Source organism: Elgaria multicarinata, chromosome 10 (assembly GCF_023053635.1).
Source record: "Elgaria multicarinata webbii isolate HBS135686 ecotype San Diego chromosome 10, rElgMul1.1.pri, whole genome shotgun sequence".
Taxonomy (NCBI): Eukaryota; Metazoa; Chordata; class Lepidosauria; order Squamata; family Anguidae; genus Elgaria; species Elgaria multicarinata.
In genome coordinates this window covers 68,437,673-68,509,761 of record NC_086180.1, presented here as the reverse complement: position 1 = coordinate 68,509,761, position 72,089 = coordinate 68,437,673, and the positions used below count along the sequence as shown (strand labels likewise).

The 72,089-nt window shown below is 42.2% G+C and overlaps 2 protein-coding genes across 2 annotated transcripts in view; one reads left to right on the top strand and one right to left on the bottom strand.

Annotated features, from left to right (window-relative positions):
* Positions 1-24,812: 24,812 nt before the first annotated feature.
* Positions 24,813-46,383, top strand: NEIL3 (nei like DNA glycosylase 3). Its single transcript, XM_063135326.1, has 10 exons — positions 24,813-24,879; positions 27,351-27,469; positions 28,273-28,407; positions 29,825-30,038; positions 32,041-32,115; positions 33,004-33,170; positions 33,955-34,124; positions 38,598-38,976; positions 43,748-43,922; positions 46,017-46,383. The coding sequence occupies exons 2-10, from the start codon at positions 27,351-27,353 to the stop codon at positions 46,197-46,199; spliced, it is 1,617 nt and encodes a 538-aa protein (XP_062991396.1). The 5' UTR covers positions 24,813-24,879; the 3' UTR covers positions 46,200-46,383.
* Positions 46,384-67,842: 21,459 nt separating this feature from the next.
* Positions 67,843-72,089, bottom strand: part of AGA (aspartylglucosaminidase) — a 15,381-nt gene continuing 11,134 nt past the window's right edge. The window contains exons 7-9 of the mRNA XM_063135115.1: positions 69,155-69,262; positions 68,642-68,775; positions 67,843-68,005 (exon numbers count right to left, since the gene is read on the bottom strand). Coding sequence (XP_062991185.1) covers positions 67,905-68,005; positions 68,642-68,775; positions 69,155-69,262 — 343 coding nt within the window. The 3' untranslated portion in view covers positions 67,843-67,904. The remainder of the gene's footprint in view (positions 68,006-68,641; positions 68,776-69,154; positions 69,263-72,089) is intronic.

Below are 72,089 nucleotides of genomic sequence, written 5' to 3'. Positions count from 1 at the left end.
AGAATGCATTTTGCAACATGTCACTTTGGGTGCCCTTGCTTTGAAATGAGTACACAGGGATACAACTGGGATTATAGTTTCTGATATTAAAATGAATAGATACCTCTGCATACCAGCCTTCTATCAGGTCTGTTAGTATAGGGCAGGCTATGCATTCAAAGATAATTATCTTTTTATTCAAGATGTTGAAGTATGGGTAAGGTTTATTATATATCTTAGCTCCTATCTACCCTGGGATGGTATGCTCCTTTGAGTTGGAGATGGATTCAGGCATTTCACATACATATCTCCTCAGGAGTAAGTCCCATTGAGTTTAAAAGGGCTTACTCCCCGGTAACTCAGACTGCAGCCTAAAGCTGGTGCTTGTTGACTAAAGACACATATCTACTTTCCACGCAATGAAAGCAATGCTCTCAAAGTTAAAGAAGGGCGATTGCTTTTATTATATCCATGCCAAGGCATCAAAATTAGTAGTGGGAGTCCTGAGAGAAAGAAGAGGAAGAACTTCTTTTGCAACAAGAATTCAAGCTGAATTATGATACTTGTCAATGTTACTGGCACTATGGCTCTCTGGATAACGTGCAGTGCATTGATGACAAGTTCAAGATTTGATAGTGCATACATACTTCTTCCCTGTAGCGGCTTCATGACAGGTCTTATGTGGTTTTCTCTACATAGCACTGATTAAAACCGTGCTTGCCAAAAGCAACTGCAAAAGCATTTGTAGCATGTTAAAACCCAGCCATCCACTCATGAACCTGGCTCATGTTTCCAGCATCAAAGCTATAGTCCTGGTAAGGAGCCTACAGATTTTTCTAGAAGGAGAAACTGTGTGCAACAGGAAAAGGTGTGCTGCCAGTGCCTGGAACTTGCCAAGACTTACAGCCAGCCTTCTCCAACCTCCAATGTTTTGGACTTCAACTCCCAACAGCCTCAGCCAGCATGGCCAATGGTCAAGAATGCTGGGAGCTGTGGTCTAAAATATCTGGAGGGCACCAGCTGGGGATGGCTGTTCAACCATGTTAAAGAGGACCCAGCCTTCTTTGCAGGCTGGTTTGTGTTGATTGGGGGGGGGGGGGAATGCAGGTTGTGGCCTATTCTGGAAGTATGTGCAGAAGAGCCTACCTCAAGTGTGTGTGTGTGTGTGTGTGTGTGTGTGTGTGTGTGTGTGTGTGTGTGTGTGTATGGATGCACACTGTTGGTAGTAGGGCTTCCAGAAGATGCACTACCACCTCTGGATAGCACACTTCCAGTGCTAATGCCATATTCAATTGCATCTGGTCGGGTTTCTTAGAGCCCTTGTAATCCTGTTTTCTCTCAGTCTAATTTCTGCAAATCTTATAACTTCCCTTCCTCACCTCCTCCCTCCTTATCTGATTCTTCCCTCCACTGTGTTTCTTGCTTCCTCTACCTTTGCTGGGTTTGTGTCATGCGAAGCGAGTGGGCTATCTAAGGCCACAGCTAGACCTATGGTTTATCCTGGGATCATCCAGGGTTTGCCCCTGCCTGAGCACAGGATCCCCTGTATGTCACCTAGGTGAAAAGTTTGACCCCTGGATGATCCAGAGATAAACCTTAGGTCTAGCTATGGCCTAAGTGAGGAAGGGCATTGTTGTAGGTTGCTTTGCTTAATCATTCTAATGTTAACAGAAATGTTTCGATAAACTTTCAAATCAGAAAAAGAAAGATTTGGGGTGATTTCCAACAAGTCATTACTGCTAACTGAAATGGTTCTGCAGTGTCATAAATTATATCAGGTGCAAGGCCAACAAGTGTTTGCTTGCATGAGGGGTTTCAAACCTGTTATGCCAGCAAATCCTGTTAGCGTAATGCTAGAGATAGTTTACACTAGTGCAACGTCATTTAAGTTAGTGGTAGTGTTTCTTGATACTTCCCTGTATTTTTATTTCTTTATAAAACTTTTAGACCACTTAATCCATCAAAATCCCTAAGTGGTACAGATTAAAATACATTATAGAAACAAGATTAAAATAACTAAAAATATTAAGAACATTTTGAAAAAATGACATCATGCTAACAATAAAATGGGGTAGTTACAGAGTCTGTCACATGTCAGAGAATGCCCAAGTAATAGATATGTTTTCAAGAGGCATTTAAATCTTGCCACCATTTCTGCCTCTCAAATCACATGTTCCAAAGAGTGGGTGCCACCACTGAGAGGGCCCACTTATGTAGGCAGTAGATAGTAGGCAACCAATAGAGTTCTTTTAGCACAAGTATAATATGTGTATATCTAGATGCGCCATGGAGAATCCTAGCTCCTGCATTCTGCTTTAACTGCAGCTTCCGAATTAGGCCCAAGGGCAGCCCCATGTAGAGCTCATTACAGTAGTCCAATTGTGCATGGGTATTAGAATACCTTATACATTGATATGTAATATATAAATGCTGCTTAAGAGACCAGTCCATCATTATTATACAAACAGGTAGATACTGTTTTGGGATACTGAGAATCAAAGTGAAGCAATGTAAAATGTGTACTTCCATACACATAGGAAAGAAAACACAGTTAGAGTGAGAAAACTTGCCATCTTATTGATGACACCCAGGAGAGATTCTTCAACAGATGTTTCCCTGAGCAAATATATACTTTGTCTAGTCTGATTGCACTGATCTTGAGAATTCCGGATTTGATCTGACACTTAATTCTTCAGCAGTCTCATTAAACATACACACACACAACTCTTAAAATACATGTGCTCGGAATTTTTCCCCTTACAAACAGTTGAGGTATGCCCATAGTCCCTTATGATGGAGCTTTATCACAGTAGCCTTGTGTTCACAAAACTGAACTATAATTAAAGAGGATGCCAGCAACTCTGCAACTGCTTGATAGATACAAGCCACATTTTTCTGTCACTATGAAAGCCACTTTTGCTGAAGTGGCTGAGGACCACCATAAATCATTCCTCATGCTCTCACTTGCTATGCTTCATGATAAATGTCTTTCACACTTAATGCCTGAAAGGAGGTTTGATAGCCATTCATTACTGCTTTAATACTTAAAAATGAGATATTCTTGCCAGACGGATGTGTCTGCATCGAGATTAACAGTACTGATGGACATTTTCAAGAATAAAAAATCCTGAAAATTTGTAACATTCTTTCTATCGGGGGACGGACGGACATAAGAAGGGCCATGCTGGATCAGACCAAGGGCCCATCTAATCCAGCACTCTGTTCACACAGTTTTCAACCAGCAGTTGACCAGGAACCCACAAGCAGGACACAGGTGCAACTGCATCCTCCCACCCATGTTCCCCAGCAACTGGTGTATATAGGCTTACTGCCTCTAATATTACAGATACCAAGGCATATATGCCATTTTTTACACACTGATAATTTCTGTATCGAAAGCATTTCTTATACATAGGCCAGTTCAGTCATAATAAACTTGAGCCTTTGCTAGACGAGGGTTTAGCCCGGGCTGAAACCCGGGCTCACCCCTGTGCATGCAGATGATGCGCAGGAGATCCCAGGGTCAGGCCGGGCTAAACCCTCCCTTGACCTGGGATAACCGGATCCACTTTTGGCCCGTTTTTTCCGCAGCCCTGGGCTGAGCCCGGGGCTGCGGAAAGTCTATCAGGTTCTGCAGCTTTTCCCAGCTATGTGGCTTACTCGCGAGTAGCCGGGAGAAGCTGCGCACTGGGCACAGCGCTCCTATGAAGCGCTGTTCCCATCGGGCCAGGGGCGAGGGAATCGGGGGGGAGAGATGGGGGCCGGGGGGAGCGGATGGGCGAGCAAGTGGGCAAGTGGGGGGGTGAGCAGACAGGCGAGCAAGCGGGGGAGTGGGGGGGCATCAGACATTGGGGAGGAAATCGGGGGCAGGGGGAAGCGGGGAACCCTTTATTTTTTTTAAAAAAAAGCCTTACCTTCTCATTCGTGAGCTCCTGCACACATGGCCCTTTAATTTTTTTAAAAAATGGCCGATGCGACAGGGCTTTCCCTTACCCCGTCACGTGTTATGCCTAGCTGATGGCCCATGCTAGCTGCAGCGCGGCCTGGCCCCTACTCCCCACCGGATTTCCTGGTAGGTCTAGCATGGCCCTTGGTCCAACAAACAAGTCTTGTAACCCTGTGTATCATAGTCTCAACTCTCACATGCCTTAACTCAATACTTCCGGGTGTGTTAAACCACAGTTATCTGTGATGCTCAAGTTGGAAAACTACCCTTCAAGCAATACCAGCAAAACAAGATATGAAACCATAGTTTGATCAAGAGAACACTTAACCAAAGTGACTCAGTTTGGATGGTATGGGATACTGTTGTTTAACAAATCAGGAAGTATGAAATTAAGAAACAAAAAAGAAGAGAGGAAGCTTGTGGGTACATGGCTCATTCCTGGCTTGTTGGACCAGGATTGCTACATCTGAACTGGACCATACAGTCAATCATGTTTGAAGTTTGCAAAGCAATGTCACATATGAACTTTTCACACATTGATTGGGTTTGGATGATTACAGGGGTAAAAGAAGCCATCATGGCTTCTCCCCAACACCTGTGCATATTACTGCAATTTGCATAATTACCCATGATGCAGTGCAGGTTCCTGTGTCATCTAAACCCAGTGCAATACACACCAGGAATGGCTTCTTACCCATGATACAAACCATGTCTTATAGTAGGGGTTGTAGCAATGGCAAAAAGCAACCCCCACTCTGTGCTGCACAGGGTTTTACAATATGGCAACCCCTGCTACATCAGGGGTAATTATGCAAATCGTGGTTGCACATACAGGATGCATGAGGCAGGGAGAGAACCTATGATGGTTTCTTTTATTCCCTTGATTGTCTGAAGGTTCACGTATGAAAGGTTCATATGTGACATTGGTTTTCCTACTTCAGACATGATTGACTGAATGGCCCAGTTCAGATGTTGCAATCCTGATCCAACAAGCCAGGAATGAGCCATGTACCCACAAGCTTCTCCACTTCCTTCTTGTTTTTTAACTTCTTAATTTTTATGGATATTCCACCTTGCTGAGAGAAGAGTATAAAAAACTAGGAAAACACATTTTTAATGTCTTCGAAGTGATTTTACAGCTATTACAGATTCAGTGTATGATTCTGGGAAAGTGATAGCAAGCCAGTGACAGGTGTGGGCAGCTTATTCAGTATGGCAGCATTTTCTCTTTGCCATTGTATACTGAAATTTCATTTATAACTATGAGAGCTAGACAGCTTGGTATTTTAGAAGACTATAAACTTGGGGTTCTCAGGTTTCTAATACGAATTCATGCATAAGAATAGAACAACCCTTACGCCTGGAACGCTCTTCCAGAACATTTGCGAACTACAAGTTCAATCGCAGCTTTTAAAGCTCAGCTAAAAACTTTTCTTTTTTCTAAAGCTTTTAAAACTTGATTTTGATCTGACTTTTATACTGTTAGTTTTACTCTACCCTGTGCCTGTTTGGTGCATTCTCTTCCCCTTCTTATTGTTTTATTATGATTTTATTAGAATGTAAGCCTATGTGGCAGGGTTTTGCTATTTTATTGTTTTACTCTGTACAGCACCATGTACATTGATGGTGCTATATAAATAATAATAATAACAACAACAACAACAACAACAACAGAGGTTTTGTAGATGCATGCAGGTCAGGAACTAGTAGCTAAATATTTATTGATTGATTGGTTTGATTTTTACCCTGCCTTTTTTCCACACACACACAGACACTGAAGGCATCTAGGGTATTATAAATTCTGAAACTGCAGACAATTTTTCAATAAAGAAAATGTATTCGTTTTAATTTATAAACAGTTCCTTTTCCTTTTCCCTAAAGATTTATACATACTTTTGATGGAGTTCTTCTCTGTTGGAATTCTTACAGTAGATACATATATTAAAGTTAATTTCAATATTAAAAATGATCTTTAAATCCCCTGAAAATATTTTCAAAAATGTTTCATAAAAAATACGGTATTCCTATTACAAGCACATTTCAGGCAATATTCAGTATGTGTCCGGCTATTTTAGATATGGCATCTTGGTTTTTATGTCTCACGGGGAGAGCAACCCTATAGTCCTGGGAGAACATCCCAGGATGCAGCCCACCCTTTGAACAGTAGATAGTGCTCAACCTCAGAAAGGGGACTTCGGAATCCAAACTCTCCCCCTGCTCCCTTTCAGCTGCCATGGCAAATGCTTTCCAATGTCGCAAAAGTATCCTTGGAGGACCTCGGAGAGCTCTGTAATGGGGCATTCTGTTGGGCAGAGAGGGGAGAGGAGAGGCCAGATTACAAATCTTATGGCCTTTACCGCCCCAGGGCTGTCCCTGCCAGGGCTCCTCCTTTAGACAGGCTCAGAGCGCCATCATGCTGGGGGTTAACACGCTTCCTACCTCACTTCTCCACCCGTGTTTTCCTTCCTCAAGATACTTCCTCTTTCAAAAGAGAGTACGAGGTACACAGTGGGAGAGAGCAGCAATTGCCTCTCCTGACATGAACCTACCTGTACACTGCGCTCAAATCTAAGGTCCTCCTCTGAGTTCCTACCCTGAGGGAAGCTCGGAGGATGGCAACAAGGCAGAGGGCCTTTTCAGTGGTGCCCCCCCCCCCAATTATGGAATGATCTCCCTGACAAGGCTTGCCTGGCGCCAACATTGTTATCTTTTCAGTGCCAGGTCAAGACAGACTTTTCTCTTCTCCCAGGCATTTAAGAGCATATGCTGAGTTTTTAACTGACCCGAGAATAGTTGTTTTAAATGGATATTGTTTTTTTTATACTTTTGGTCGTTTTAAATTTTGTATATCTGTTTTTAATGTTGTTTTTAACTTTTGTAAACCACCCAGAGAGCTTCGGCTATGGGGCAGTATATAAATGTAATAAATAAATAAATAAATTCTGATTTTAAAAAACATCGGACTTAATGGGGTGTTGGTTTTTTGTCGCGCAAGGAAGGCCAGAAGGGGTGGAAGGTGCATGGGAGGCAGCCAACATCATGTGAGGGACCTGAGAAAACTCTGTCAGTGCCCAGAAACAAGCGTGCAATAAAACGCTCGTCGGATGGAGCTTTCAGAGGCCATTCTAGAAGAAAACAGGGAGCACAGGGAAGGGGTGGGTGGGTTTAAATTGGCTCCGTCGCTTCTCTCACCCTGCTGGGCACTGGATTCATGAACACCTCCAAATTTGGAGACTTCTGTATAGGATTGCTCCCTTAATGACGTTAAACCCCATTATTTGGATGAGAAGTCAGGAGACTGGATTATTAAGCAACTGGTAGGCAGAAATATTGGGTGTTCCTGTGGGAAATCATGACAATTAGTTTGATTTTAGGCAATTAACTACCAACATTCATAAAGGATTTGAGAACTAGAAACTTGGAGTTTTGAATCATCTTTCCTATACTTGATGGCATTTACAATGCCCTGTCTAGAGACGTCATTGACTGTATTTGTAGCACATTGTGTGAAAGGAGAACTAGAGAATATTCCAATCTTAAAGATGGCCTAGAAATAACTTTGGATAAATTGAAAGATGATGGATAGATAGATGAAAGATAGATCTTTTACACTATACACTGAAGTATATTGATAATGATGTTTCCATCCTGTGTTTGTGTATATAGATGTGATGGAATATTATACTGCCGGCCAGCACCAAAAAACTCTTTTCCCAAAGGCCTACAACATACACATTTATAACGATTACTTTGCCTCCACTCTTCCTATAAATCACTAGATGCCACCTTGTCTTAACACGCCTTACCTGCACAAATTGCTGGCATCATTAACTCACTTTATATTATGCCATTCCTCTTGCTGCCCAGCCTGTCACCTCTCTGCTTTTTTTCACGGCCTCCCCCCTTCTTGACAGATGCACTTGCTACGAAACCTCTATTACATTTCCACCTCTCCCCGGCTTTCCAGAGCTCATTCACAGCCTGTGCTATAATGAGAACATCCTCTCGAGAGCGCTGCTGCATCATCTCAAAACAAACGCCACAGTAGGCTTCCAAACCTCAGTATAAGAGAACTGTAATATTGCTCACTCCACATACACACTTGAACATTAACTCACTCTGGAGAATGTGGATTTTGTACTTTTATTCGCAGAGACCATTTGTTACTCTGAGCAAAATATAGACACTGCACATTAAAACTGCAATATACCAGATCTCTGCGTCTAGGTGATGAATTTTTTTCCCCCTGCCGAGATTTTTTCTTCTTTTTGTATTAAACCTCTCACATTATCAGTCAGTGTGTACACGAGAGTCTCATCTTCCATATATTCATGAGCAGGAAGCAGTCAGGAAGCTTTGTGTCCTATCTTAAAGACTGCATGAGTCTGAATTTCAGAGCTGCCAAATATGTACTTCTCCAGTTGAGACAAATGAGAACGGTGAGACTGGGGGAGGAAAAAAATCCCCACATACTTCAGGGGGCAGGCTGGATTCCTTTCTGATGCAAGACTCCCAACACTGTTTACGCTTAATGTGCAAAAACATGTTTTTAAAGCATGATTTTTCGACATGATATATAATTAAGGCTGCAATGCTATGCACACATGCACACTTGCCTGGCACTAAGTCCCATGCATAAAAGTTAAGATATTTTGACTTATTTCTGAATAAACACAAAAATGATAGGACTTCAGGGACAAAAACGGGCAGGGGGTTGCTGATATTGTTTGATGTTTTCTCTGCTAAAGGATTTGAAAGGCACAAAACAATTCCATCCCAAAAAAGAATGGGATTGAATCGAAAGAAAGCCAACCCAAATGTTGCATGGTATGATTGTTCCAGTCGTGTATGTGAGTGTGTGTGTGTGTGTGCGCATGCGTGCACCATGGAATCTCATGGAAGCTCATGCACTCTGGTCTTCTCATTTGCCCGTGCACACATGGAAGATTCCTGTCCATAATATTTCCTCCTTACACATCAACCGAAGGAGCAGTTCCGAGCATGTATGGATCCATTCTCTCCTCTGGAGTAAATGGAAAAACCTAAACAGTGCAGAGCTCCATGTGTGTACAGAAGACAAAGTGCATCTGAAATGCTGGATCAGGGTGCAAACATTTTTCCTTGTTGGTAAACATTTATTATTTTTAAATGAAATGACACTGGCAATATTTAAGCATGTTTAATGATAAAACTATCACACATACAAAAACCCCTGAGATCATAAATTTGCTAGTTCTCTATTTTATGTTCATGTTTATAATCTGTTGGGGAATTTTACCTTGCTATTACTTCTCTGAAGCATATGCCAATTTAATGAATGTGCTGCCTAATCCCTCTTCTAGATCATTAATGAAGATGTTAAATAAGACCATCACTAACACTGCTCCCTGTGGAACGTCACTAGACATCTTTTTGCAGCTCAATTTATCACCGCTCTTTGCTTGAAAATTACTTGGAAGGTACAGTTGATACACAACAAGCCAACCCACCTGCTTAACTGTATTAACTACAGGGAGCATATTACACCGATTATTTAAAAACTTCACGGACTTCTTATTTGTCTCTGGCTACAATTCAGTATACAGAGATTGTTGACATTGAACGATAGATCTCCTCAAGGTTTTACATCCTATTCACTTAAAAGGCTACACTCAGCTTTTTGGGCAGAATGCCAGGTATATGAAGCAATCTGTTGAGTGGACACCTAAGAAAAAAAAAAGACCTGAGCTATGTAATCCCAGAACACAAAATCTAAGTGTCTTCCCCAAAAGGTTCCCCCTTTTAATGATATTTTATTGTAATATTTTCAAAGAAAAAGTGTAACAAAGGAAAACAAAATATAAATATAAATTCATAGACCAGAAAGCATAGTTTCAATGGGAGTTACTCCCACCTAAGTGAGTATAAGATTACAACCTTAAGGATGTTCGCAGAAGAAAGGCCTTCAGAACAATGTAGAATAGGGCACAAAGGCCTGCTGGGAAGAAGATGGAATGGGAAACTCTCCTTCCATGAACTTCCTTAATTTAACTTATCTTAGGGTCCGAGCCATGGAAAATAAGAGTATTATCACATGGAGAAATCACATTTCTTTACTGTCACTTCTCTACACTTCCTCATTCTTTCCAGAGGGGAAAGAGGAAGTAAACAAAGACCACATGGCCCATTCAGGGACTGTTTTTATTGTGCCGCTTTTCCTGCACACAGGAGGAGATAGCGGCACATTCTGTGTAAAAACAAAAAGGTCAGGTTAAAAGGGGTCTATTTTGTACGAAAAAACGAGCGGGAGGAGCAGGAGGTGTGCGGGAGGTGGACAACGTTATCTAAAGGACACACACACATCCATAAGTGGGCAGTAGCGCACATGCGATAAAACACTCATCTGATGAACCTCTCAGTCCTGTAAAACAAACAAACAAAAATCTGTTTTGGGAAACCCTACTGAAGAATTATTTTTGATATAAGAAATAAACACAACCTATTAATAAATTAGTCTAGTTATGTTTGTCCATCTGTTTAGTTTTAGCTTGATACAGCTAAACTACAATTTCCCTTAAAAAAAAAATGAAGCAAGGCATTCTCCATTAATTCTGTGAATCTGAGACAATTGTTCTTTTATGTCAGTCAATAACAGACATTCAATTTGAATTACACCTTCAAATAAGCTTCCAGCAGACTGACTAGGATGCATAAATAATAAGTAATTCTTGGATGGATACATCTATCCAAGGATGGTCTTAGTAAATGGAACGTGATGGAGAACCATAAATTCTAGGGCTTCCTGAAAACCTGTTCCTTGTTACTGTTAAAATAAGAGTTGATATGTCTGCCTAAGTTTAATGACAAGTCTTTTAACAAGACATTCTATATTGTAATTCACTGAGGTGGTGAACTCTTAGGCAGTCATCTATCTGTCACAGAGGGTCTGGGACTCAACTTTTCTTAGGGTGCACTCCTACGCATGCTTAGACAGAAGAAAAAAAGTCTGACAACTCCCAGCATGCACCATGCTGGCTAGGGAATGTTGGGAATTGTAGGGCTTTTATCTGTCTAAACATGCATAGGATTGCAGCTTTGCTATCATTACCTCAGTTGGGCCCCACCTACACAGAGATGCTCTCTGAGGCAATTCCATTTAAAATCAGATTTTCATCATTTCGGATTTGCTCCTCCCATGGCACACATTGCGAGCTGTTGTGTATGCCTGAGGGAAAACCGCTACTGCCAGGCAAACATGAGAAACCATGTTATTTCTTTTGTTCCTTCATGCCAAGACTGAACCCGCCCGTTCCAAGCCCCAAAGCACCACAGCATACCTTAGAAATGGCACCCATCCATCCACAATCAACAGAATGCGTGACTCCTGGTTGCCACTACTGACCTCCGCCACCTAGCCTAGGGCTGGCCGAAAAATCAACCTTGCACTGGGACGTGGCTGCCAGGCCCGGTGTCATCCAGCCAAAATTCTCAGGGCAGTCTGACACACACACACACACACACACACACACACACACACGGAGAGAGAGAGAATTATGAGACTACAGAAAAAGGCAAAAATATCTTCTCTCTCCTTCCTCAACCACAGCCTTAACTATCACAAAATAGTTGAGCTCAGCGCAGAGAAGCCACATTAAAACTCAGAACAGCATGTACGTTGTTTTGTCCCAACCTGTTCTCAGCGGAGTTCTGTCCTACCCTGTCCTCAGTAGCCAAATTCCACAGTGAGAGGTACAAAATAGGAATAGAGATAAGTGCCTGGTAAGAGCTGGTGGGGGTGCTTCCTCCTCCTCCTCCTCCTCCTCCTCCTCCTGTCATTAAACTTATGCACAGGTCCACAGCAGTGGATAAGTGGAGATTTAAAACAAAAGGCAAAGCAATTCCCAGCCCCCCAGCCTTCTTTCCCCTCCCATGTTAGCACAATTGGAGTGCAATTTACTTTGGGGTAGACATGTTTATCTGGGCTGTTTATAGCTATTTCTTCCCTAAGGACATTAATCTTATGTGAATTTGTGCACCTCTATAGAAGGGGGAGAGTTTTAAAAAAGAAAAATGAGAAACATGCTAACTTTCTTGGGAGTAAAGCTCATTTGGTGGAAAAAGCAGAGGAGGAAGCCAACTTCTCTCTTCGAGTCCACTCTTTGCTGATGCAACTTTCCCTTCCTCCTCGCAGCTGGGCTCCCCACAAAGCTCAGGGACTATCCCAGCTGGTCTCCCCGACCCCCTCCACACACAGGGTCATTAACTGTCCTGTGAGAAAGATTTCAGGAGATTAAAGGAGGTAGGTAGGTGAGAATAGCCCTGGACATTGCTCCTGTTCCAGCTGTACTCTCCCTGTTCCAGGAACATCTTCCCCAACCATCCTGGGGGAAAGATCTTTTTTTAAAATAAATAAATAAATTGTGTATTGTGATTTTATTTTTAAGATCAGAGCCCTGGTCCATCCATTTCAGCTAAAAGTGCTGCTGGAACAACATAATGGATGGAGGCTGCAAAAGGTATTCTTCTGCACCACACTTCTGTGAACATCATACACTTTGGGTGGGAATGCCTCCCCTGCAACCACCCCAATCTTTGAGATGGAGAAATTGTGTGAAACATGACTCTGGGAAGTCAGGCATTCACATGGGTGGGTGATTCACATTGGAAGCAATCAACGTAAAGGAAATCAGGTAGTGAAAATCCTGTGGAAGTATGGGTATGATGTGTTTAGCCCTGAATTAGGCTAGCACTTATGACAGCATTAGCAAAGCCAACAACCAACACTATATTTTTGTTGTTGTCATCATCTGGAAGCAGCAGCACCTTTGGGGAACTTCAAAGCTTAGATTCCGATGGCCGAGTAAACAGACTCGCCTCTGCTGCTATATAATCTGTTTGCTGGTGAAAATGAAGATAAATACCTATGGGAATAATCTACACACCCAGGGCCTTGCTAGACCAGGCCTTAGCGCGCCTTCCAACCTGGTTTCCCTGCTGTGCGTCCAGATGACGCACAGGGGAATCCGGCGGCAGGCCGCAGTGAGGCCTGGTCTAGCGAGGCATAAGCTAAGTCGCTTATGGAGCGCTTTTGCCCCAGCTCCGGCCTCAGACCAGGGCTGGGGGAAGTGTGGAGACTTCCGCGGCTTTTTGCGGCTCCTCACTTACTTGCGAGGAGCCGCAAAAAGCCGCAGACCTGGCACAGCGCTCATAGGAGCGCTGTGCTCATCGGTGGGGGGGGGGGGGAAGAGAGGGGAGGGCGAAGGATGGGAGGGTGGGTGGCACGGGGGGAGGGCGGGTGCGATCGCGCCGCTCGCCGCCCGAGCAAGCAGCCGAGCGGCGCTTGCCCGGGCAATGCCGCCCCATCCCAGGCATTGCCCGGGCAAGCGCCGCTCGGCTGCTTGCTCGGGCGGCGGCGGTGCGATCGCACCCGCCCTCCCCCCGTTCCACCCACCCTCCCATCCTTCGCCCCCCCCCATTTTAAAATAAAAAATAAAAAAGCCACTTACCTTCCCGGAGTCTTCGGGCCACCCGCGGCCCCTTTAAACAACAACAACAAAAAAAAATGGCGGACGCCGCAGGGCTTGCGTCCTCCCTGCGGCTCCACCGTCTGGAAGCCTGCAGGTCTAGGAAGGCCCCCAGTTTCTTTTACAGAGACTATATATGATGTCAAACATTTTAAAGGAGTTACTGACAGAGGAGAGTTCAGACTTATTACTGATGCAACAGCTGGGCTGGGATATGTCCAGAACAGTTACTGTTGATTACAAACAGAATGACTAAGCCTTTGAACCTTCATTATCAATAATGTAGCTTTGATTCTTAGTTTCTTCCAAGATCATTCAGACCCTTTGTCAAGTCCAGCCTGTGAACACCAATAATTAAAATGCCAGTGTGTTTGTTCTTTTAAAATGCTGACTGCTTATAATGATCACCCATCACATGCTCAGATGCTTAAAATGCCCGATTTTTCAAAGCCAATTTTCCGAAGTGGCCTTCCCCAACCTGGTGCCCTCCATATATGGACTGCAATTCCCATCCTTCCCAGACAGCATGGTCATTGCTATGCTGGCTGGGAATGGTGGGAGTTGGTCCAATACATCTGGAGAGCATTAAGTGTACTGTACTTTTTCATTTTGTCAAACATCTATCACACTGGCACACTTGCTAGAAAAACGAATGAGTTCCTTCCTTCCTAGTGCCAGGAAAGGGGTTGAAACTGATGGTTGCTTCACTTGCGCCATTTAACGGCCACTTAACTTCTGTGTTCTGTAATCACAGCCATACAGACACTCTCATCTCTGGTGAACCAGAGAGTACACGGTTTCCATATACATTTCCCTCTACAGTCGTGTGGGAGAAATCCTATGTGTGAAGAGACCCCTCCAGCTGCAATCCTAACTATGCTTACCTGGAGGAGGCCCCATTGATCACAATGAAATTGACTTCCAAATAAAGAGGCATAAGATTGAGCTGTTACTATATAGCGCATCCAGGAAAAGAATAAAATGGAATGACTGAGCAGTCTTGCTGTATACTACCTGATGCTTCCCATGCTAATCAGGAATAAAGTAGGAAAAGCTACCCACACTATAATATTGCTACTGTCACCAGCATAGCCACTCCAGGAGGATGAAGCAGTGGGGAGATGAGATGGGAAGCAGGCCCATTCCACCAGTTCTACTTGGAAGTCTACTTGCTTTCCCCCTCTTCCCTCCCCATCCCTGTTTTCCTTCTGTTTTCATGTATTTGTAGATAGAAGGCTGCAGGCTGTCTTGATTTTATTGATTGTATAAAAGCTACTCCAGGAGCCTTTTGGGCTGAGGAACAGGATACAAAAGTTTTAGGCACATAAATAAATATTTCATCTTTGCGGGTCCCAACAGTGGAGCACATTCTCAACCTTCCTTGCCTCAACAGGTTCTGCTCTTAGGTCAGTAGAAAAGATAGGATGATAAACAGCTTCCTTTTAATTAAAAACAACACGTGGAAATATCACTTGGACATGGAACAAAACCAGAGCTACACCCAGTGGGAGCCAACCACAACAGGCAAGTATTATAGGGGACACTGAACTGTTCCATTACAGGATCTGTAAGATCCCATTCAATATAACACAGACACTAATCTAACAGGAGGTGGTGGAAATTCAGTGTTGAAAGGATAGAGAAACAACAGATTACTTTCAGAGGTATAGCAGATGTGTTCTTGAAAACGTCTGGCTCCATAACCTTACAGAGGGAAATATTAAGCGTTTTTGACAGCAATGGACACCAGACCTCTTGAGTAGCACTCATTAAGCCCAAGAACCCTGGATCTGACTTATATGATGTTGTGGATGGTCCCACAGTATCAATAAAATAGGCTGAAACTTGGCCTGAGAAGATGGCATGTCTGCTAGACATTACCCGTTTTATCACAAAAGCAGTCAAAACCATCAAATTGATTCAATGTAATTACTGTGTCTAAGAGAGACAGATGACAATGAGTTTTCTTTTAAATTAAGAGATCTTAGTAAGACTATTCTGCCACATTAATAACAACAATGCTTATTTTTCCAATACATATATCTTCAGAAAATAATGATGGCTAAATAAATCTGGCCAAGATAGTTGCTTCATAAATAGCAGTGTTATCCCAATATACATAAGCATGTTATGTGAGTAGCATCAGCTGGATATGTTTAGAAGACACACTGGCAATGTTTAAAGTCAGACTTTTTTTAAAAAAAAATGCAAAAATTGTTAAAACTAATTTGAGATCTGATAAGTCATTGAAAAAAAATGATTTCCTTATCTCCCATTTTTCGGCTTTTCTTCTTGATTGTACTACTGGCCTCTGACTGCCTAATGCCTTATTCATTCCTCATTTTCCGGGCAGATCACTAGTTTGTGAAGATAATTAGAGACCCCTGCTATTCCATCAGAGGCTTGGATCTCAAGGCTAATTAAAATGAAGTGCTGCACATATGCAAGCAGCTGATAAAGGCATGCAACAGGGCACTGGAATCCTGACATTTGGAAAGCAGCAGAAAGGCAAAGAAAACACCTCTCTTAGCAGCAGAAAAAGACTAAGGGCAGAGAAACCTTTACTTACTGAGGGCTCCCATAGCTGGTTCCAGACAGGTGGTTCTTAGTGCTACCCAATCATTGCTCTTCCATTGTATGCTACAAGTGGAATTGCAATTGCTATTAAGGAAGATTGCTTTTTTCTTTCTTTGTGTACATCCTGATTTATTCCATCCATAGTGGTGGGTGCGACATACCGGCTGGGGGTGGCAAAGGGAAAGCTATGGACATATTCACTATAACCTTGATTGTGAGCACCATTTCATCAGCTGATTATTATTTTTTAATCTTAGAGTTAAATTTGTGATCTGATTATAATTTATAGGAAGAAAACAGTGAAATACCACTGAAGTGAAAGAATGTTATAGCACAGTGGTTCCCAATTAGCTAAGTACTGAGGACCCCTTGTTTTTCAAATGCCAAGCCATGGACCCCCTACTTTTGAAAAATTTGTTATCTCTATGGTAGTTACCTGTGCGAAGCAATTTTTTGGAGAAAATAAGGGGTAGAAAATAAACAAAGGATTTTAGGTATACTAAAAACAGACCATAAAATTTGTGATATTTGTGATATTACCACGCAAAAATGACAATGATTTAATTAGGAATATAAAGATGAATTTAACTTTACCAACATCTAGTTTATAATTGAACAAATTATGACATGTCTAGCAGCTACTAAACCTAATTTGATGGGAGAAATCATGCCTCTTTTTGTACCAAACAATCCCTTCCACATCTGGTTCAGTATTTCCTACTATTAATCTCAAATCTGGATCAACATTGAGCCGATTTCTATGCTTGTTCTTCATATAACAAAATGGCGAAAATGTTTGTTCACAAAGATATGTGGAACAAAAGGGAACTAGATGTTTCAAAGCTTTTTCACCTAACTTCTTATAATCAGGAGAAACCTTCACCCAGAATTGGTCCTTTCTATATTCTTTGAAAAATGATTTCAATGAACCATCACAAGTCACGTCAACTAGTACATCTTGCTTTTCCGCAGATAGAGTTGTTAGTTGTACATCACTGCATTCAAAAGGATTCCTTATCCATGTGTTTTCAGGATTAGGTGCAGGGAAGTAATCTCTGAAGCTAGTCGCAGGTGCTCAGTGATGTTATATTTTACTTCTGGTAGGAATTCATCATCAGTGGACTCCAGAAATGAATGGTGAATATGTCAATGGTGCCACGGACCCCCTGGGTGGGTTATGCGGACCCCCTAGGTCCACAGACCACCAATTGGGAACCACTGTTATAGCATATTTTACAAGATTATGATTGGCTAACCATAGCAGACCTCAAGCAAATGAGTTTTCTGTATTTTAAAACATGTCTTCATTACAGCATAATAGAAAAATATATATGATCCATCATCCCTAGCCAGCATGGGTGTTATAGTCCAACACATCTGGAGGTTGGGGAAGTCTTGTATATACTAATAGCGAATTCAGTTGGTTGAGTGCCTATCAATTTGGAAGCATAATAAGGCCACCCCCAAAATAAAGTAATGGTTTCAATATACTCCGGGTACTTCCTAGGTTTGTAGAAACATGTCAATTAAAGAAAAAGCAATATTATAAACAAACAAATCCCAAAACAACTATGGCCTGCCAAAGGCCTCTGAACTTTCAGGACATAATGGAATAGCAAGACCCTGCCGCATAGGCTTACATTCTAATAAAATCATAATAAAACAATAAGGAGGGGAAGAGAATGCAAACAGGCACAGGGTAGGGTAAACAGGCACTGGGTAGGGTAAAACTAACAGTATAAAGTCAGAACAAAATCAAGTTTTAAAAGCTTTAGGAAAAAGAAAAGTTTTTAGCTGAGCTTTAAAAGCTGCGGTTGAACTTGTAGTTCTCAAATGTTCTGGAAGAGCGTTCCAGGCGTAAGGAGCAGCAGAAGAAAATGGACGAAGCCGAGCAAGGGAAGTAGAGACCCTTGGGCAGGCGAGAAACATGGCATCAGAGGAGCGAAGAGCACAAGCGGGCAATAGTGTGAGATGAGAGAGGAGAATGTGTAAGTCAAGAGAAAGATAAAAGAAATTGGAGGTGGAGCGGGGGGCAAAGAGGGAATCCTGGACAAGGGGTGCTTTCCCACTCTTTAGACTCCCTACTTGCCCTATATATAACACGATCAGATTGAGGCATGCCAGCTAGCCCCAAATCTAAACCCTCTAACGCTATCGCACATTAGGGAAAGGCCTTGGAGGGTGCATAACCATGGGGCCTTAACAGAAATACAAGTTGTTCTAGGGTTGGTTCACCCCTAAGCAGGAGCATACTTCTTTAAGGAGCAGGCATACATGGCAAGGTTTTGTTCCGGGTCCCAACTGTTACCATTATAATTGTCTAAGGGTGCAATTCTCTGCATGTTTAGACAGAAAATAGTCCTACAACTCCCAGCATTCCTTAAATGTTGTAGGACTTTTTTCTGTCTAACCTTGCATAGGATTGCATCCCAAGGTAGCCAGTATTATTATCCCCATATTACAGATGGGGAACTGAGAGTGAGAGATAGTGGCTTGCATAAGGTCACCTACTGAGTTCATGACTGAGATGAGATTTAACTTCTGCCTCACAGCCCCTTTCCTTAGCTGCTGCATTATATCGTCTCCATTCTATGAAACACACAGCCTTGCTAGCCAAGGCTGCAAACATAAATGGTCCAATAAAAAGATATCTTCAAAATCATTTTGCCCTTCTTTGAGACACATAGGAATTAGTCTTGTAATAACTTGAAGTGTTATATTAGCTTTCGGGCGACCCCTCCACCTACGCCCGTCGGCTTGCTACCATCACCCTCTCGCATCTCTTTCTGCATTCTGTCTGCTCCTCTTCGCTTTGGCATGGGGCATTTATCATCCCCTCTTCAACACTGCTCTTGAGTTCAAAAACAATAAAACATTGGATGACCATTCGACACCACACAGAAATTGCACCAATTTAGATAGCCTTCCTCTTGACTCAAGGGACACTGAAGTGATGGCAAAATAAGGCTGCTGATTATCATGGGCAGGTGAAATAACAGAACAACAAAAGACAGTGAGGCTAGAGTGGCCCCCAGAAATCTATAGAAGGGATGGTGAAAACCATTTAAAGTTTTGACTAATAAGAGGGAACTGAGATCTAGCGGCCAGATCTGGTTTGTAGATTACCTCTATTACATGTAGTTAAAGAGAGGGTGGGGGAGCAGAGTTCACACGACACACTAATCAACTGGAGGGGGGGGGGGGGAAAGGGTAATAGGAACAGAATGGGAAACAACCGTAGATTAGCATGTCGTCTGAACTCAGCCAGAGAGAGATTCTTTGACCTCAAACCTAGCCCTAGTGAAACTCATCACTGTTTTCAGGGAAGAAGCAGCCTGGCTCAAATGCCCACTCTGATCCTTTGCTTCTGTCCTAGAAGTATATGAGAATACAACTGTATTGATTCACGGATACAGACGCTTCACTGCAGTCCTATAATTATTTACTAGGGGATGCATAGCAGATAACTTTTGAGTACATGCATAGTATTGAACTGTGTTTTCCTGCTCCTATAGCACATGCATGGAAACAAACATGAGATTTCTGTATAGGCATGAAATGTTTCAGCCATGTTATGGGTGGAGGGTCCTGTTGCACCGTGACCTGCTTGTAGGTTCCTGGTCAACAGCTGGTGAACAGAGTACTGGACTAGATGGACCCTTGGTCTGAACCAGCATGGCTCTTATTTCATTCCACCCTTGCAACTGGAATGCCTAAAATCTTATTGCTTTCTGGAATATGAGCTATCTGTAGTGCAGCCCAACCTAAATTTATGTATGTATGTTTGGAAATAAGACCTACTGTGTTCAATGGAATTAACTCCCAGCGTTGCAACCTTGTGTGTATATATGTTATTCTAGCAAACTTTCACCACTCCCATGGTAAAATGGCAAACCAAAAGGTCTGTTGCTATATTAGGCGCTTGTTCACATATGCAGTGGGTGCTTTTGGCTCTTATAGGTACCAATAGTTTTTTGCTGGGTGCCCAGAGGGATGTGCAGGTATCACAGTCTAGATTTTTTGTGGAGTGTATCCTGATGGGAATGAGGGGAGGTACTCCATTGTTCAAATCCTGGATTTAGGGCAACACATATAATTTCAGCAATGGGCTGGAACGACTGCCATTGACTATATAACCTCCACAAATGCTTGCATATATAGCATCTCTTCCTCAAATCCAATAAGCAAGAGGTGGATCATTCTGAATCATTTCTGGCATTTATATCTTCAAAGGGAGAGCAGAGGACTTCTAGCAAGCACAGCTTACAGTAGTTTGCTTACTCCACAGCTCCATCCTAACTATCTGGTGGAAACATCTATTTCTGTCTTCACAAACACACCGTCCCCAATAGCCCTGCTGTTGCTTAACATCCGATGAAGAGTATTGATGAAATCAAAAGCTTAACCACTTTTTTTTACTTTAAATGTTCCTTATCAAGCTAACCTGGTTTTGCTGCTTTTGGATCAAATCTGTCTTATTTATTAATAATTACATTAATTCATATTCCTTATTTCCACCAAAGAGCTACACGGTCCATTCCTTTCCATCCTCACAACAACCCTGTGAGGTAGGTTAGGCTGAGTGACTTCAGGGTAGTTACCTCCTGAGCGAACCCACTTCTCCTATAATAAACACGAACTTCATGATATGGAAAATACGTTACCGACAGGGTAGTTGCTCCCCAAATCTAAGTGCTCTTGAAAATCAGTCCATAAGGGCACAATCCTACGCTTGTTTTCAGTCAGGGAGAAAAAAGCCCTACAACTTCCAGCATGTCTCAGCCTGTCATACTAGCTGGGAGTTGTAGGACTTTTTCAGTCATGCGTTGGATTCCGCTCTAAATTGCTAAGCAGGGAGGCGATTAAGTATTTTATTTTTAAAGGAAAAGAAAACGACTTTGGTATTTGATTATCCTTTCAGCCCAACTGCGAATAAGCAAAGGTCTTTTTGAGGAACGAAGGGAAAGATGTAGCAATGCACTCTGCATTTAGAAGCAGCCCTAATACTCAAGCCTGAATTCAGCTTCTGAGACCGAACCCAGGTTCAGAAACTCCTCCCCACAACCGTCCATCCTTCTGCTCGTGAGATCGTAAACACAACCCCCGGAGGCGGAAGCGCTGGGAATGCCTGGGCGGAGCGGCGGCGAAGTCGAGCAGGCGGGAAATTTGAACGAAGCCGTCGCGTCGCCGTCTTGCTCGGCGTTTTGCGGTGCGGGGCTCCGTTTACTGCCAGGATGGTGGAAGGTCCGGGCTGCACGCTGAATGGCGAAAAGATCCGCGCCCGCGTGGCCCCGGGTCAGGCCGTGCGCGCCGTGCGGGGCACCGCGCTGCTGCCGCGCTTTGGAGCCATGGGAGGCTCAGCTGCCGCCTCTTCCCCCAACGCGGTTAGTAGCGGCGGCTGCCGGGTAGTTCAGAGATCAATCGTATACTGCGTGGTTATAGCAATAACGACGGGGTGACACCAGGGAAAGAGAAGCCGGGGGTGAGGGTAGGAAAACAGGGACCAGGTGGATACCCAAATGTGAAACCTCTGCGCTTGCACATTCCCCATTCAGCAGTGAATCTTTGAATGTGAAACTGATTGTGCCCCTCTTCTGTCTCTTAGAAACATGTAAAGGAAGTGTTAGGGAAGTGATGGCTGAAAGGAGTGGCTGCTGCAGCTTCTGATTGCTCACCTATCCTCTTTCTCTGGGAAGCTCTTAAGTGGTCGGTGACCCTATGGAAAGGAGGACAGGGTCCTGTCTTTAACAGTTGTATAGAAAAGGGAATTTCAGCAGGTGCCATTTGTAGGCATGCAGCACCTGGTGAAATTCCCTCTTCATCACAACAGTTAAAGCTACACCTCAGCGGTAGGTGGTCATTTCCTGAGGTGCTGGGCTGTCATCACTTGCCCCACAGTGCAGAACAAAAGAGGCTTCATGGCTGAATCCAAAAACTTCGGTTTAGGGGGGTGTGAAGAATGGCAAGGCAATGCCATAGGCTAGAGCAGTGTTCCTCAGCCTGGTGCCCTCCAGATGTTTTGGCCGACAACTGGCACAACTTATCTTTGGCCATGCTGGCTGGGGCTGATGGGAGTTGAAATTCAAAACATCCTAAAGTTGGGGAAAATATAGGCTAGAGTGCCTATTGAAATGTGAAACCTTTCTAGCATGGGAATTTTAAAATGAGAAACCGATAGTCACAAGCAAAACCCACAATCCAGGCTGCTTTAAGCCCCCTTCACCTGTTAGCCACATAGAAGGTGTTCCATGTGGTGATGGCCACTGGGCTGGTCCCACTCCTCTTGTGCTTGTCCCTGACCTTGCTCCTGAGCATGGTTTCTGAACCTTCACTGGCATGAATGCCTGCAGGGATTCGGGATCATAAAAGCTTACCCAGGAGCCGCTGCTTTCATGCATCCATTCCATCCAACATAGGCAACCTAATTAAACTATGGAACTAGGCCTGCATGTTTGTTTTAGGGCTAATTTTGCTTTGATTTTGTTTATGAATGTTATTGTCATGAGCTGCTTTACAGACTGTAAAGTGAAAATGTGGCATACGCATATTTAAATAAATTCTCATGTTAAACATTCCATTGAGTTGTTTCAATGACATTTGCATTGCAAGCAAGGTCCCTGTGGGGCCCTTAATTCGGTTTGCATCTCACAGGGTGTATTCAGTTGCAATACTGTGCTGCAGGATTGTGCAGGTCACATCAAAGATTTACACCATCCATTCTGATGCAGTTGGCCCTCTTCCGAAAGCTTAAGCATATGCAAGTTCGCTCAGTTGATAAACATGATGTCCTCACAAGAGTAGTTTGCATGCTAGAATTGCAAAAGACATGACTGATTGACATGAGGTTGGTAAAGCTGACACAATCATCTCATCCCCAGTAATCACGGGTTTTGACTGTTGGAGAAATTTCTGGCAGCTGCTTTTTTATATGTGTGGTTTTTTTTCAGCCCAAAACACTTAAAAAGAAATAACCAGCAATCTGTAATATATTCCTGCTATTAACATAATAAATCAACCATAACGAGTCTGATTAATTTGAAGAGTTGGTAGAGCTCGGGCAAACATCTAACACATGTAAGAAATAATGAGGAAAGTGTCCTCGAGTCACTTTGCCTAATTAGAAAGATGGCAAATTTTAAAATATAATTTATTCTAAGGAAGCCTGTTATACAATATCCACCACAGAGTAACTGTCGTTAGGAAAAAAAGACAGTATGGGGAAAGATCATATACAGAAATTGGCTTACAGAAAAAAGTAATTTTTTACTGGGTGGAAGGGCTTGTTTGTTTGCTTAAAAAAGTACTAATGAGGCGTGCTGTTGGTGTGAGTGCACAGGACAAGGGGATATGTTTTTTTCCTTGCTTCCCATCTACACAGCGTGCAATTTCTCTGCAAGTTTTGATCACTTGTGTTGCCAACGTAAAATTACTCTGTTGGGGCTTGTGGAGCTTTATAGGGAAAAGATGTTGGAATATAAATGAGCAGCTCGGGTTAATGAGCTGTGAAGATCCAAGGCTGCATTCCTGATTGGTGGGGTGGATGTAACGGATCCCCACCCCCCACCCCCAGCCTTTGTTCAAGTGCAGGCAGGGAAATTTCATTAGAGGCAACATAATTTTCAGAGTGCTCAGGAGCGGGGTTACGTAGTATTTAGTATTTCCTGCTAGAGAATGCCATGGAGTGCTTTGCTTTTTTGTTTGTTGAATTATATGTAAAGTTACATTTGGCATCAAACTTAACTCTTTACCCTTGAAACAGGTACAAAACCTCTTTCAGCCTGAAAGCTGAATTCCATTTTGGTCACAATCCAGTGGTGGGCAGAGCTAAAGGCAGAAGAGGTGCAGTCAAAAACTCCCCAAATGCCAGCATCCTTTAGTGTAAGTCTCTTAAGGTGCAATCCTACACATGTTCAAGCAGGAAAAAAATGTCCTGCAACTCCCAGCATTCCCCAGTCAGCTGGGGAATGCTGGGAGTTGTAGGACTTTTTTTCTGTCTAAACATGCAAAGGATTGCACCCTTATTGCCAGTAACTAAGCCTTAGAAGAGTCATTTCAACCTTTTGGAATGAGGGAAAACTGGACAAAGGTGGGAAATGATCGTGGTTGGGAGAAAGGGCTGGGAGCAGAGCAAGGGGCGTGGCCACGTGGGCCGAATGTGGCTCGTGAGCCCGAGGTTCTAAACCCCTGCTTTATATAGTTCATTTTTTTAATATTAAAAGTGTTTTTTTAACTTATATTTGCCTTTGCAAATTTCTTGTGTTGCCTTACCAGTGGTGGTGGTGTAGCTATTCTTTTTCTGCAGTTAGCCTATGTCACTACATAGGACACCACAACAAAACCCAACACTAGCCATGGAGCGTTGGTGCTGGGTTTAACTTGGATGTAGTCTGCACAAACAGCAGATCATGCAGTAAAACTGGGTAGAATCCAGCAGAAGCCCTACTTAGAGTGGACCCATCAAAATGAATGGGACTTAAGTTAGTCATGACTAACTTATGTTCCATTCATTTCAATTGGTCGACCCTAAGTAGGTCTTACGGTGGATTCTACCCACTGTTCCTCGACTGTACTGCTTCATAGTCTATCTGGGGTGGGAGTGGGGTCATGTGGTTGAATGCTTCCCCCCAACGAAATGTGTGGGTACAGAAAACGAACATGTTAGTAAGAAGGTTGGTTTATAATATTTCTCCCTGGGACCTAGTTTTCTGTGTGCAGGGAGCTGTGAATGGGTTTGCTATCAAATGATTACGAGTGATGGTGAAGCTTTGCTGAAGTTGAACATCAAGGACATTCATGTTGCAACAATAGCGAAGTATGACATGTACAAGTCTATGACCAGCAAAGCGCAACCCAAACTAAACAGCCTCTTAGTTTGTATGTTTAACAGAATAAGCATCAAGTCGTTGTCCCCAACCCCCGTGTGCCCATTTTTTACTTGTAATCCAAAGAACTGGATGAACTTCCTCTTTTTGCGACCTGTTGGGGACTGCAAAAACAAGATGCTTGCCAAATATCTGGGAAGCCACAATGCATGGATGGTGAACTGAGTAAGAAGTTATGCAGGGCTGCTGTAGAGAAACATCTGGATAAATACAAAAACATTATCAATAGGCCTTCTTGTTGGATACACTCATAGCAATTCACTCCTGAGATAGGGAATTAATTTGCATCTAACTCTTCAAAACTGATTTCAACGTTGTCATGTTGATGGAAAATGACATCCAAAGAAGCCAGAAATCATTGCCATCCACGGTCTGAATCCGGGCGCCCAGAAGCAGCTTGTTGTCATGTCTAAAATGATCATAATTTACACCAATGACCTTCACTTTACAACATGTTTATTTCACAAAGAGATTTAAAAATTCAAAAGCAAATTAGCAATTGAGAAAACTGCAATCTTAGGCCCTTTAATTATTTACTATTGTGTATGTAGCAGGGAAGATATTTCATAAACAGTGTCAGCATATTATAGTAGCATGGCAAATGAATAGCTAGATGTCGTGGAATTTGTGTTCAGCTTCTAGACGTTTGTTTTCAAATAGTTATTGCCTAATTCTGTTGCGCTGATAGATGAGCCAGGTTCTTATAGCTGCATTCAGCAAATATGGGGATCTTTGTCTTAAAATGTGGCCTTATGGTTGCTTTTTGGATATAAGGAGTCATAGGGTAGGATGGTTGGTCTATTTAGATCACTATTGCTTACATTGACTGGCAACCATTTTCCAGGATTTCAGGGACTGAACATGGTGTAATGTTTGTGAAAGGACGATTCCATGAGCCAGGCCAAGGTTTCTGAATGACCTGGATTAAGTACAGATAATCCATCCCAGGATTTAAACTAACCTGGAAAGGCAAAGGCCAGTCCTCCTGTGGCTATTTGCAAGGAAAAAACATGAAAATAAACTATCATCTCCGAAGTCTTTTGTGGAACCAGATGCTTACTTCCAAGGGTCCCAATCCCATGGACACAACACATGGGAACTGCTGCATAACAAATGCGTGCTCTTCCACTGAGCTACAGCCTTTCCCAACTTCTTAAAATATGAGTTTTGAATTTATATTTTAAAAAAGTCCCACAACAGTAGTGTGATGAAGATAATATTTATGAAATTATTTTTAAGGGTGGAATCCTCTTAAGACATCAGACAAGATAAAAACTACACAAGTGGATACAATAAAAACAAGAATGTTTTAAATTAAAATAAATAAAGATAGAACAACTTACCAATTGAACCAGGAACCCAAACATTATGGGAAGGCCAACAAAAGCAGGTGGGTCAGTCAAAACGTTATAGGAAGTCTTGCAAAGAAGGGTCCTGATGAAGCCCTGATGGAAACTGATTGTTGTTTGTCATTGTCATTGGAAAAGTAGTTATTTATTTCTGAGCGATTCACAACAATGAAAACCACAAAATACACAAAATGGTTGTGAAACTTGCTAATGCCTGATCCAGAATATCAGCCCCCAAGTGCTATTTGATTAAACATCTATTCTGTACCTAAACAGGTAAGATTTCAGATTTTGCCTTTCAACCAATTCCCATCATTGTATGGTCTGAAAGCGCAAACTTCGTTTGCCTTGATTTATATTATAAGGCCACCTTTTTCTTTTGTTGGTTCAAATCTCTTTACAAAGAAATAGCAAGTAGTAAATTTGGGTCTAGTCCAGCGTTAAAACATTCAATATTTTTTGATGGATTTACAAAGAGAGAGAATATGAAAATAGATGATGAAACAAGAAGAGAATAGTTTCTCCTCTGCATCTAAAAATATCTTGAGGATAGGTATTACTTCCACCTGAGGTTGTTAATTCAACCAGATTGCATGAGTACTAAAGCCCCTTTCAAAACACCGCCCCCCCCGCCCCCAGTCATATGACAAAAACTAATTTGCAAAAGAAAATGTAGATATGGGTTTTCTAAGAATCTGGGAGTAACTTGGTACATCATTGTGCAACTTGTCAGTTGACATAGGTATAAATTCCATGTTATAATTTTTTTCGTCAGAAGAGTGCCTTATACAAGAACATTTGCGTGAAAACTAATATGGAAGTGGCCCATAGGTATTCATGTCTGATGATGTGCTACATATGCCTTGAGAGGAGAAGCTGTGCATAATCAGCTATCAGTACCAATTAGCTTTCACCCCATGTGGCTTGACTTTCATCATATACTTTGGTTCTGTAATCTTCTGTTATTTTATTTCTTCTCGGTATAAGGAATGATCTTTCCAGTGTTTTACAATAAACTGCTGTCTCATACATGGATAAATGTGTGTGAACTATTTCTAATCCCCTTTGCTTATTTATTTCCCTTGGTAAACTTTATTATTTTCAAACCACTCAGATGACTGGAAATAAGGCCTCTTGTCAAGTTTCCTTGAATGTGCTTAATGGATGCATGTACAACGGTGTGGAAACTTTGGGGAAGGAGCTTTTCATGTACTTTGGACAGAAAGCCTTGAGGTAACAGATATGTACATAAGTCATGTGCTTGAATATTTTAGAAGAATTCCTGTCCTGTTTTATTGAGCTTTGTTGAAAAGTCAGGTAAAGAAAGTAATAATCCTCCTGAACATTGTTTCATAACAGCAGCAGATAAGGCTGTGAATTCAGTGAGTATTGACATGACCTGGCAATTTTTGTCTAGGTTGCTGTTGGATATCCATTGGTCATATGGACAGTGATATGGACAGAATTCCCTAGAAAGTATGGTGATATTATTTAGACCATCGGAATTGACATCAGTTCCTTGTTTGGATGACCTCAGTACTACACAATAGCACGGGGAATGATTTGTGTCTCGATGTGCTGGCTTTGCCCTTCACGACTTGAGGTCACAGTAACTGAAGGACTGCCTCTTCCCACCCTGAGATTATTGATTGATTACATTTATATCCCATCTTTTTTTCCAAGACAGCACTCATGACCTTCTCCATTTTAGTCTCGCAACAACCCTGTGAGGTAGATTAGGCTGAGAATCAGTGACTGACTGACTCAAATGGCTGATTGGGGACTTGAACCCGGGTCTCTCCAGTCTCAGTCCAGCACTGTAACCACTACATATACAACCTCTCATCATTAACATTGGTTCAATCTTCCGTTAAGAAACCATAGTTTAAAACTTGTCCCATGAAAGTGGACATGTAAACAAGTAATATAATTATGCTATTGCCAACAGCAAGTACCTGTATATGCTTACTATTCTGAGTAGCTGCTAAACTAGAAATAGTTCTGAACATATTCTTAGAAATGTGTTTCTCTTCTAGGATCCACTTTGGCATGAATGGTTCTTTGCGTATAAATTTAGATGCAGCCCAAAACCGAAGTGAAGCACTGGCAGTCCTGGAAATACAACTTACGGCTGATTTGGTTTGTTTCTATGATGTAACTGTAGAGCTTAGGTAAAGCAACCCTCAATTATTATTATTTTTAAAAAGTGATGTGCGAACTCGGCCACTAACAGGACGGGATGCCTCTTATATGCTTTTTGCTTTGGAACTATTGATTCATTCTTTTTGCAAAACTGCAAATTTAATTGACTAATGATTAGTCAGCTAAAATGTCTTTAATTGGGTGACAACCCTAATATTTGCATGCTATATATTTTAATGCCGCACTGTAACTACTCTGGCTAAAAAAAATGGTCTTGCTGGATCACACTAAAGATCCACCTTGCACTTCATTCAGTATCCAACACCTGTGAAGCTCATAAATAAGGAATGATGGTTTATTACCGTAACTAGGGCAAGCATCAAGAGATGGCTGTTTTAGGTAAAATGTCTCTGAATCTAAAAGTTCTACTTTTAGCTGTCAGAACTTATGCTATCTTCAATGAATCTTATTATTTTTCAAAGATAGTAGCAATTAAAATTTTATACTAATGAATTCATTAAGTAGTTTATACATTGTATAAAGAAATGCTTCCTTTTGCTTATCCTGGGAGTAATGCGAGCCACTTCATTGGCTGCCTTTGAATATAATGATAAACTGTGGTTTACTGTTACATGAATCAGCCTAAGGGACCTTTGGTTTTGTGCGCTTCTCCCCTCCCCTCCTCTGCTATGGTTGCAAAGAGGAAATTGGAAGCTTTCACTTTCATTTTTTGACTAACCACCGTTTGTTGTTTCATCCAAAACCAAAGGAAATGTGGCTACTCTTACGCATGGATTATTAAAACAAGCCACTTTTAAACCTTGTTTTATGAAACTGGCTTCGTTTATTAAAACAAACCATAGTTAAATTTAGCCTCAGGCTAGGATGTGGATGGAACGCTAAACTGTGGTTGATTGAAAATGGATGTGAAAGATTCCAATCCTCTACCCGAAGAGGAGGGGAGAAGGACACGATCTAAAGCTTCGCCTAGGCTTATTCCTGTAACCATTAAGCACAATTTATCATTACATCCAAACACAGCCATTGTGTGATCCTGAAGTCTAGCATTCTGAGAGAGGCTAAACTTATATTGCATCTGTTCCTCCACCCTGCCCATTACTTATGTTCCCCACTCCCTAAACTAATAAGATATTCCTTTCTAGGTTTTCTTTGTGTGAAAAAAAATACTCCAAGGCTTTGATAATTTAAACTAGCATTTGCTGTACCTTTTCTATGATATCCTTTGCAAAACAGAGCCACTAAAACAAGAGTTACTTGTCCACAACTGTGGGCTGCTTTCTCCTAAATCCAGTCTAGTTTTGGGCAACTTTGATAATTATCTCTGGTAGTTTCAACCGTTAAGGAAGTGTCTTAATTACATGACACATTGCTAACCTACTGCCAAGTAACAATGTAATGTTTTGTTGTTGTTGTTTAATCTTGCAGGAATGCAGCTGAAAGTGGGCAGAAAGTTAGAATGCTGGAAGTCCTAGATATATGCTCTTCAAAATTCAGTTTCTTAAAAGCAGAAAGTGAGATTAAGAAGCAAAAGGGCCGTATGTTATGTGATGTGTTGCTAGATCAGGCAGTCCTACCTGGAGTGGGAAACATCATAAAGAATGAAGCACTTTTTGACAGTGGTCTCCATCCAGTTGTTAAAGTATGTGAAAGATTTCTAGCTTCTTCCGTTTGTATTTTGGAATAAGTTTAAGTTTAAGACAATGTATGTAAATCTGCCCCATTTTCATAATTGTAAAACAATCCAGGCCCTGAATTTTAGGATGGTCTCTGAAAATAGAAGATACTTTGAGTATCTAACAAAAATTATAGCATGTGACCAAAATTGCATTTCCTTATTTAGTAAATTAGAGGTTTCAACAAGTAACTGAGGCTGATTTTCCATGTTGTATCATACATATATATAATTTATATCCTCCTTTCTGCCACAAATGATGCTCAAAATGGCTGTCAATTGTAAGATGAAATGCACAGTTAAAATCAAAACATATATGTAAATCAGTTGAATACAGTTCAGTAAATTAAGAAATAAACAGCACCCACTAATTAAAACATATTTCAGCGATCTGACAAGTCAGCTTAAAGACCAGAAGCCTGTCTGACTAAGAATAGCAAAACGATGTCAGAGATGGGGCTAGACTGGCTTCCCTTGGCAGGAAGTTCCAGAGCCTGGGAGCAACCACTGAGGCAGCACCCTCTCGCATTCCTGTCAAATATGCATCTGATGATGGTGGAACAATGAGAATGGCGTCTCCTGTGGATCTTAAATCCAGGGCAGGCTCATACAGGAGAATGCTGTCTTTCAGATAGTATGATCCCAAGTCATATAGGGCTTTATGGGTCATAGCAACATTTTGCCTTAGCTGTGCAAATAGATACCTGGCCAGCGATAAACCTGAGCGTTTGGGTTCAGGGTTGAACCCAGGAGTACCCCCAAACTGTGAACCTGAGCCTTCAAGGGGTAGTGTTAAAACTGACAGCAAAATGTAATGGTAACTGACATGTTACTATGTAATGGTAACTGACTCACTACCACAAGATGTAGTGATGGCCACCAATTTGGATGGCTTTAAAAGGGGGTTGGATAAATTCCTGGAGGCGAAGGCTATCAATGGCTACTAGCCCTGATGGTTGTGTGCTATCTCCAGTATTCAAGGCAGTAAGCCTGTGTGCACCAGTTGCTGGGGAACATAGGTGGGAGAGTGCTGTTGCACCATGTCCTGCTTGTTCATCCCTGGCCGATGGCTGGTTGGCCACTGTGAACAGAGTGCTGGACTAGATGGACCCTTGGTCTGATCCAGCATGTCTGTTCTTATGTTAAAGAGTCTTTTTATGCCACATGACATAATTGTCCTCTGATGAAGATCTTTTGATGCTGTATATGTATAGTGATGTATGTACAGCGTTGCATAGAGCTCTTCCACACACAGTGGAGGGGGGCTGAATCAAAAGGTTCCCCCCTCACATGGAAGAGGTCTAAAGATGTACATCAGTATGCACTTAGAGCCCCTTTCCACGAAAGCTAAATGTGTGGTGGTCTGGGCGCGGTGGGGGACATGGACACACCATGCATTGGAGGTCAAGTGCGGTCTACACTGCTTTGGTCTGTGACCCTCCTTGCCTGTTCTTTCAATGTGGGGAGGAGGTGTGAGAACTGTCTTATTACATGTGTGTATCTTGTTGAATATCGTAATTCCTGGAAGTTCCATCTGTTTTATCTAACAACTTTTTGCTTTTGATTGTGGGAAGCTGGTGGAACAGGGGTAGTCATAATTCAATAGGAAGCAAGATTGTTAATACTGCAGCATTGTGGCCTTTTACTTGGCAAGTGGGACAAACGTTAATCGCGCTGCCTGTTTGTCACATTTACAGTGCCATCGTATAGTTTCAACTCAGAAGTTAGTCCCATTATCACTGGGACTAACTTCTGAGTCCAAACTTATAGGGATGTGAAATTTACAGGAATGTGTGTATAGGATTGCAGCCTTGAAGTGCTACTGTGTTTGCCATTACTTCAGCGTGACTTCTTAAGGTTCCTAAGTATTTCCTTGATCAGAGTACTCTATAAGAAAGCTGTGAAGTCCTGTTTGGAGAATGTGTCACTGTTGTTTTTTTAAAAAATAAACCTATGCTCCAAATCACAGGCTTGCCACTTAACAGATGAGCAAGTACATCACTTGGTGAAAATGACCCGGGATTTCACACTACTCTTTTATAAGGTAAGGGGAAAACACCGTGTGTGTGTGTGTGTGTGTGTATAAATAATCTTCACCCTACCGATTTATTGCAAATACATTTTTCTGACTCAGAATACCCAGTGGAATCCAGAGGAAAATACACTCAATAGGACTTAAGGCTAATTTACATACTCAGAAAAAGTAGGAACACCCTTCTTAGAGCTGGAACACTAGAGACTTCAGTTGACAAAATATATGATTTAATGATCCGAGGCCTCAGAAATACTCTTTGACTGAAGAAAGTTAGCACATCCAAAAGAAGGATTCAAGTGTACTCTTCAGCATGCTGGTTTTCTGTCTGAAATGTGTGTGTGTGAGAGAGATTGTATTTATTTATTTATTTGTTTATGTATTTATTTATTTATTGCATTTCTGTACTGCTCAGTAGCCAAAGCAATCTGTGCAGTTGACACAATTTAAAATCATCCAAAGTATAAAGCAGATGTGGTTCTCCCATTTGCTTTCTGAACTGGTTCATTCATGTGTTTTTTTCTGTCCAGTTAAGTGGTTCTCAATTGCAGCCAGTGCTTCAACACCATGGATTTCAATGTTCTGGAGCACTGCTAACTAGCCCTTGTACAATGCTTAACATGCCACTGTATCGGAGTTATACTGCTAGACAGCTTGCCTACTTATAAGCTAGGAAAATACTGGTGTTCTTGTTTTTGTCCTGTGCAAATAAGGTACATAGAGATTTCTCAAGTTTATGATACTTCTTAATACAATTGGCAAAAGCAGGAAAATACACAATGTTTAAATCTTCCTTGTTAGATCCTTGTTTTGGTTTCCAGTCAAGGATAGAAATTGGCTTGAGAGTTGGGCTTCATCTTTGGCTTTCTGAGTCACATGAAAAACTATTCTCTGTTCTAGTGTCGCAAGACGGGATCAGCATTATACAAGCATTACAGGGTGTACAAACGCCCCAACTGTGGTCAGTGCAGAGCAAAGATCACAGTGTGCCGTTTAGGAGACAGTAACAGAATGACATACTTCTGTCCTCAGTGTCAAAACGACAAACCTCAGTTTGTGGATCCCAGGTAGATCATTTACCTTTATAGCTCATTTTCCCGATTATCTCAGCATTCTGAGAAGAGCTGATCTTTTGCTAAATATTTCTATTGTCAAAATCCAAGCTTTTGGTTTTAATGACATTGTGGGGCTGTTGTTATTTTTGGCTTTCCTTCCTCCTCTATCCACACTACTCTGTCCATTGCCCCACCAGCTTAATCAGCAGTGTACTCCTATGCATGACTTCTCAGAAGTACCCCCATTGTGTTCAGGGATGCTTAATCCCAGGTAAGTGTGTATACGATTGCCCCATAAGGGAGCTTAATTTTCACCTTTCCAGTACGTCAGTTGACTGCTACGATGAAAATTGCCTCCATGGAATGACTAATGGTGGGATCTCAATTTTCACTGGATCACCTCAGGCAGCAAAGTGTTTTGGGCTGGCCCTGCCTGACAGCGTCTCAATAATGGAAATTGGCTCTTAAACTAAAAGTTGGTTGATATGGTATTGTGGATTTTTGATCACAATATGTTTTGAAATCATGATAGGTAGTTATTTTAATTCTTATTAGGAAATATACTTTACTGTTGAGGCACAGGAGTAGTCCATTTCCCAACCCACGAATTAATGGCCAGCTTCACAGAACTTAGGGAGATGAACCCATACGGCAAAATAGGAAACTCCAAGCTAACAGGATTGCCAAGTTATTACTGTCCACTTTTGTATCTCCCATAATGCCCTGGTGGAACACAACATTCAGAACAAACCTCTCAAAATGTTCACATCAATTTCCCCTTTTCTTCATTGCACAGCAAACTGCCAAGAAGAAATAGTCTAATTGGCTGGCCATACGGCAGGGGGTCACGTTCTGAAGAACAAGTTGCTCAGAAATCGGAAGAGGAGTGGGCCTGTACACTCTGCACTCTAATAAACAAGCCTTCTGTCAAAACCTGTGATGCGTGCTTGACTCCAAGGCCTGAAGGTAAGTAATGATGGGGCTTGTGTGAGTGCCTGTATGGCATTGTAATTTAGTACAACTATACAGGTAGCCTGAAACCTGTTTTTGTTTCCAATCTTGCACACAGCATTTAGGAAATATGTATCATGAATATTAATACTCTGATCCTAAATGCTTTCTGTTCCATTGATTTGAATCTGAAGTCACTGGTCTTTCTTTCTTTCTTTCTTTCTTTCTTTCTTTCTTTCTTTCTTTCCTTCCTTCCTTCCTTCCTTCCTTCCTTCCTTCCTTCCTTCCTTGGTGTTCAAAGCTGCTTCCTGCTTTGCGGCACTGTGAATGAAGTCTTGTTACTGCTGCTACTGCACCAAATGCCATTCAAATATGTGTACAATATGAGGGATAAACATGTCCCCATTTAGGGCCACCTTGTGGAATTTAGAGCCACTCTCAAAATTAAGTTCATGCATGCACCCACATTAAAAAAAAAATTCAGCATTTGCTGGAGACTTTTCAGACAAGCATTTCCTGACTAAAAATGATTTTCCTACTGTTGTAATGATGTTTCTGCTTTTAGTGTGTGTGTTTTAATTTCTTGGACATTGCTCCAATATCTATGTAGAGCAGTTATAAATTATATAATAAATAAATGCAAAAAGGGCATAAGCTAGGAAGCCATAAGTGACTATCGCTTCCTGACATGTGTCGTCTGCATAGTTGTCGATGTTTCGTGCTTTTTACCACAGTAGGCTTCAGTCAAATACTGGTGCCTACCGATTAGAGTAAAGAGTGGACACTTTCTTGTCCTTCAAGAGACAGCTCTATAGAGTGGAAGGGAGAGGATGTCCTTCTTTCTCTAGACTATGGAAGAAAATTCAGAGGAAATTCTCTGTTAAGAAAACCAAGATGGGGAGAGGTTATGAAATAGCATTGAGCAGATGCATGTCATCTGAGAATCTGAATGATAAACCCAGAAACTTGTCGTCGTAGTGAACAACTGTTTGCGCTATAATGGCATGTTCCTTTTGTGACTCAAATATATACTTTCACAGCTGTTAGCCCATCCTATGCAGCATGAATTATTCAGTTGAACTTTTGTACTTTTTTGCAGACTTCAGCAACTTCCTGAATTGTCAGACCAAATGTTTCATAAATTGAAAGAGAATATATTTGTAAAGTGTGGAGGGGGGCCGCACTGGGCTGTGGATACATTTCCGTTTATAGCTGGAAGGGACAAATGCCGTCCTCTGCTTCACCCTGTTGGTATTTGAAAAACAGTGGAAGTCTGCGTGCCTGAGAAGTGCTTAAACCCTGTAATAAAAATGGTGATTTTGAAACAACTGCATGTTAGAACTTTCAAAGCTAAGCTTTACAGGGGCATTTTTTAAACATCTTACCAGTTGTGACAAATCCCATTCTCTCAGCAATGGCAGAGATTTTCATTTCTTCCACAAAGCAGAACTGTTCTTAAGCACCAGTGTTTTGCTTCTAATCCTTAAAACACTCCACTTCTCTACCACCCTGAATATACTTCCTCTCTTCCCTTTCATGACTCCCTCCTTCATGCGCTCTCTGTTCTTTCCTTACTCCTCTCTCTCTCTCTCTCTCTGTGTGTGTGTGTGTGTGTGTGTTTGGTTGTGTTGCTCCCTATATTTCCAACAACACCTCCTCTAATTGACAAGCCATTTTTCTTTTAAAGTTCTAAAGATCATGCTACTGCCATCTTTCTTGCTTGTCCAGTCTCGTCTAGATTTCCCCTAGCCTGTTCCTACAACCAACTGTAAATCCTTGTTCCCCTTTCTCTTCCTTTTGTGCCTTTAATACGGCTCCCCCATCTCTCTTGAAGGCTACTGCATGAGGCTTGTTTGCATTTGGCATGCCGATTTCAGGCCCTGAGAAGGTGCCTGTACCATAAGGATGCCACAGAATGGTGCATTCTTCTGGGAGTGCGTTCAGCCGACAGTGAAGCTCTGTTGCTAAAAACTATAGATGGTGAAATCCTCTCAACTGGATAACTCTTAAAGGTACAGGAGCCTTTCACCATCTGGACTCTGATACACCCAAAGAGTGGGTTGGGGAAAGACATGCTGACCTAGGCCTTCAGGAGCCAGTAGACTGGTGGGCAAAGAAGACTGGAAGACAACTATAATTGCAGTCAGTCAGTATTTCTGTTGTCTGCCAGACTTGCTCTTGGCTGATTGTCTTCTACTAAAATGCCAGCTCCAGGAACCTAAAGATTTAGTCTGTTCAGAAAGTCAGATTTGCCAATTAACTTCTCTCCTGGAATTTATGCACCCAGCTGGTTACCTAGAAGTTGAAGCAGACCCTATACAACAAAGGCAGGATAGCTTAGGGCTTTAGAACAGAATTGCGATAATGCTCTTTTTCTTTCTCGGCATCTTTCATTCCAGTTGTGCAGCTTTTAAGCCGCTATCAAAGTCCAATGTCTGGCATCTGAAGATTTCTTTAAATTATGTTCAGATAAAATATCTTTATCCCTATAATCTACATTTAAAAAATAAAGCAGGAGGTTTTTTTCTTCTAGTATGTTGCAAGTCAAATAATTTCTTCGGCACTTATAACTAATACACTTTTGTCCTTGTCTTGCAAATCTTTCCCTCTACTCTTTAATTAATTAATATTTGTTAAATTAAGCTTTGTCTGGGAAAAGTTCACATCCCCCAACTCCCAAAGGTTAATCTACATTCCCCAATGCAGATGTTGCCAATGTGCATTTGGTTGAACATCACTGCCACTCTGCAGAGCTCACCTGAGCCCCATTACACTAGCTGGATGCACCATTTGATGCAAATAGGCATGTGTGATTGGAAAAAAGATCATTAGGAAGAAGAACATCGTGGTTGAAGAACTGTACTTGTATAGCTGTACTTCTTCTTCGTGGTCTCTGCATCACACTTAATGGGGTTCTGCGCCTGCGTGGAGCCTAGATCGGACTTCTAATAGCTGAGAAGAGTTTTGGGCAGGAACTCCTCCCTCACCATCATGTGTATATATACTATGTTCCCGCCATGTCCCTCAGTTCCTCTTCAACTGCCGTTAGCGTTGCCTTGTCGGGACTTTGTGGATTATCTACTTACCATTGCTGAGAATAATTTCAATATCTTCTTCATTATTCCTCGTTATCTAATCTTCCATAAAGAATCGGCATCTTTATACCTGGAGGTCTCCTTTCTACCTAAGGTAGTATCCAACTTCCACATCAGCGAGCCCATATTGCTACCAGCATTCTTCCCTAGTCCAACTTCTGACCTGGAAAGACGACTCCACACTCTTGATGTGAGAAGGGCTCTTGCTTTTTACAAATCTCGAACCTAGACCTTCATGGCCACATAAAAACTATTTGTCTGCTATGGGGAATCCAAGAAGGGCTCTCCCGGCTCAAAATAACGAATCACAGCCTGGATTCGACAGACAATCCAGCTCGCATAGCAAATTTCGAACCTGGACCTACCATCCCAGGTTAAAGCCCACTCCACGCGAGGAGTGTCAACCTCTACAGCATTCGCCAGAGGAATCCTCCTCTCCGATTTGTGTAGAGCTGCTACATGGGCATCACAGTTGACATTCATTCAGCACTACAAGTTGGACGTACATGCCAGATCCAGATCCTGCTCTGGAAGAGCTGTACTTTCGTCCGTCCTCCAATAAGACACCTTACCCACCTCCAGTAAGTCAGCTTGCTAATCACCCCATTAAGTGTGATGCACAGAGACCACGAAGAAGAAAGGCAGATTGCTTACCTGTAACTGTAGTTCTTTGAGTGGTCATCTGTGCATTCACACTACCCCCCCCCCCCCGTCCTCACTTCGGTGTCAGTAAACCTGTTGGTACCGAGGCATGGGCTATCCTAAAGTTCGGGATCGAATCATCTGTCTCGAGGAACTGAGGGATAGGGCAGGAACATAGTATATATACGCATGACTATGGGGGAGGAGTTCCTGCCCAAAACTCTTCTCAGCTATTAGAAGTCTGCGCAGGCACAGAGACCCATTAAGTGTGAATGCACAGATGACCACTCGAAGAACTACAGTTACAGGTAAGCAACCTGCCTTTCTATACAATTATTTAGAGCAGTGGTGTCAAAACCAAAAATAGCTGTAATGATAGCTAACCTCCTATAGGAGACGGCACCTTAAGAAGAAGTGACTGGCATCCAGAGCTACCAGTTTCTATATGTGACGCTTCTTTTACAACTACACCTGGTTTGGTGCCATTAATATCTGTGATCACACTAATGTGTAGAGAACTATCAATGGCCCCCGTTTGGACAACATGCTAAACCATGCTGCTTAACCACAAAATGGTTAATGGAATGCATTGCATTCTATTAACCATTTTGTGGTTAAGCAGCATGGTTTAACATGTTGTCTGAACAAGGCCAATGTAGTACAAAAGTGTTGGGGAAACTGGGGAAGAAATAAAGAGGTGATTTAAAGAAACTCACCCTGATATCTTCTCTTTCTTGCCACCTATTTTAAGTTCAAAACCTGCAGAATAATGAAGACTTAACAGCCTTTCATAGCAACTTAATCAAGTATCCATGTAACAATTTTGGAAAACCAAGAACCGAAATTAAGATCAACAGGAAAACTGTGTTTGGGACAACGACTCTGGTGCTGACAGATTTTGCTAGTAAATTCACTCCACTAAAACAGGATGGAAGTGAAAGTCTATCTCCAGATGGAAGCTCTCTGCATGATTCTTCAAGAAATGATTCTAACAGTACCTACCACGATGCAGTAAATACACCAGTATCCTTTCCCTTTCAATGTAATTCTTTAAAGCCATCACAGAAGAAACGAAAGATTGATTACTCATCTTCATCTGTGGGGACCATTGTTGAAAATTTAACAAGCAGGTTTGTTATTTCCAGATCTAAACAAGATTCCTGCAAATTATATTTCATTGAACACCAACTTGAAAGCTAGAAATTGATGGGAAAGACTTTGCTAATAGGAAAACATTTGTTTTTCGTTTAGTACATTTTTATTTGAACTGGTTCAATATAAAATATTTTCCGGCCAATAAGTCTGTGTACTGACCCATGAGGCAATTTTGCCTGCTGCTGGGTCCTTACGTGCCATGCAGTGGCTTGTGGCTCAGTCAACGTATTAGATCAGAAGAAATTGTTATTTCCTGCCAAGCACAAGTTGGTAACTGCAAAGTAGTAATAGAAAAGGAAGAAAAATTGAATGGCATATATATATATATATATATATATATATATATATATATATACACGTATATGTGCATACCCATAGGTTGGAGTGGAAAAATATTTCAGTTATGGAGTTGCCAGTCATAGGGCATTATCCAATACTGCCAGTGACCTGCTCAATCAGTTGCGCATGCAAAACCTCTCACTTACACGTGAGAAATGCTTGTTTCTGGATTGGGACAGGTTAGAGGAGATTCCTTCTGCAAGGTCCGCTGACCTGCTCCATTCTACAAACAAGCATTTCTTCTTGTCTCTGGTTGCCTTTTTTTTTAACCACTAGCTCCCCATTGCAGTAATGGCAGATCCTGCTGGCACATGGACTGATTTTGAAGCTGCACTCAATTTTTTAGTTTCCAGACTTGCACGTGTGAGAACAAGGTTGAATTCTTGAATGTTTGCATCATATTACTAGGTGCCTGAGTAAGCGAGCTCATGCAGTTCTCCCCCACCCACCCACATACATTCTTCTATCTGAAGTTAGTCATGTAAGGACAATTTAATAAGAAAATTGGAGGGTAGAAGGGGGAGTGGGAGGGCAGCTTTATATGATAGAAGAATAAAGGGGCAGGGATCAGTGTATTCTTAAATACAAATATTTTATGTCACTTTTCTTTTTAAAATTTCTTACATCTCATTGACCCTTTTCAGACGACACACTGAACATGTGTCATCTGAACATGGGGGTGGGTGGGGGTGGCTAACAGTGCAATCCTATATATGTCTTCTCAGAAGTAAGCACCATTGAATTCAGTGTCACTTACTTTCAGGTAAGCGTGTATAGGAACGTAGCTTAACAGGCCAAGCTGGAATATATAGGAATGTACCTTAAAATACAAAGCAGTGGAAGAGATAGTGACCCTGTTCAGATGGCACACTATGCATTTTTAGCATGTTGTGTGAATCATGACTTAGCATGTCATGTGAACGATTCCTCACCATGGTTCATAACCATGGTTTAAACACACTCATAGCCATTTGTTACAAAAGGGTTGACATGTGAAGTCATGGTTAGGCTGCTGTCTGAACAGGCCCAGTGTTACGTTTTATTAACGTAAAATACAGCCTGCATGGATGTGACCCAGACCTGCATGGTGAACAGGCCCAACAAGATCAAGCACTAGTGAGCTAGTCAGTCCCAGAATCCATTTATTTATTTATTTATTTATTTATTTATTACATTTTTATACCGCCCAATAGCCGAAGCTCTCTGGGCGGTTCACAAAAATTAAAACCATCATAAAACAACCAACAAGTTAAAAATACAAATACAAAATACAATATAAAAAGCGCAACCAGGATAAAACCACGCAGCAAAATTGATATAAGGTTAAAATACAGAGTTAAAACAGTATAATTTAAATTTAAGTTAAAATTAAGTGTTAAAATACTGAGTGAATAAAAAGGTCTTCAGCTGGCGACGAAAGGAGTACAGTGTAGGCGCCAGGCGGACCTCTCTGGGGAGCTCATTCCACAACCGGGGTGCCACAACGGAGAAAGCCCTCCTCCTAGTAGCCACCTGCCTCACTTCCTTTGGCAGGGGCTCACGGAGAAGGGCCCCTGTAGATGATCTTAAGGTCCGGGTAGGTACATATGGGAGGAGGCGTTCCTTCAAATAACCTGGCCCCAAACCGTTTAGGGCTTTAAATGTCAATACCAGCACTTTGAATCGGGCCCGGACCTGGACTGGCAGCCAATGAAGTTGTAAAAGGACTGGCGTAATGTGATCTTGCCAGCCAGTCCCTGTTAGTAAACGGGCTGCCCTGTTTTGTACCAGCTGAAGCTTCCGGACCGTTTTCAAAGGCAGCCCCACTGAATCTGAGTTTCCCAGTGTCAAACCTGCTCATGCTTTCTTACTCAGTAGCTTCACACTGGTGTCTCCTTCTGAAACCTTTGTTGTTGTGGTTTATATACAGTAACCTTCAGGTCTGCTAGAAAATGTCCAGGGTGATTGCAGTATTCATCCAGTGATTTCTGAGTGTTCCCATTTTTAATGTTGTATTTGTGTCCATTTATTCTCTTGTGAAATCTAACTGCCTTGTTTGGCCCATCTCAATGCCAGAAAGGCAACATTGCCAGGTGGCATATATCATATTAGAAAATGTGCAGCTGAATCCGTCTTTGATGGAATTACTGTAGTGGAGAGAGATGGGAGAATGCCAAACTCAGCTGCGCAACATGAATTGCCCTATCCTAAGAATGGAGAAAGATAAAAAGAGCTGCTATTTTTTAAAAGTTATTGTAATTTACAATTCCTTGTGAGATCTTCAGAAGTCGTTCACGTAGGAGAGCAGGGGAGGAAGAGTAGCTGCTTGATGTCATAGACATGAAGCATGGCACATGCGCTGGGGCTTTATGGGACTTGGCAAGAGGACACATGGGCCTTTCTGCAGCATAGGCATAGCTTTGATCATGCCCGCTTATTTATTGATTAAATTTGGTTCTCAGGGTGGCTGAATAATGGTGCTCAAGGTGGCTGTATGATAAAATCAAGATTGAAACAAAATCTTAATTAAAACATCACATAAAAACAATTAAATTAAGAATAGCACTCAAAAAACCCAAAACCAAACTAGTGGTCATCTATTTTGTTTTTTAGTGCTGTACCATGCACATCACATTGACCGCATATTGATTAATTTTAAAATAAACCTGAAAAGAGAGAAACATCACCGAGCCTAATTTTAAAAAAAACAAAAAACCTTCAGCAGCAAGGCCAGCTTACATGCCAAAGGTCTGCCTGAATAACGTATGTTTGTCTGCTGGTGGAAGGATAACAGACAAAGAGACAACTGCATAACCTTCCTTGATAGGGAGTTCCAGAGCCTGGGAGCAGCCATGTCTCTCTCATGTCTCCAGTGGTGGGGGTATTGGTAAAAGGGCCTCCTTGGAAGGTCTTAAAACCAGGGCACTGTCATGCGGAAGAAGGAAGCCTACTCCTAAGGGCTTTATAGATCATAACCAGTGTGGTGTAGTGGCTAAGGTGTTGGACTGGGAGTCAGGAGATCCAGGTTCTAGTCCCCGCTCGGCCATGGAAACCCACTGGGTGACTTTGGGCCAGTCATAGACTCTCAGCCCAACCTACCTCACAGGGTTGTTGATGTGAGTATAACATGGTGAGGAGGAGGATTATGTATGCCACCTTGGGTTCCTTGGAGGAAAAAAGGTGGGATGTAAATGTAATAAATAACTGGTACTTTGAATTGTATCTGGAAAGAGACCGGTAGACAGTGAAGCTGCTGTAACATGGGAATCACATACTCCCTATAAATGTCCCCGTTCAAAAGTCTGGCCACAGCATTCTGGACCAGCTGAAGTTTTCAAACTGTTTTCAAAGGCAGCCCCACGCAGAGCATGTTACAGTAGTCAAAACTGTGCCCGTGCTGTGTTTCCCAGCTTGGCAGACTGGAAATAAAGCCCCCTGAAAACATGGGTTGGAGGAGGTGTTGCTTATATCAGGCGTAGACAGCGTATTGTCTTTCAGATGTTTTGGACTACATCTAAACCTGAGCCAGCATGGCCAATGGCCAGAGATTATGGAAGCTGTCGTCCAAAACGTTTGGAAGGCATCAGGTTGCTTATTCCTGGCTTATGTATTAATGAGCGCTAGAGCAATACTAATGCTTTTTGAACTTAACTTGTACCTCAGTTCCCAACAAAGGTTGGCCAGTGCTAAATCAAAGTAACAGGAAGCAAACTAACCTTGTTTAAACATTAACCGTCAAGGAAGATGCCCTTGTGCATGGTAAACAGTGATGCTCTCCACATATTCTAGTGACGCTAATATCAGAGGAGAGTAAAGCTTCCCTGCCACCTTCATAAAATGTACTTTTCTGCTCCGCCAGTCAGACTTCCTCCTCAGTGGAACATGATTGGGATCATTAAAAGTAGCTTTGATCAAAGAGCATAGAAAATTGTCTCTGCAGCGGACAAGTAGGTAGAGATCCCCATGGCCTGGTCTGAGACACTCATAATAGCTTTCCAAAGAGGGAGAATGTAATTGGAGGGAATTGGACCTCTAGTACATCTTGTTGCTGCCAATTCCGGATGTCTTTTAAACTACATGAAAGCACAACATTTATGCTAGCAATGCTGGAATGCTGCACTTTACAAAAAAATAAAAATAAAAAATAAGTGGCAAGGCAATTTGGGGACTTTAAATTTGCCACTCGGATTTCATTCCAATTTCCAGGATATTCAGCACTGAATCCTTCAATTTTATTTAAAGAGAAAACTAGTAGGGCAGATAAAATAGTGAGGATCTGTATATTTTGTTCAATACAGAGAAGATACATTATTGAAATGGAAGAGTTTATGTGGAGTTTTTGGGGAAGGCAGGAGTGAATATGGTGGTTCTGCTGTAACTAATCTCTTTAACTTTATGCAGGTTTTATTTTGTAACTTGTCATTACAGAGCACCTCCAGATAATGTGACAGATGGTTCTTGTACATTAAATGCTGGCAGTCCTCGCTGTAGCAAACACAGCCGCTTCTGCGTTCTCCGTGTTGTGAGGAAGGACGGAGAAAACAAGGGCAGGCAATTTTACACTTGTCCTTTACCTAGAGACGCCCGGTGTGACTATTTTGAAGTACGTGAGATCGTAATAAACCTTGCCAACACCCTTGAAGTGTACAAATCAGTCTCTTAAGCCACCATGATTGCTTGTGGATTTCACTCATTCTTTCAGCATAATGGAAATATGAATGACGATGATGATAGCTTTGTCTAAAGAGGTTCACGGTGCGGTTTAGGATGAATAAACAGACTTTTTGGCCGTTGTAGAATTATTTTCTACATGAAACCAATTGAATCATGAATTTTTAGTCCATGGTTTTACAGCAGCCTTTTCTCACCTGGTGCCCTCTAGATGTTTTGGACTACAACTCCCAGCATTCCTGGCCATGTTGGCTGGGGCTGATGTGAACTGAAGTCGTAGGAACATAGAAAGCTGCCTAAATATATCAGACCATTGGTCCGTCTAGCCCAGTTGTCAACGCCAGTTGTCCAGCCCTAACTGAAGATGCCAGGGATTGAACCTGGGACTTTCCGCATGGAAAGCAGGTGTTCTAAGCCCAAAACATCTGGTTGGTCATCATGTTGTGGCAGATTGTTTTACATTATTATTATTATTATTATTATTATTATTATTATTATTATTATTATTTACATTTTTATATCGCCCCATAGCCGAAGCTCTCTGGGCGGTTTACAAAAGTTAAAAACAGTGAACATTCAAAAGAAATATACAAAACTTAAAACCATAAAAAGCATAAAATACAAACAAAAACAGACAATATCTGTTTAAAAACTACTATTCTGGGGTCAGTGAAAAAACTCAGCCTATGCTGTCAAATGCCTGGGAGAACAGTCTTGACCTGGCGCCGAAAAGATAACAATGTTGGCGCCAGGCAAGCCTCGTTGGGGAGATCATTCCGTAATTGAGGGGCCACCACTGAAAAGGCCCTCTCCCTTGTTGCCACTCTCCGAGCTTCCCTTGGGGTAGGCACCTGGAGGAGGACCTTAGATGTTGAGCGTAGTGTATGGGTAGTTTCATGTAATACATTTTCATGTATTTATTTAATATAGCAAGTTAGCTGAGGGCTTTATTGACCCCCCTGTGTCTCATTGGTACTTAAAGGTGAGGCTGTTAGTCACATGCTCCTGGCACTCAAGAAGGTGGTGGGGCTGAAAAATAATTGCTATCCCTGCTTGTTAGTTGAAGAGCTGAAAGATGGGTAGTTTGTGGAAGGGTTCCCCTCTCACCTACCTACCTGTAGCTCTTCAGCCAAGCATCCACGGCATTTTCGGGAACCAACTCCCCGGACTTCCCTCTGTCTGCGAGGAAAACCGCCCCCTGAGAACTTCTCTAGTCTTTTGGTCCCTTCATCATCTGCAGCTGCTCTGTCCCTACTTCAGTTCTTCTTCTGTTTCGTACACACGCTCTGTGCCATTAACAGTTCTATGGGAGGCAGAGGTGAAACTAGTGTATCTTTTCCAGCATAGAGGTCAAATGACAGCAAAGCCTGCAGTTCTTGTATTTCTGCCTGCTCTGAAGCTATTAGTCACATGCCCCCTGCAGAAAATAAGATGCCCCCCCTCACAAGTTCTTTCCATGCTTAGTGTAAACGTGCAGAAGGGGTAGCAGGGCTGCACCTGCCGTTAATGTGGCTGCGCCTCGCTGAAAGATCTGAAGAGGCATGATGCAGCTTAGGTGATTCACATAATCTAGAACCTGCGTGACTGGAATTCCAGACTACATGGACTATTGCTTTGTGTTTTTTGTTCTCGACTCAGCCTTGATGATGATCTCTGCTATACAGTGTGCTAACTAATGCAACAGTGTCATTTTTAACCATCAGATTCTGAAAGGGAAGAGCCACTAGAGTTTGGGGAAATAAGATCTATTGCTTTGAAGTCATGAAATATCAGAACTTAAGTTGGATAAATTAAACCTGTGTTGCCTCTAAAGGCAGATAAGACTCTTAAAATCTGTCCTCCAACAAAGTCAAACCAGTGTAGTTCAGGCAGTGGAACAATCTGTATTTACAGGGAAGTAGTTTAGTTTGATTATTATTGGTTGCTCCCTACCTGGCAGCGTTGAAGGAGAGTTTCTTGCCACCAGTCTAAAAGAGGAATTTGGCTACAGCATATGGCGTTAAAGGGAAATGATTTCTCTCTACAGTGGGCAGACCTGCATTTTCCGTTCTGCAATCATGGGAAGCGCTGCATTATGAGGACAGTGTTGAAGATTGGCCCTAATAATGGAAAGAATTTCTTTGTGTGCCCTCTTGGGAAGGATAAACAGTGTGACTTCTTCCAGTGGGCAGAAAATGGTCCAGGAATGAAGATTATCCCAGGATGCTGAGCTATTCATCTCCAATACCCCAACTGACGTTAATCTTCTCAAACTGTGTGTACTATACTGCTCTTCTCTGGGAGATATTTTAGGAGGGCTATGATCAAGTGGCATCTTGTGATTGCAAATCCATCTAAATTATATATTTGAACATTCCTTCTTTTGTTCCTCCTAACTGCTTTTGCTACTTTGTCTTCCTACGCTTTACTTAACGTGGGAAACTCTCAGATATGCAGTCATACCTTTTGCTGTTTGGTTCTTCCATCCTCTCCCACGGAGGGAAATCTTTAGAAGTAATTTGGCGGATCCAGGCAGGAGTGGGGTGGGGTGGGGTGGGGAGAAAATGAGTTGATTTGTTTGTCTCTCACAATGTACTGCAATCTGTCAGTGAAATATATAACTTGGAGTTTACCTGAGTCATTTGTCCTTCAACACTTGTTTTCACAGTCTGAGATGTGTTTTCTATGAAAGTTTTATTACAATGCATTTAAGATGAATAGATTTTAATACACTTTGTAATCAGTTATGAAAGATTAATATATTCAATAAAACACTTCAAGCAATGATGGGCCTTTGTTTGTTCTTCAGGATAGCTTGGTATGAACTTATTGTCAGAACAGAAGGGAAGCAGTTTAAATGTTCTTAAATAACAAGTGTTATTGTCTGCGATGGATCTGTAGGTGACCTGATACAAACAATATATCAAATTTAGGTATAATTTGATATATTTTTTAGGTTTTACTCTAATAACCTTGGGCTCAAAAGTAAGGGGGAAGAGCACCAATAGGCATTTGGCAATTATTTTTCTTTGTTCTGCTTTTCAGATCCGATAGAAACTCCCTATATCTGGAGCATAAAAAGTTGTTTTTAATATTTGTATTATTTTTTTTAAAAAAAATCCACATATCCTTTTCCCACTGATGAAGACCTGTATGGTTGAAACGCGTTTAGGGATTTTTGTTTGAAGTTTGATGTATGTGGACTATTCTGTTTAAATTTTAAATGTATGTATTTGCTTTAAGATTAAAATATTTTCTACGAATATGATTTTATTGTAATAAGTATAGTTATACCTAAATTTGATATATTGTTTGTATCAGTTTTCTTAAACTTACTTTGTTTTCAGGTTTGGTTTTGGTTTAAGATAGCACTTTTTCACATTTCTGTAGGTGACCTTACAGTGATGGTTCTTGTACATGTTTGACCTGTTCTTGTATTTCTCTGCATTGGAGAGAAAGGAATGTTGTTCATTTGGAAATGAACAGGATTTCGCATCTGTTTTGGTGTAATGCTGTCAACCAGATCCTATGAAGAATTAGGCATATGTAAAGCTATTGGATCAGGTGGCTTGACTTTTGTATATTTGGACTGAAGTGCTTCAATTTACTTGTCCTGTTAGATCCAAGGACTTTGGCTAACTAGTTTTGTAGAGTAGCCAAAATTATTGAAGTATGTTCTCATTTATTGGTGACCCTTGGTCATGCATTACACACTTAAATCCAGACGTAATCATACTTAGAATAGACCCATTGCAATAATTAGCTTATGTCCCATTGATTTCAGTGGGTCTATGAGTAAGTATGAGTAAGTCTGGATCTAACCTTGAGGCTGCCATTCTACCCTGGCATGGGACTAAGTCACATTGAATTTAGTAATTCTTTTGTCTGAGTAGACATGCATAAGATTTCACTCTTAGCACCTTATAAATTCTTAAATATAATTTCAGTGCTGCAGTGCTAGATCCTGTAGGTACAATATGCACTGATTTTCTGTAGCTTCTCAATGAAGGATGAAATGCTTTCAATACCGGTATCCCTGACTTTCTTAGTTCCTTTGATCTACTTCCCTGGTGTACTATTTTTCTTGAGAGTGTTAGAATGAGCTGCTCTCAGCACAATTGAATTATATCTCACTTTTATCTGGTCTGATCCTCCTATGAAGCACACTAGGCCATTTACAACATTTACATCACAAGCCTGTACATGTCTACTCAGAAGTATTTAAAGGTAAGCGGATATAGGGATGCAGGTGACATTGCTTCAAGTGCTCTAATTCCAGTGAAGTAGAATCCTAGAATAGTAGAGTTGGAAGGGGCCTATAAGGCCGTCAAGTCCAGCTGTAAGGTCATTTTGAAGCAGCTCACCATCCATAGTTGGGTAGCCTAAAGCAAAGCTTCTTATGACAAACCTTATCAATGTGTGATGAACTTACAGATATTTAAAGGGATGCTCTGCCATAGATAAAGGGAGAAAAGCTCTGGAAATGGCAAAACCGTCAGTAATCCCATGAGGAAGCATTTCCTGCTTCCTGGGGCAGGACCAGGGCTGGAGAGGCTGTAAGAGGCTTTTGACCTCTACGATACGGTGGGAGGGTGCCCTTGCACTGTGTGTTGCTTGTGGTTCCCTGGTCGACAGCAGGTTGGCCACTGTATGAACAGAGTCCTGGACCAGATGGACCCTTGGTTTGATCCAGCAGTGCTCTTCTTATGTTCTGAAGTTCTTTCTGTAGTGGCTGCAAGGGGGAGGGGGAGAGATGGGAGTTTGAAACCCCCTTCCCAAAGCCATAGCAGTGTTTTGGGCTTCTGGAGGGTAGATCCAACAAATTATATGCACCCTAGCTGACTTTGCGTTTGTGTAAAGGTTCAAAAGTGTGAAATTATGTTTTCATTGAAATAGAAACCAAACAAATTTCTCACTCATCCCTAGTTATAGTACTGTAAAAATACACCTCCACCTATCATCAGGTACGTTAACTACAGGACATTGGTAGTATGTGCCTGTCATGTTATATAGGTCTTAAATTGGTGTTGAATGATTTGTATAGAAAAAACCTGCAGCAGAAGGTTGGTAAATATTCGATACTGGTTTACAACAATCAAGGTAGAGTTGCTGCTTTGTGTAACTGCAGAAATTCAACGTGTAAGGCTTGGTCCATAACTTGCCACCTTGTTGGTTAGTGCCTTGTGCAGTTAAGGATTATCAGTCAAGGGTGAAAAGATGGCTGTCCAAACTACAAGTATTACGAAACAAAATGCACAGTATTCTCTCTGAAACCAATTATGCCTATAGCTGCACATTTGATAGCATTTGGGGACATATGCAAGAAAAACTTGCTTTAGATACTGAAAGCAGAAATTCAGAGGAAACTAAGAGCTATACTTTGCCATTCAGTATCCCATGGATGGTTTTATTTTAGTCTAGTTCTCTCCCCCCACCCCATTTTAATGTATTAATTTTAAATGGAAGGACATTATTGAAACATGTGGTGTGAAGAATGTGGATACCGTGATATTTTTCTCCCTCTCATAATACTAGAATCCGTGGTCATCACATGAAGCTGATTGGTAGGAGATTCAGGAGACAGAAAGGAAAGGGCTTCTTCACACAGCACATAGTTAAACTATGGAATTCACTCCCACAAGATGGGATGGCTACCAATTTGGATGGCTTTAGAAGGGGATTGGACAAATACATGGAGGATAAGGCTAGCAATGACTACTAGTCCTGATGGCTACCTCCATTATCAGAGGCAGTATGCCTTTTTACACCAGTTGCTGGGTGCTATTGCACTCATGTCCTGCTTGGGCGTTTCCTGTGAGCAGCTGGTTGCCTGCTGTATGAACAGAATACTAGACTAGATAGACCCTTGTTCTGATCCATCATAGCAATTCATGCATCCTAAGAGCCCTGAAAAGGGGCCCCTAGCTTTTTTCAAGGTTATAAATCTTTAGAAGAGAGGGATTCAATACCTGTTCAAGGCCATAGCTCAACTTCCGTATAATAGTTCTTATGTTTTTATTTCCATCGTAGATCGTGAAAAGCAATATCGTATAGACATTGCAGAAAATAATGCAAGAATCTAAAGAACAAGGCTCTCTCATAATAGTTACTTCAGCTAATCTGTTTTCAAGAGTTTACCTGAATTTCAAATGGTATTGAAACTAAGGCTGCAATCCTATATGCATTTACTGGGGATTAAGTCCCATTGAAGTAAATAATAAATAAATGTAATAAATAAAGAGAGCTTCGGCTATGGGACAGCATATAAACATAATAAATAAATGGTGCTTCTCAATTGGCATGTCTAGGGTTGCCCTGGATATTTCTAGAACTGTAAGCGTAAATAGAATTGTAAAACTTTGATCAAAGCTTTCAGCTATCTCAACACAGAAGAGGAATTCTCCACTTTGACTTTCTCATTGCTTGTATTTTTCTATTAGAAGGAGGCAGCATTGTGTTCCAGCATAATGCTAGCTCATTATGCTCGAATACAAAAGCTTGGATTTAGCAACAAGTGGGTGTGCTATAGTTGTAGATTTAAAAGAAATGATTGTAGATTTAAAAAACTTGGGCTAGATCCAAGATCTGCCTTCCGCAAGAGGAAGTTCTCTGCACATTGAAGGTTCTTCTATCCAATTTTGGGGGGATCCTGCTCCCCACCCTCCAGCACAGCTCACCCCTATCAGCAGGGTCTCCTGGCTCTCTGTGGGTGTCTCTACATGATGGTTTTGTGGTGCAATCAACATTCCTCAAGCATGGAATTTTCTGGGTGCTTTACATGACACCGTCATTGTACAGTTTCTTTCTTGCTATTTCCCCTTGCCTAACTCATGTTATTTCAAATCAGGGGAAATGTATTTTTTCCTTTTCATGCCACTGGGCTGGCATTGCCGGCCCTTGTATTGTTTCCATGTTGCTACATGTGGGTGGGACTAAGGGATGCAGCTAGGAGGAGGAGGCTGTGACTGAGGCGGTGTAGCCGCCATCCGTTCCAGGCACTTCTGATGTCACCATTTGCAGGTGCCTCAGCGGGATGACAAGTCAGCAGGTCAACCATGGCTGAACAAGGGCTTCTCCGTGGCATGTCAGCAGGACAGCTGAACAAGGATGGTTGAGAATGTTAAGTGCATTGTTTTCCCTGTTGCTGCTGCACCTGCCAACCAGGGTCGTAGAGTTTCTTAGCACCACCAAGAAACCCTCAATGTGTTGGGTATTTTGGTGGAAGCTGTGTTGTTTCCTCACAGCCCACGGGAAAGCCAGGACTTACTTGGGAACACAATGGGACATAAGATTGCACTGCAAGTCTGAAACCCTCAGCACATTTACTTGAGAGTAAGCCCCATTGGTGGGATGAGGCATCAGATCTACCTTTGTTACAGGGAGGCATATTTCCCTCTTCTCCCTTGGAATTTGCCACTTTCCATCCACTTGCTTTATCTCTGGGAGCATGAAATTTCCCTCGCATCTGGGTAGGTTTTTTTACAGTGAGGCTGGGCTGTTTATTGTCCATACTGGAAGGCTGTGTCAATCACAACAGGGTTACCAATAACCGGCTAGCGGGAGGGAAATGGGTGTGAACCACAGAGGTAAATCAGGAGTCAGATGTTCCTATAAAGGTTTGACTTGCAACAATGCTGCTGCCTCTCCGTGTAAAGAAAAGAAATGGAAAGTTCTAGGATAAAACCAGCCAGTGTAAAGGGCCCGTGAGTGAAGAGGAAGCAAAACGGTGGCACAGTTCCAGGAAGGAATGGTCAAGTGTAAAAGCCCTGTTATCATTTTCAGGGGGCTAGAGAGTTTCCATGGGAAAGAGGCGCGGGGAAGTCCACTTCACTCAATAGAGTTGACCCAATATAAATCCAGATTCAGCCCATTGTCAACAGTTGTGCATTATGGCCCCTATGATTTACAGCAGAAGTTTTTTGTTGGTTTGCATTATACTCAAAGTGTCTTTAAAAAGTTATCGATGTTATAACACAATGCTAAGGGGGGTAAACACAGAATGAATGGAAGCCTTGATGCATATGTAGGCCCTAATAAGGAAAATCAAAGGAAATAAACCAGGAGAGAATAAACAAGGGACCATGCAACAGTCTAAAGAACACATTTAAAAGGAGAAGCAGATCAACCACCACGTCCTATTTGGATTCTCCCTGCAGTCAATTTGGGAGGAGTAAAGGAAAGTCAAGGTTGTGGTAATGTGGTAAAGGTGTGATCGAAACAGGGAAATGCATTTTAAAAAGGCAAAGGCCTATGAAGCATTTGGCTTTAACTGTGTCTAGCCTTAATGGAAAGTAACTTAGTAACCAGTTATTTGAGCTACAGACTGAATGCATCACTGGTTGATCTTGCAATCTGTGCAATTGTATTTGACTATGGGATTTATAATTGAAAGGTATGTTTGAAAAACACAATAGACCTCTGGGGCTAGAAGAAGAAGGAAACATTTGTAGTCTTGTCTGCAAAGAAACCCTAGGACCAAGTTACGTTTGCCATCTTAGGCTCTCGCTTCTCTGTAAAAGGGAGATATGCAGCTGAGGAAAGCCTGTGAAGGAGTAGCTGTGATGGAAGAAATCTTGACAGCTCCCTGCCTGCAGTCTCTCCGTATTAGCGGAGAAAGAACTGAGGCAACCCCTTGGTTCTTTCTATGTTCAACAAAGGCTAGAAAGATACACAAATTACTCGGCACAACCTCAGAAACTTAGGTCCAAATGAAACCAAAGATACTCAAGAGATCAACAGGCTTGTACCTCTTCTGCATTTGGTACAGGCCTTGTTTTGAGGAACGTTACACAAGGACTTTATAGCCAATAATTAAAAACAATCTGGTTTATATATTTGCCATTATGTGGTTTCTGTTTTGGGAAGGATGAGAGCTGGGGATTGCCCACTTTTAAACCTCAATAGATTTCTGCTCTCTGTCATGATCCTTTTTCTGAGGGAAATAAGTCAGCATCTTGCCCTCTGCAACTCCCCATGGTGGTTTAGGGGGATTAAGATAAATTATTAGGCCCAACTCCTCCAGACTGACTGGGAGCCTTTCTACATTATGCTTTTATTGTGCATCCTTGATTCCTCACTCAAGGTAATTTGTGGGTCTTTTACATGACATTTCATCCCCCAGAGCCTCTCAGTGCTTTGCAACACTTATTGCAATGTTTTTTCCTAATGTGGAAAGCCTGGTATTTTTTTCATGTATGTCTGCAATTCTGCCATAACACAGCCCCACCTAGTGGTTGTGTAATGAAACATATAGAAAGCCAGACAGAAAACCCCAGAAACACATGTAAAGGAGCCAAGCTTAATCCTGCAAAGAATCCAGAAATAGAAACCTTGGTAAAGGTGCAGGTTAAAAGCCTCATGTAGAAAAGCCCTGTGGCAAATCTCCCTGCAATAGCCTTGCACATGGGATTGGGGCCATGGAGCAGGGAAAACAGTGGGGCTGTTTCTAGCTCTAGGTCTCTGGGAGGGGTAGGTGGCTTGGGCAAGACATCATCACCCCCTCAGTGGCCCCCTCTTCATCCCTGGCTGCCCATGGGGCTCAATTCTCACTGTTGCCTAGGCAGAAAGGGCAAGTGAGTGAGGATCCTGCCCCTATCATTCACTTCCAATTTCTCTTTAGAAAGAGAAAGCAACTAGGCAGCAATGACAAGAGGAAGAGCGGCAGCAGCCATTCTGGGAATCAGCCGTCGTCGTCGTCCCCGCCCCAGCTGAGGTGTGGGCCTCAGCAGGCCTCTGAGGATATCAGCTCTGGACAAAAGCCCCATCCTCCCCAACCTGGTGCCCTCCAGATGTTTTGGACTTCAGTTCCACCAGCCTCAGGAATGGTCAGGAATGTTGGGAGTTGTACTGCAAAACATATGGAGGGCACCAGGTTGAGAAAGGGATGGGCTAGTGTCTTGCTCTAACATTAGCACATGGACCCTGCAGAACGGAGATAAGTACTGAGTGCAACTCACTCATGCACCAAACCTCTGCTTCTTGCCAGGGCCCTTGAGTAGTTCATTTGCAAATAAACTTCATGGCCAGAGTGTTGCAGCTTCTTCTGTTCTCTCTCTCCCCCCTTCCCATAAACAGTGTACACCAACATTTCCTTGTGCAACACTCCTGATGTTTAGATGGTTTTGGCAGCATGTTCATAACACTGTGCGTGAGCTTCTCTAAATGAGCTATTTATAGCACGCTCAGGGATTGGCCGCTCATGTAAGTTTGCAGGTTCATTTAATGATGACGTCAGCATCCAGGGGCCTTCCTATGCTCTCCCCTGGAATATTTGGCTTTTTTGCAGGTTTAAAAAACCCAGAGATAATGTGGGAATTTCTGGGAAATGGCACAACAATCTCAGCATTGTGCTATAATTACACCACCAGATGACGCTGCCTCAGTAAAGTCAATTGCATTCTTTCTGCTCCATGTGTTCCATTTAAAATCACCGTGTAGTGCAGCACCTTACATCCAAGAAAGAAAGTGAATGCAGATAGTCACGGTAAGGCAGTGCATTTTAAAAAAAAAATTGCAGAGAAGCCCCGTAGCTCATGTGTGTGTTACTTCTGAGCCCCCAAATTCCACCCATTAATATTCAAATCTAACATCATTCATCAGATGGAAGAAGGAAGTCAAGGACAGAGTGGCAATTTAAAGCAGATGATGAACACCAAGTGTCGGAATGAGAGATCCATTTAAGCATAAGTATAGTTAAGTGCAAGTTAGCCAACAATTGCGAGCATCAGGTTTCAGGATGCTAACAGCTGGGAGTTGGAAATACTGATGGCTGAAACCCACAGAAGCTTTTTAGCTGAATTATACAGCCATTCGTCTTGTTTGAGCTTGTGCTCTGGGAGGTGCTGGGGTGGGTGAGAAAGATAATGCAACAGCAATGGTATATCAACAGTCAATTGTGGTTCACTTTGAAAGCAAGAAAACACACTTTGGATAGAGGGAAATATTTTAAATGCTTTTTGTTGTAATTAACACTGCACAACCTCTAGCCTTTTTAAAGGGTCTTATTTCACCTCTTGCCTCATCCCATTTACTGGAAAATTTCATTAGGAGGGCTCTCTGTTTTAGAACCAAGAGGCTATACAGTTGCCAGGTTCAACATGAGAGAGGATTCCTGGACCTTTAATAGTTGAGTCAGAAGGGAGGACTTTGTCAGAGACTCCTTCTCCCAGGGTGGGAAACTGACATTTCAAAGTGTTGCATCCAGTTTATATTCTTGCATCCAGTTATATTGTTGTATCCAGTTATTATGGTGTGCTCATGGTTGTTTATGGATTCTTTGGACAAGATCATGATCCTCCAGTTTTGCTTTTTTTCAAAGCACTTTTTTTAAAAAAAAAGAAAAGAAAGAAAGAAAATGGGGGAAATGGAACATCATTTCTGAAATTGAAAAACAGCACAATTACTTGTGTAATTGTGATGTTCCACTATAGTACATTGCCATCTAGAGGTTATGTAGTGGAAAAGCAGGAAAGGAAAGCTATTTGTGTAGAGCTCTGATCTCAATTCTGTGACAAAACTGGAAGTAGATACAGTGATTAACAACCTCATGTAGAAAAGCCCCAGGTGGGAACTGCTGGCAGAATGGATTTCCCCCTCTTTCCTGCAACCCCCTGAGCCACTCCCCAAATCTGATCTGGAAGGTTGGGGGACCCTCCAGAGCAGATTTGTTGCACGGGGCAGGAGAGGACAAGGAAGTCCCATCACATGAGCAAACTTCAGCTTGCGCAAGTTTTGGATCCAACCCAAGGTTTGCCATCTTGAACCAACATAGTTATTTTGCTTTTTTTTAAAAAAAAATAGATAAAAATTCAGGGGCGGGGGAGGTTGTTTGTACTTTTAACTCATGGCTGTAAATAGCTTAAATGGTTTTATTTCACCTGTAAGTATGTATGAGGCAATGCTCATCTTATATGTCTCATGTAAGACTGGTGAGCAGGGACTGGCTTGAAACTTTGGGGTGGTTTGGATGGTAGCAGGTCGAAAAGAAGCCATTGTGGCTTCTCACCCCTCCCCCGTGCATGTGCCTGTCCTTTCCACAATTATCCATGCAGCGAGTGTGTTGGCATGTGACACGCATATGATGCATGGCGGGGGTGGCTTTGTACCCACTCTTCAACCCCTATTGCATGTCACAGGGTGGCTCTGAGCCATCTCTGCTGCACCACACACTGGGTTCGCATAACACGCCAACCCATGCTGCAGTGCGGGTAATTATGTAAACAAAGGGCAGAGGGAGAAACTATGATGGCTTCTTCCCCCCTTTGATCATCCAGACATGGTCTTGGGGTTTTAGCCAATGCAGTCCTACTTAAAGTGGAGCAGTTGAAATGAATGGGACTTAAGTTACTCACACTTGATACAACCCATTGGATAGAGCCCTTCATCTTGATTGATTTTCAGCTTTTGAAGGTCCGTGGTGCCTAAACGCTGAGCCATCTGCCTCCTCCAGTTGAATCATAATGTAAAGTGCATCGGGATATGTTTGCACTGGATAATCACATCTCAAATAATCCTTATCGTATCTCCAAGTTGGAATTTGTTTGAACTGCAATGGGTAACTCCAAGGTAAAGTGAAGAAATCTCTGGATAATCAGAGTCTCTTTTCTTGTTTTCGGTTGTCTGCTAAATATGGTGTAAACACATAGTATTTTCTGGGGGTGGGGTGGGAAGAAGACTTCACCTAATTATTTATACAATTTTTGTCCCAAAGTTGGGAATGTTACAGAATGTTGTAAAAGTGGGTGTCATCAGATGAGTGTTTTATTGCACGCTCATTGCTGGGCATTCACGGATTTTCACGGGTCCCTCTTGCAATGTCGTCTGCGTCCTGCACACCTCCCGCTCCTTCTAGCCTTCTTTGTGTGACAAAAAACCACACCAGTAAGTACAACTTATTTTTTGAGACGGAACTTGCCGCTATCTCCTGCTGTGTGCAGGAGAAGCAGCACGATCAAAACGGCCCACTGTATGGGCCATGTGCAAGTTGTTTACTTCCTCTTTTGAAAGAGGAAGTAATGAGTGACAAACACACAGGTGGAGAAGCAACGGTAAGAAAACACAATTTCCCCCCGGTATCTGCCTGGTATATTTCTCCCACATTAAAGGCAAAGAACTTTTAAGTCAATCCCTTTGTCACCTTGAGATTGATTTTTATTTAATGTTCTGGCTTTTTAAAAAAATGAAATAGTAGATGTAATAAATAATAATAATGTTCTGCACCTTTGGTTAATGCTACCTGATGGAAAGGCAATTGTAATTTTTGTATCATATTATTATGATTAACTATTACAAAGCTCCCAATCTTTTGGGATCTTGCGGGCTTTTTTGTAATGTTGAGATAGTACTGCGGGCACCACCACAAATGGCTGCTGTCACAATATTGGAAGAAGGTAAAAGTCAGATCATTTTGTCGTAATTTGAATCACTTCTGTGCAGGATCTCTACCCAAACCACCACCAAATTAAACCTTCCACTAGTCTCTGTGCACATTAAAGATCACCAAGCTGTTGCATGCCACTACCACCATGGTACAAAAACATTGATCCAAAGGATGGATCGTCTTGGATCTAAGCTTCAGACCCACGATGGTTCTCTGATTTTTACTGTGCAGTCAATAAACCGCAATGCAAGCTTTAATTTGATGGTAGATTTGAGGGGTTCATATGCAAATTCAAGGGGATCCATTTTAATTCTACTGAAACTCTCTTTCTCTCTCTCTGCATGTGGCTTTTTGTTTATGTTCTCTCCTCCCCCTCTCTCTGTAGGGTGTTTTCTCTGTGTGTTTTCTCCTGTCTCCTGCAGCTTGTTTCATTCCCATCCCTTGCCTACCTGATCACTCTGCTCCCATCCCCATAGGCTTACCTTTTCCTCTTCCTGCCCCAATCCTTATGGCTGGCAGCAGTGTTTTGTAATTGGAGCCATTAAATTTCCATCCAGAGCAGACAGCTTCCCAAGTGCTCCATGTCCTGCTTGTTCATCCCTGACCGATGGCTGGTTGGCCCCTCTGTGAACAGAGTGCTGGACTAGATGGACCCTTGGACTGATCCAGCAGGGCACTTCTTGTGTTCTTAATTAGACTCCCCACAATGCATTGCCTGATGTTGTTAAACATTTTATTTATTTATCTTGTAAGCTGCTTTGTTTCCATGGACAGAGTAAAAATAATGAATCCAGTCAAGTATTTCTGACACAGTGGCCATTTACACTTGCTATTTATCCCAGGTTGGCCATGAGGTCATCCCTGCACATCCAAATGATGCACAGCTGATCCTGGGGTGAACTGGGGACAAGCACTCAGTTCTCCCAGGATAGATGAGACTGCTTCCCCCCCCCATTGTTTCCTGCCATCTCAGGGCTATCCCGAGGTCCGCGGGCAGTGTTGCTCTCCCTCCTGGGGTCCTCCCTCTTTTCCACAAGTAGTGGGGCTCAGGAAACAGGCACAGAGCTGTGCGGGGGGAGTCCGTGAGCATCAGGGGTGAGAGAAAGAGCATTTTCACCATCTTTGGGATGGCTCTCGGTGTCTTCCAGCACTGAGTTTGTTGTATTTTATTTTTTTTAAAAAAAAATCACCTTCAGACAGTATCGTGCCCACACAATTGCACAAATGTCTCCTCTTTTAAAAAAGGAATTTTAAAAAATGTCGCCCTGGACCATCCTTCTTTACTTCCAGGACAATTTGCTGGCGTGTAGCCCCTGAGGGACGATCCCAAAAGTGGAAAACTCCATGATCGTCCCTCCCCACTCCCCAAAGGGCTGCAGGTATAGATGAGCCCAGTGTTCCAGACTAAATGTGGTAAGAGATAAGGTTGTACCTTGATAAGCATGCCTCCACTGATGTGTATGGAACTCAGGTGTTAAGTCATTTCTATCTACAATTGGTGGTTTGGGAGAGATCAAAGAAAGCGTTTGTCCTCCATTGCTTCTGGAAAAGTATGGACCAGCATGATGCCATCTTCTAATATAAGGGCCAGTTTGCACCAAGTGTGCCAGGAATGGGCACACTCCTATGTGATGAGAATGCATGATACATTTTTAGCCTATCTCAATAAAGCTACATGAGTTATGTGTAGATAGTGTTAGATAAATAATAATTTACTCCAGGAACTTATAATTCCTTCCATGTTTTATAAAAGGGATGAGTAGCAAAGTATGATATATGGCAAGATTTAATGCATGTTTATAAGATCAAAAATGCATTAGCTGCATTTGGTATGCACACCACAAGCCATTAAATTGTGTATTATGCACACATTCATTTCCCCACTTTTCAGGCTGCCTTCGGTAAAGCTTTCTCACAATAATAGAAAACTGAAACGATAATTTGGATGGTTTGAAAAGAAAAAGAAAGAAAAAGTGTCCACAAGGCCAGTATTAATCAAGCACCATTCAGTTGCTTTGGGCGATGTAGCCCTTGCTCTGTTAATTGTAATTGTTCAGGTAACTACTACAGAGTGGTCTCCACAAACAGAGAAGAGTCCTTTAATGACTACTTAGGTGATTGTAGGCAGCCTGTATTTACAGATAGAAGAGTCTGGTTGATTGAAGGCCTTTACTGATGAGGAATGAGGTGTAAGTCATTTTTCTTTATTAGAAAAGAACAAAAGATCACGGTCAGAACTTTTCACCTTCAGGTCGAAGAGTTACTACACCAGCTGCATTTCTTTCAAAGCTGTGCAGATGGATCAATGTGGGGAATCTGGCATGGGGAGATGATTTAGACTTTCTGGTACATGCCTTGTCCTTACTCCTCTTGAGTATTGAAAAGAGGGGAACGGAGCAGGGTGGTGGGGAGGAGAAAGGGGGAGACCATCTCACCAATATGCAAGTATGTTCTATGTTGCTTGTTCCTTCCTTGATACACGTAAGGCACTGCATCCCATGCTGCTCAACATCTAAATCAGCTTTCTCTAGCCTGTTGCCCTCCTGATGTATTGGACTACAACTCCCATCATCCTCAGCCAGCATGGCCAAAGAAAAGTAAAAATCCAGGGGATGGTGCAGTCAAAAACATCAGCAGGGTACCAGGTTGTGGGGTGGGCTGATATACAAAAAACTGTGCTGACTGAGGTCATATGGGGATTAGGAAGTCATACGGAGATCTTTTCCTTCTTTCTTCAGCTTTAATTCTTCTTTTCTTCTGATTCAGTTGAGGTGGCGGATGTATTGGATCGGTGTCTGTGATCAGTAGTGGACTGTCAGGAGTAGACTGAGTGAAGGTCAATAAAGTGAAACTCAGTCCAGACAAGGAGATACTGATGGTAGATGGTTTATTTGAGCTGTGAAGTGGTGTTCAACTTGTTCTTCAACGTACTAGAAGAACTTGCAGTAGATTGGTAAGGATTTCTGACTCCCAATTACTTAACAGCAGCAACAAAATATTCCTCCCTGCCCTAAATACTGTTGAAATGAAAAAAGCTTGGTGGTAACTAGGAGTGGATTTTTGTGTGTGGACAGATCTTCACGTCCGGTACTCAAAAAAATAAAAAAATAAAATAAAAATCCCCATCTCAGAATTCTTTCATTCTAAGTGTATGTTTCTTGTACTAGGCTCTAGTTGGATCTTGGGGTTCTTGTAAAACCAAAGTAGATCTTGCAACCCTGAAGTCAGCACACCCCTGGTGTACAGTATCAAGCCTGGGGGCATTATTAGATCTGACCCTGCCTTGGATCCCTGAGTGGTATTGGTATCATGAAGTACCTTGCATTAGCACTGGCTGGTGTACCAACTGTAATGCCTGTCCTGGTGACCTCAAGACTAGGTTTCTGCAATGTGTTATACGCAGAGCCACCTTTTGTAGACTATTCTGAAACTTCCATTGCTTCAGAACACAACTGCTAGTCCTGGGCTAAACAATCCAGTGCCTTCCAGATCTTGTGAACTACAACCCCCATAATTTCTGACCATTAACCATGTTGACTGGGGCTTATGGGAGTCATAGTCCAAAACATCTAGAAAGTTGCCTTTCCCTTTGCTAGACCAGGACCAGGACCAATTCAATGGAACACATTTTGTCAGTTTTTAAACAGCTTTACTGGCTACTGGTCTATTTCCAAGCACAATTCAAAGTGCTAGTCATAATCTTTAAGCTCCATTTGACTTGTGACCTGGGTATCTAAAGGATTGTCTACTCCCACTTGAACCTGTCCGAATACTGAGCTAACCTTCAGCGACCTTCTGCCACGTTTCCCCACCTACTGAGGTGAGATGAGTGAACAGGGGAAGGGCCTTTGCAGTGATGGCTCCCTCATATCAAATTCTCAGGAGAGAGACAGGCCTAGTCCCGAGATTTTTGTCATTTTGGCACCAGGCAAAGACCTTTTTATTTGCCCAGGCTTCTCCCGATGTTATTGATCATTAATGCTGATTTGTCTCCCCACCAACCCATGCTTTTGGTATGAATATAGATGAATATTCTCTCCATTCCAAAAGAGACTATTGAGAGCTTATTAGCTAGGTCATGTTAAATGTTTCTAATTGCATATAATTCTTGAATTCTCCAGATCATGCACTTATTTTCTGAAAGCCTGATTTATTTTTAAAAGCTCCAAGTAACCTGAGCGAGAGAAATAGATTAGTCATGTTTTCTTTAAGTAGCGTCAACACAAACACTTCAGCAGTGACGCCCATTGCCATTTTACCTTTATTTAATGAGAACAGTGTCTTGTTTTCTGTACAGCCGACTTCTTGATTGCTCCCCCCTGAGATGGGACATCACCGCAGGGGTTCCAGTATATAAATTTAACCATGTCTATCAGAACAGTAGGGATCTCCTTGGCATGAAATATGACAGTTTTCTTCTTCGGTCTTTACAGTGCCTGTTCATGTGTGTAAATGACTGTTTCAACTACAAGAGCTTAGTTAAGAAGCTTGTCTTTTGGTTCTCTGTTTCAGGATACTGATGAAGGCTCTTTCTTTCTCTGCTTTTAATCCAAGCTCACCTTCCCCAATTTCTACTTGAGTTGATGGTGATGCAACCGTCATAGAGAACAGCCCAACAGGTATTTTGGATTTGTACAAAAACATGAATAATAGAAGACGTAAGCAATAAGCATGTCATATACTTATAGACCCAATCTATGCAGGCAAATTGACAATCTGAAAACCCTGCCAGCTTATTAGGAACAATACGAGTCTTTGGGATTTGAGATCTTGCAGTCCCGACTTTCTACATGTCTAACGAAGGAAAAACTATGTCAATAAGCAGTTGCTATTAATTTTGAATAGTGCATATAGAATGTAGACACTCAGAAAAGCTTCCTGCAATCAGAGGTGGAAGGCTGTGCTAATTTCCAGCTAGCCATGTAACTTCATGGTTTTCATATGAATTGTGGCTGACAGAAGGTTGACAGGTCTAGACTCAGAGAGGAGTCCTTTCCATTTCAGAGTTGCATGGAATGGGACCTGCAGTGACAAGAGAAGCCACTGCGGATGGCATTTCCCCCTTCATTACACAACACTTAACGATACAGAGGGCCTCTCAAGGTCTGAACCCTGCAATCCTATGTCCCCCGAGGCAGTGACTATTATTTTAACAGTTAGGGCAGCAAAACATTATTCAGCAACAATATCTTCCCAATCAGTGCTGGAACAGCAGCAGCAACATCTAAGGCATCAGGAAAGGACATTTTCCATCATTGTCATCCAAAGAACCTTCATCAGGATCCCAACAGACACAGCTTTAAATGTGTGTCTACCAGCTACATCTTTTCACTTGCACCCTAGAATAGGTGCAGGACTTCCCCAATCAGATTGGGATCCTAGCATGGGGGTAGAGGTTTACAGTCTGGATTGGGCCCCTTACACCTAGAGTAATAATGGAAAGAAGACACAAGTGCTAGAGACACATTTAAAGCAATGTTCATTTCGGCCCTCAATCATTCCTGTCACCAGGAAAAGCCAGGAGAGGCAGACTGTCCAGTCTCCTGGCTGAATAGATGCTCCACCCCTGGCAGATCAAAACATCTGGTACTACCTGGTCCTGGTTGCTAGGCAGTGGATTGAGGGGGAGGTGTTGTCCGCTCTAGTCATCTACTGTGGTTGGAACAGCCACAGAAGCAGACACAGCAATAGTGACATTGAAATGTTGAGCTCCTTGAAGGAAGGAGAAAATGTAATAAGGATTTTCACATGCAGCTTTTCTTGTAATTACTACATATCTGTTGTCAGTATTAAAATTCTAGTAGCTAATAGTTATTACTACTTAGGAACATAGGGCGCTACCTCCTATTGAGTAAGATCATTGGTCCATCTAGCTCTGTATTGTCTACATTGTCTAGCAATGGCTCCCAGGTAGGAGTCTTTCCTATCCCTACCTGGAGGTGCCAGAGATTGAATCTTAGACTTTGTGTATGCAATACAGGTGTTCTACCACTGAGCTATGGCTCTTCTCTTTTTGTAGTCCAGCAGGAATTACAACTCTATTTGCCATTCTGATTGTGCTTTAATTGGTTCCCCAAAACATGTTGCAGCAAAAATCTCAACTTCTAATTAATAATGTTAATAAGCAGAAATTATCTTCATTGGTTGCAGTATTTTTAAATTAATTGGTCTGAGTTTATTAAGGAACGTTGTAATTTGGGTTGTTCCAAAGGGGGTGGGAATAGAGGGTTTTAGAGCCACCTAAGCTAGGGTCTTCAGAAGTACTTATTTGAGGAATCTTAAAAGGAATAGGATAATTTCTCATCCTCAAAGCATCTATGCAGAATAATTTTCATCATAACATTAGAACGAAAAGAAAGGAAATTGCTCTTTGTAAAGTAGCAAGGACACCCCACTATCATTCCACATAAGAGATAAAAACGAAATTCAAAATCATTGACACAATTGAGTTTCTAAATGGACACAGTGCAATGCAATATACTGGGCTACTCAGAAATAAGCCCCATTGACTTCAATGAAACTAACAGCCAGGTGTGTACATGATGGCAGCTTAGGGTGTTATGGAATAAAACGTTGCATGAAATGTCTGATGTTCTATGTTCTACTCCTATTCTGTTAATGGACTAAGTCTGCAACGAAGAGGACTACAGTGCAATCTTGGGTTTTTCCAGTTAATGCTTGCATTACAGTATCTCGCTTCCTCTATTAAATCATCTATGTGCTACTCAACTGAGCTTTTCAGGGTTGTCTGGGGCCGATTACATGCTGGCACTAGGGACAGTGTGGCTCTGTCTGGGGCCCACTGTAATACATTTACTGGACTCTTCCAAGATAAAACTTTCTTGTATTCACCAGGACATAAAGACTCCATTGTTACAGCGTGTGAATCATGTGTAGTTTCCAGAGCACACCCTTGTCCTGTTTTCTTGGATGTGTTTCAGTTAGTACAGTTTGAGGATATTGACAAGGTGTTTGATAAAGTTCATGCAACCACTTCTGTATTGGATTCTTGCCCATCTTGGCTATAAAACTGGCATGGTGGGAACAGCTAGATGGGCCAGGGAGGAGATCCTTGTGAGAGGAAGTGGCTTGGTCACCTGAAAGATCTGGAAAAATCTTAATTTTGGGCCAGTGGCAAGTGTTCCTTTCCTGGACAAGATCCTTGAGTGGATGATTGCCAACCAGCTTCTGATGCTCAAGACTTGTTATCTGGATCCATTTCAGTCAAGATTGAGGCTGGGTTGTAACATGGAAACAGCCTTGGCAACATGACCTATGTTGGGAGAGACAGTGGGAGTGAAACCTTGCTGATTCTTCTTGATAGCTGCTTTCGATACCATTGACCATAATATCATTCTAGGATAAACAGAAACACCACATCTTATGAAACGTCTTGGTTTGTGTTTATTTTATATGCTGCCTGTTTTGGGCTATGGTATGACAATTTTTTATTTTACTCTAGTAGAGCAAGATGGTATCCACAAAGGGACATTTTAAAAAGAATTTAATACATTAAAATTAATGAATGTCTACATTTCATTCTTGGCTTGTGGAAGTAGGAATAATATTTATATACTTTCTACAGCATACAGTGTGGCTTCCTACCCACCCTACAAGCCATGGCTTGCAACAGGGGTTGTGCGGTGGCTGAAAAGTTACCTCTGCTGTGCTGCCAGCCCAGCTTGGACAACATGCAACACCCGGTGTAGGTTACTAGGGAAATGCTGGTTACACAACTGGCCCATGGGGAGGTGGAGGGAAAGAACCCATAATGCATTGCTTCCCCCACTGATCATCTGAACACAGCCTTTGATTCTTAGAAATAGATGACGTTGGGCCAAGCTATTGCTTCTTGCACTTTGCAATCAGTGCAACCCTCCAGCTTGTGCTGAAGACATTTTGTCATACCCCCCACCCCACCCCCCCAAAAGACCCTTGTGGTATTTCGGATATTGAGAACACTTGTTGTTGCTGCGTATTTTGGGTAGTCCTGATTAGGCTTACAAACTCTTTGATAGAAGGTAAAAATGTGTGCAAGAAAAATTAAAAGCTTGTACACATGACAATAAGCTGACATAGCATTCATAAACTAGGTCTGGAACAGAATTTGTTCAAAGGGTTCATATATAGCATCATTTGTATTTGAGAGAAGTCTGCAACCAAAAAATGAACACATAAAAATATTTATTCCCATGTTGCAATCCCCCCCCCCCTTTCAGGTTTCAACGATACATGAAAAATCCAATAGGACAGTCATCAAATTATATGTCCTTACTCATCTGAAAACTTAAAAGTAATGAACAGAAGTCTTTCAAGTTGAACATTCAAAGACATCTTATAACGATGTCTAGAAATAGAAAAAATCATTGGGCAATATCCAATGCGACAGGAGTGCTAATGTAAATTAAATTGGGCCAATGTTAGAAGTGACCTCCAACACAAGCCCAATAGCATCTGTTGGCATGATGGGTATTCTGGGAAACCCTGTAATGCGAACTAACACTATTGCTGTTATGCTAGAGATGCCCTACAGTAGCACAATGTAATTTAGAGCAGCACTTGTGTTGCATTGGATACTGCCCGTAGAGTAACAAACACTTTCTGAACAGTTGGTTTAGGAGATTTTTCTTTCTTATAAACATGAACTGAAACACCTTTTTTTTGTATTTGTGACAGAGAGCCTGACTTGATCTCTGTCAAAGAAAAATGCCTTTAAATGTTCAGAAAGAACTGTTGAATGGGCCTCATGGGAAGAATTTACTTAATACTCTCAAAACAAAAAGGTCAAGGGAAAAATCAACTGAAAAATTGTTCTTCAGACATCATGAAGGTAAACAGGTGTTTCTGAGCCACATTTAGAGATTCACCCACTGCTTGATAAGCTGCTGTCCGTGTGTGTCTATGTGCAGGAATACACACTTGTAGTCCATTTTATAGGGAAGGAGCAAAGGAAAGCCACACCAGGGAATGGGCCAACTACTGCAGCTACTTCCTGGGCCACAGGAGAAGTATCCTAGATTTTTGGAAACTAACTTGAAGACTAGTTTCCACCAATTAGGTATCTATAGTGGAAGGAGGCCCAAAAGGAACCCTGGATTAAGGCTGCTTGTAACAGTATCTGTCAAGGACAAATCAAAAGGCTCAGGAGATAGAATGTCTTCTCAGTGCTATGTCTGAACATAGTATTCTCCTTTGCTCTAGTCTCAGATACCGGGAAATAGCCACAACCTGCCATCTGACAAGAATGCATACTACAGATCCAGCGGCTTACTCATGAGGATGTGAAATGAGAAGGATGTTGGTCTTGCATCCGAGTATTGGTCTCACATCTAATGTTAATAAACCCATGTGCAGCAGCGTTTGGAATGAAGTTCCTGAATATGGTGCTACGGCTTGAAATGTTCAGGAAGGTCTAGTGGGTAGTCACAAATAAGGGAACAGGAATCTTAGGAAGAGTCCGGATTAGGCTGATATATATATATATATATATATATTGAGGCACGCAGGGATACATATCTCAGGTTACCCTGAGATATTTCATCAACATTGGAAAGTAGATTAGGCTGAGCAAGGTTTATGGTAGAATGTCAGATGTTACCAGCTCCATAAAAGCTATGAAATATTAAATTGATTGTACCATGGAAACATTTAAGAGGAAATAGAAGAGCAAAACACTTGTAATGTGCATGGGGTACGCACACCAGCTCATACTATTTTTTGTTTCAGAATCATTAGCGTATTTTAATTGGTTTTTTTTAAAAAAAGTCTTCATGTGTTTTATTGGAAAACACACACACACACACACACACTCAATTAAGAGAGCCCTTCCGGGACTCAGATGAGCTCAGTGTTCATATATCTGATAGATGGCTTCACTTGCATCAGATTGTTAATTATGCAACAACAAAAGAGTGAGGGGTAACATTTCACAACTCCACCTCCAATAAATGTTAAAACCATCGAACAAAATACTGTCTGATGAAATTATTTTCTCCTCCATGCTTGAAACTGCTTTTCTTGCGGCTCCTGTCAGAATTATGACAATCAAAATGTGTCCAACTTCAGGAGTTTTCCAGGGATATTCTTCATTCAGGCTTAGGAAACAGAGCTCCAGTAGCTGATATTCACTGAGGAAAGTTATTTTGTGGATCTGTTCAAAGTAGCTTGACTTGACACACTCATTTATTCTCTCCCTCAGAGGGTAGGGCAGCTTTGGTAGAACTTGAAAAATAGCTTGGCAGTCTTTTGAATTAGTTGCTTTCCTCAGACCATCTAGTTTAAATGTACTTCAGTGTTGGCGATAGAAGAAAGCAAAGCTTAATTAGACAAGTAATAAGGAAGTTTGGGATACACTGATTGTCGTCCCCCCAAGCTTAAAGGAAAGCCGTGTGTGCAAAATTAATATAAGGCTGCAATTCTACACTGACTTACCCAGAAGTAAGTTCCATTGGATTCAATGGGGCTTCCTTCTGAGTAGTCATGTATAAGATTGCACTGTGAACCTTTATTTCTTCCCTTGTGTTAAATTTAGACGCTGGTGTTAAGAGGAGGGAGGAATTAAATGCAGTTCACTATTTTCTCAGATGGTTGCTTCAGAGTGGGATTAGAAACCATAAAGTGAAATTGTGTGAATCCTGGAACTTTATTGCAGGCAGCACCTGTGGCAGGAAGGAGAGAGATAAGAGAGTCAACAGTGCGAAGTCTGAGAGTCACATTAATCTGTCTCCTTATGCTTTTAACATCTAAAGGATTCCAGTATTAATTCTACTACAATTGTGTAATTGTTCCTTTATACCCTTAATTAACTCAGTATTGAGACTCCTTTAAGAAGTCATTTTTATTTTTGAAAAGGAAAATGCCTCCAACCAGCACTGTGGACTTCATACCCTTAAAATATAATTCAAAGTTTAGTATACTTTGTTTCAATTTATAGCTTAATATTGGGGAATGTAATGAGCCTTTGCTTCTGTAATCTTTCAAACACAGAACTGTGGGAAATCAAAGATAAAAGAACTGCAATAAGCAGCCTAACCCAATAAGCCACATTGATTAGCAAAATGATACATCTAGGTGATCCAAGTGTTCACTAATGAGATACCCAGCACGACTGATCTTTGATGGCTTTGAAGCGGAGTTTCAGTTTGATGTTATTTTTCCAAGGAGAGTGTGAGTACTTCCTTTAAACACTTCCATATGAATCATATGGCTACCTACATTAGTGTGACCAACGGAGATTGTAAACATAATCAAAGCTCTGCTAACTTTGCATGGCATAAAGTACTAAAATGACGTACCGTAGCTTCCAGTTGTGTTGGCACAGATAACAGCACCAAAGAAGTAGGGGTGATACTTTTGAATTCTAGAAATCACATTTTCACATGCCATAGTTGGATCCATTCCTGTGCGCATATACTCCACTGCTTGATAGCTGATTTAAAGAAAAGGAATAGAGAGACTAGCACAAAACTTCTCAACCTGGTCAAAGAAACATTGCTACGATAAAAAAGTAATTTTTAAAGCTTCTTTGTTGGTGATAAAAGACTTTAAAAAGCTGACTCAGTGCTGACATGGTTTTACAAAAGTCTGGTGACATATAGGGTAGACTCCAACAAAAGTCCTACTTAGAGTAGGCCCACTAAAATGAATGGGACTTATGGGTCTACTCTAACTAGGACTTTAGTTGGATTCTACCCATAGGAATGATCATATTCAAGGTTTTGCCATTTTTAAATGTTAAACTGGGAATCCTCCCAAATAGTTCCAATAGCGAAAATACCACACCCCAAAAGTTTGCAGAACATACAAACCTGGGCAAGAAGCGCATCATAACATCCCCGTCTCCAGTAGCAGCAGCAGCTCCAGCTGTACTATCAGCATACGCTCCGGCTCCAGCTATTGGAGAGTCACCAACACGTCTAAAGCAGGAAGGTAACGTTACTCAATTAAAAAGAGTTGATCAGTGAGGGCAGCTTCTGATATTTCCCACACACCTGCAAATCACTTAGTCACAAAGAAGGAACATTTAGGCCTGTTTCTCGCTGAGGTAGTAAGCCTAAGGGCCGGGACCAATGATCCCAATGGTGGAAGGAACCACAGTGGTTCCTTCTCCCACCCCCAGAAGTGACTGCCATGTGCATAATCCCCAGCGATGCAGCGGGGGGTTTGGCGTGTTGTGCGAACCTGGTGTAGGGCGCAGCAGTGGTCACATCGTACCCACCCTATAACCCACGATGTGTAGTAGAGGTTGCAGAGTGAGTATGGAGCGACTGCCAAGCTGGGTTTGTACAGCACGCCAACCCGTTGCATCACAGGAGATTATGGAAATGGCAGTTGCGGGAGAGGGAACCCTGATAGTTTCTCGTCAGGCTGGAATCATCCAAAGGAGATCTACATCTGGATTACACCTCTTCACACTACAAGTGGAGAGGACTCGCATGATTGACTACTCCTGCATACAAAACAAAAGCAAGAACTTTGAGCCCTTCTCCCAAACGCTGAACTCTTTACGTGGAGAACCATGTGTCATGCGGGTCCCCGACCAAATACAAGTGATTTTACTAATAAATCTGCAATACAAACACAGTTACAGGACTTAGAAAAAAGTCCCTATTGCTACTGATGGGGATTTTTTTTAAAAGCCCTGTATGCACGTGAGCAGTGGAACAGCGGATTACCATTAAAACTGCCCCGCGTGGTAGTAGGGCCCCAATAAAAATGGAACCTCCAACTTATAGAAAAAAAGATATAGCTGTTAGCCATGTTTTTAATGCAACTCCTAGTCAAGACCCAAGTCTCCGTATACAAAGACATTTGGGGTGTGTTCGGACTACACATTAGCCATCCCTGCCCTCATAGGCCACTCCACTAATGTCTATTTGCATGTCGCACTTGGGCAGCATGCTAACAAATAGTCCGTTGAGTTTGGGCAGGGCTGGCTATTCCTCTCCCCTCCCTCCCCCCACCAAATGGCAGATTGCTCCCCTGCCTTCTTGTTGCTGGAGTGGTGCCTGTGGTGTATGTCCCACCATGGCTGCCACAGCCCAAACTGGCAGGAAGGAGATCGCTCCCCTGGTTCTGTCTGCGGCAGCAGGGGAGGGATATCCGCCATGGCCACTGCTCCAGCAACAAGGAGGCAGGGAAGCTTCTCCTCCTGCCCCCCGCTCCTTGTTGCTGCAGCGGCGCCCACAGCACATGTCCCTCTGTCAGACAGGACGCCATGTGGTATGATGCCATCCCTGGCCTGAGGATGTTATCCCTCTGCATGGCATCCTTGCCCATTTGTTTTGACACTGAGACTGGAGAAAGCTGTCAGCTTTCTCAGGCCTCAGCATTGAAACTAATGGGAACACTCATGCTGCAGATGAACACCATACCTGGTCCGGTGGCGCTGACAGCTCCCTCCGCCTTGAAACTAATGAGGAATGGAGGATGGGGCATAGGAGGATGCACTCACTCCTCCTGCACCCCATATCCTTCATTCTCCGCAAAGTGCTGGTGGCTGGCGACGGGGGACACAAGAAGCTCTTGCCGCTCTGAAGCTGCGGCAGAAGTTCCTAACATCCTCTGTCCCTAATCGCCAGCACTTTCCCTTTGGGGAGGGGGAAAGGGACGTGCATGTCCCTGGGAACATACGAGGTGCTGCAATTGGCAGCGCCCCACCCAGGGATAGCATATGCCTGTCCTGGGAAGCGCATAGGGAGCTGCGGATTGCAGCGCTCAACCAAGGGACAGCATGTTCGGTGGTTTCCCAAGTGCTTCCCGGACGTGACTATTGTCCCTGCCTATAAAACTCCACCAGGCAAGAGTGGCAGGGGCTCTGCCGCTCTTGCCTCGTGACTCTGTAGGCAGGGGAAATAATCCATGGAGCCCGACAGACGACACAATAATCAACAGTTGTGCAGATAAGCAACTCTGCACAGCGTTGATTTTTGGAGCTGGTTATTTTTAGAAAATAACCAACCATGACGTGGTTTTGCCCCACAGATGACACAATAGTCAACAGTGAACTATTTAGTCAACCGCTGACTATTGTGTCGCCCCAACTCAGTCTTTGTTTTCCCATATCACTCATACCAATTCTGACAGTACTATCGCTCTGTCTCTAACTTAACATTTATAAAGATCAAAGCACTTCACATACAATTTTGTAATACAAGGTATACAGATGGAGGGGCTGAGGCTGACAGAAAGTGACTTGCCCCCAGGCTACAGTAGTAAGCCAACGTGGGCTGAAACTTGACCTGGGGACTTTATCTTGTGTGCTAATTAAACACTAGGCTTTACCAGCTCTATCCAAGGCACTGCTAAAATAATTTTCAGAAGTTACTGGGAAATTTACTGAGGCTAAGCAACTGATAAAGATAAATACACACACAGAGTTTTCCACAATGCCTTTCTTCCAAGTTACATAGAAGTGATCCCCATCACAGGAGCAGCTCTTATATATATAGTGGTGCTTATCATCATCATCATCATCATCATCATCATCATCATCATCATTTATTACATTTGTATACCTCCCCATAGCTGAGGCTCTCTGGGCGGTTTACATAGGATAAAAACTAGGGGTGTGCACGGACCCCCTGCCCTGCCCCGCGGGCCGATCCGAAAATTTCGGATCGGCCCGCTCCGTGCCGCTCCGCCCATACTCCGCTCCTCTTCACCGCGGAGCTCCGGCTCCGAATCGGAGCTCCTCAGTGGAGGGGAGTGGCGCCAGGTAAGGCCGGGAGAGGAGGGCGGGGG

Bases quoted from the DNA above. Each gene is read 5' to 3' on its own strand.
- NEIL3 (XM_063135326.1), top strand. From the start codon at position 27,351: ATGACTGGAAATAAGGCCTCTTGTCAAGTTTCCTTGAATGTGCTTAAT. The intron at 27,470-28,272 runs GTAACAGATATG...TTTCTCTTCTAG, and splicing joins TTTGGACAGAAAGCCTTGAG to GATCCACTTTGGCATGAATG. The intron at 43,923-46,016 runs GTACGTGAGATC...TTCTCTCTACAG, and splicing joins CCCGGTGTGACTATTTTGAA to TGGGCAGACCTGCATTTTCC.